General features: G+C 43.0%; 4 protein-coding genes across 7 annotated transcripts in view; all 4 read right to left on the reverse strand.

Annotated features, from left to right (window-relative positions):
* CCL28 (C-C motif chemokine ligand 28) overlaps positions 1-1,133 on the reverse strand; it is a gene marked incomplete at both ends in the record, with an annotated part of 12,823 nt that extends 11,690 nt beyond the window's left edge. Inside the window, one exon of the mRNA XM_081089587.1 lies at positions 1,070-1,133. Coding sequence (XP_080945713.1) covers positions 1,070-1,133 — 64 coding nt within the window. The remainder of the gene's footprint in view (positions 1-1,069) is intronic.
* Positions 1,134-6,610: 5,477 nt separating this feature from the next.
* Positions 6,611-16,626, reverse strand: TMEM267 (transmembrane protein 267; the record flags this gene model as incomplete). The annotated part of the gene is made up of 2 exons (XM_081089588.1): positions 6,611-9,526; positions 16,315-16,626. The coding sequence occupies 2 exons, from the start codon at positions 16,624-16,626 to the stop codon at positions 9,191-9,193; spliced, it is 648 nt and encodes a 215-aa protein (XP_080945714.1). The 3' UTR covers positions 6,611-9,190.
* Positions 16,627-23,769: 7,143 nt separating this feature from the next.
* Positions 23,770-42,601, reverse strand: LOC308518462 (uncharacterized protein C5orf34). Its single transcript, XM_081090215.1, has 12 exons — positions 42,379-42,601; positions 42,149-42,238; positions 39,200-39,843; positions 37,490-37,591; positions 36,286-36,409; positions 29,760-29,851; positions 28,875-28,944; positions 27,863-28,030; positions 27,222-27,316; positions 25,771-25,860; positions 25,091-25,131; positions 23,770-24,183 (listed from the first exon to the last, which is right to left on the reverse strand). The coding sequence occupies exons 1-12, from the start codon at positions 42,571-42,573 to the stop codon at positions 23,993-23,995; spliced, it is 1,902 nt and encodes a 633-aa protein (XP_080946341.1). The 5' UTR covers positions 42,574-42,601; the 3' UTR covers positions 23,770-23,992.
* A 6,887-nt stretch (positions 42,602-49,488) lies between these two features.
* The window catches only part of PAIP1 (poly(A) binding protein interacting protein 1), a 31,334-nt gene continuing 8,733 nt past the window's right edge, over positions 49,489-72,089 (reverse strand). For all 4 annotated transcript variants that reach the window (XM_081089416.1, XM_081089417.1, XM_081089415.1 and 1 more), the window contains exons 4-11: positions 70,288-70,400; positions 65,158-65,269; positions 63,716-63,841; positions 61,245-61,351; positions 60,681-60,798; positions 58,903-58,957; positions 53,944-54,037; positions 49,489-50,658 (exon numbers count right to left, since the gene is read on the reverse strand). In XM_081089416.1, coding sequence (XP_080945542.1) covers positions 50,565-50,658; positions 53,944-54,037; positions 58,903-58,957; positions 60,681-60,798; positions 61,245-61,351; positions 63,716-63,841; positions 65,158-65,269; positions 70,288-70,400 — 819 coding nt within the window. In that variant the 3' untranslated portion in view covers positions 49,489-50,564. The remainder of the gene's footprint in view (positions 50,659-53,943; positions 54,038-58,902; positions 58,958-60,680; positions 60,799-61,244; positions 61,352-63,715; positions 63,842-65,157; positions 65,270-70,287; positions 70,401-72,089) is intronic.

Below are 72,089 nucleotides of genomic sequence, written 5' to 3' on the forward strand. Positions count from 1 at the left end.
AGGAAGCAGCAGTGCACTGTGGCCAGATCTGATTGTTCAACAGGAGATTTAAAATCCAATTTGCATACACGTATGTGTGAGGAAATTGGTCCGTTGGCTTTTACATTTTCAAGAGCAGATCAAATAAAACTCATACTTCACGTCTGGTCTGGATTTAGAGAATCTTTGCAGGGTAAAGTTTCAGAGAAGGAGATGGGGACAAAAGCGAGAGCTCAGTCAAGCTTTAAGCACCTATGTTCGGGTTTCCTAAACACAGTAGAAAAGATGCCTCCAGTCCAAACGCAGTTATCATCTCCATCTATGTGTTAGCAGCTCACTGTTTAAGTTCTCTTGGTTATAATTTGTATAGGTCAGTCTCCCACATACCCCCCCTTTTAAAAAAATATTTTTTATTGATTTCAGAGAATAGGGGAGAGGGAGAGAGAGATTGAAACATCAATTATGAGAATCATTGATTGGCTGCCTCTTGCATGCCCCCTACTGGGGGTTAAGCCCGCAACCCGAGCATGTGCCCTTGACTGGAAGTGAACCTCAGACTCTTCAGTCCACAGGCTGATGCTCTATCCACTGAGCCAAACCAGCTAGGGCCTGCATCCCTTTTTAAGGTCCGAGTGAAGTGTTTGATTTTCAGCATCTACAGAGCTGACTGTGTCCACAAAACTTGCAACTTCCCAAACCCTAAAGAGTCTGTCTTCCTCCAGGAACATGCACCTTGCACGCAGACAGTGTAGCAGGTTAGGGTGGGGGGGGGGCGATGGATGAATAAGAGGGGCTCTGCCCCCAACCTCTCCCTGGAGATTTTCTAAGACTCTCTCCTCAGAAAAGAAAACGCAGCTCAAAGTTGACCTCATCTACCAGGTAAGCAAATCACTAACACACCTGTTCACATGAGGTTCCTTCCTGAACATTCTTGGAGATCAGGAATTGATCAGGAATATGCCAATCTCTTGGAGATCACTGGCAATTCCTAGCTGGAGTCAGAAATGCCTGCTCCAAATTGCTGGCAGCCCCTCTATTCTGGGAAGCACCCCCCTTCCACTGGAGGCTTGGAAGCAGGCACCCCGCTTACCTGCGGAGGGGCGAAGAGCAGCCCAGGCAGCCAAGGCGAGGAGCGCGAGTCCCGTCTGCTGCATTCCTGCCTGTCCCCCGCTCAGGCAGCACTGCAGGCGAGGCTGTAAAGTCAGGAAATGAGGCTAAAGGTGTCCTTGGGTGCAGAGAACCAGCAGAAGGAAAAGGAAGCCAGGAGGCCCCGCCCGGGCAGGTGCTGGGGAACCTATTTCTCAGGTTTCTTTCCTGGCCACCAGGCTCCTTTTTGAGACCAGGCCTGCTTTCCACCGCTGGGCTCAGGCGGGGTCAGTGGCCATCTGACAGCTGGTGAGGTTATTGCGAGTTGCGGGTGTGGGCCAGTCACCTGGAAACAATTAAAAAATAAAATACAATAGCTCTCTGCAAAAACTCCTCCATGGACCTATACATCAGAATCTGGGAGCAGGAGGCCAGGAATTTGAATTTTAGAAAGCTCCCGAGGTGATTCTGAGGGACTCCTCCAAGGAGAGCCATTGCATAAAGAAATCTGTTTTTAAATTGCTTGTTGAAACTAAAAGTTTCTGGGGACAAGGGTGACAAGTCATAAAAAAAACAACATTATCTGGTGGAAAGATACGAAACAATTCAACCCCACTCTGGTCTTGGTTTGCAGCCAAATTGCTTTTCCAGTGAAGCTGTTAGTTTTACAGTGGTTCTCAACCTTCCTAATGCCGCGACCCTTTAATACAGTTCCTCATGTTGTGGTGACCCCCAATTTCATTGTTACAAATTGAACATAATTAAAGCATAGTGATTGATCACAAAAACAAGATGTAATTATATATGTGTTTTCCGATGGTCTTAGGCGACCCCTGTGAAAGGGTCGTTCGACCCCCAAAGGGGTCGCGACCCACAAGTTGTGAACCTCTGGTTTAGGAGAAAATTAGCACAGGTCCAGGGGCCTCTTGCCTGTGGGTGGGGCATAGTAGGAAGGAGCCTAGAGCAGGTGTGGGAGGTAGAGCTATTGATCAGCTCTTATCTTCTAAGATAGTGGTTCTCAACCTTGGCTGCACATTAGAATCACCTGGGAATCTTTTTAAAATCCTGATTTCTGGGCCTCATCCTCCGGAAATTCTGTTTCTTTGTTACTCATGTTGTGGCCCCACCCATAACAAAGAAACAGAATTTCCGGAGGATGAGGCCCAGAAATCAGGATTTTAAAAAGATTCCCAGGTGATTCTAATGTGCAGCCAAGGTTGAGAGCCACTGTTAAGAAAACAGATGTAACCATGCAGCCATTCATTCATTCAGCAAAAATGTATTGAGTCCCCACCTGGCACTGAAGTCAAAGCAAGAGACAGAAAGGATGGCTCTGCCCTTCAGGAACCCAGGCTGGTTCAGGGAAGAGAAAGAGAACCAGCATTTCAATGTTAACCCTGTGGTAGGTTCCACCCTCTGTTCCTCCGGTGAGTCTCACTACTCTCTGGAAGTGGGGAAACCCAAGACAGCCATTCTTTCAGGTCTCCAGCCGGGTCTTTGTCTTGCCTGGGACTGAGGCTTCCTACCACCCAAATCCTCAAATTGAAGGCTTCCATTGCATTAAAATTAGGAATGCAGTTCCCAAGCTGTGTGCCGAGGAACCCCAGGTCACCAAAACGAACTGCTAGGGGGCTGTGGCCTAGTCTAAATGAGTGAGGGAAACACAGGGACAGCTGTTGTTCACCACACAGCTACTCCCGGTGGGTCATCTGGATCTAACTAGATAACAGGAATTAGCTGCTATTTCTTTTGGCGGCGTGGTGCCGTGAAAAATCACTGAGACATTAAGAACACCAACTGTCAGCCAAACGTGTGGGAACCTCTGCAGTACCTCGTCTATCAGTTTTCCTGACACTTCCTTATGGCTTTCTCCCCAAAGGCAACACACACAGTTTGAGCCCTTCTTCCTCTGGGCAAGGCCTTATCACCTGGGCCTCCTGCAGGAATTTCTCAGGGGGCTTGCAGAGGGCACCCTAGGGTGGGCACCGGATCCCCTCTCTCCCCACAGCAGCCCCAGAATATTAGTTACCAAGAAGCCAATGCAAAGAGATGTTAGTGAGCAGACAGGGCTTTCTCCTCTCACCAGGGATGCAAATGGAAATTAATTTTGGGGTGTTGAGCTGACCACAGCCTTCCCAACATCTCCACCTGGTGCTGAGCAGCCATAACTGGGCAGAGGGGCAAAGGACAGGGATGCAAAATCCTCCCAGAGGCCCGGGGAAGACGGAGAATGATTTCCCCAGGGAGGTGCCAGACCCCGGGGGAGGGAGCACTGGGCCCGGAGTGGTGTTCTAACTGTGAGGCTTCTCCCCCGGCCTCTGTGACGGGGTGGGGCTGAAGGAGCTGAATGAGGATGGGAAGGGGAAAGCGTTTAGCCCTGCCCCACATCACACTGTGGGGACCACAGACCGGAGGCTGCGGAAGGCTGCACGGAGGGAGCCCTCACTCTTCCCTGGAGACTGGGCTGGGACAGCACATATCGGAGTTGGGTCTTGAATGGAGAGTTAGAGCGACCCAGAGTCTTGTCCACCCTTAGAACATTCGTCTTTAATAGGAGGCCTGCTACATAGGAACACATTAAACATTTGTTCAGTGGCTGGCTGAGTCAGTGTTAGGTGAGGGCAAGTATTATATTCATTTTCATCCAAAGGAACTATGAATGTTTAATTGACAATGTTTTATGAATTTAAATTTTTATTTTTTTATGGAGAATAGAAAAAGGGTTTGTATAAAGATTCAATAGTTCTACATGGAGAAGATAGAAGAGAAATACAACTATATGTGTTAATAGCACAGGGTTGGGGCAGGGGGAAGAAGGACATTAAGATCCCAAGATTAAACTTAACCTCTGACAAGGTGAGTTGGAGGTCATTGCCAGGAGTTCGAGGAGCCCGCCATTACTGGGGCAAGAAGCAGGGATTCTAGGAAGTGAGAGTGGGAAGGGAATCTTGGGCAACATCTGCCCTATAGAATTCTCATCAGCTCAGAAAGGGTGAGTGACTTGTCCAAAGACACCTGGGCTAGATTCCGGTCCAGTGCACAGGAGTCAAGAGAGCAGTCTTGGGTATGTGGGGTGACGGGTGGCTTGCCAGCCCATATCAAACAAACAAAACCACCACCAACAACATAAAAAGTAAAAACAAGGGTAAACAGAATAATGGCCCCCAAAGATCTCCACACCCCGGTCCCTGGAACCTGTGGGTGTGTGGCCTCACCGGGCAACAGCGGCTTTGTCAATGTGGCTAGGAACCTGGAGATGCGGTGTTTATCCTGGTTGTCCAGGTGAGCCCAAGCAATCACAGGGTCCTTCAGTCAGAGAACCTTCCCCAGCGGTGGTCGGCGGGAGACGGGCTACGGCAGGACCAGGGAGATGCAGTGTGAGAGGAAGCGGACCTGAGCACGGCTGGCTCTGAAGGTGGGATGAGGGGCCACACGCCCAGGAATGCAGGTGGCCTCTGGGAGCTGAGAGACACTTTCCCCTGGAACCAGCCCTGCTGATGACTGAGACCCGTGTTGGATTTCAAATATAAAGATAATACATGTGTCTTGTTTTAAACCACTGAGTTTATGGTGATTTGTCACAGCATTAAAAGCAGGGTGATACAGGACACACACACACACTGTAACCTCGAAGCGGGCCAAACAGCTTCCCCTCTCCCTTCCATCCTTTCTTCTCACTCTTTTGTAGTATGTTTGCATGTTTGAAGCTCCCCTGCGGTTATTTTAATCCCATTTCACCTGGATGGATGTGTCAGGATGGGAGCCTGAGGCTGGCTGAGCGACTTGCTCTGGGCCTCGGGCCTAGGAGTGGCAGAGCCCTTTCCAAGGATTGGCCCCGGGAGCGTGCCACTCTTCCTGAGGCCCGATTGACCAACGGCAGCCCTGTGCCAACCCACTCAGAATCCAGGGAAACGTCAGCCAAGAAACCAGGCCGGACACTGAGGCCATTGTTACAGCCGAGCAAACAGCCTGAGGTCAAGGAAGAGGGAAGTGTGGTGTGTACTCATGGCTCTCCAAGAAGACGGCCGCACCGCCTACAGCGTCCTCACAGCAGGGGCTCAGGATACTTGAAAAAGCTCCAGCCACTCCCTGTGGTTGTGTACAATGGCTGCAGGCAGCTGGGTGACCACTGACATTTACAGACCTTACCCTCTCCCTCTGTTATGCCACACTATCCGCGTTTTATACACTATTTAGCGTCACCCAAACATTTAGGGAAAATTTTCTCCCTGCCTTCGCTCTATGTGATTGGGTGGTATCACTGACCTGGAGCCTGGGGGGCGGCGGGGGGGGGGGGGCGTGTTTCTAATGAAATCACATCAGTATTAGGTGAGTACAGGTGTGTGAATTCAGGGGGTGTTTTCTTTGAAAACACAGAGATGTCTGAGGAAGATCAGAGTATGTGTTCAGGTGATTATGGAGCCGATGGGGTTGGACAGCTACCCAGACCTCCGAAGCAACATTAAAGAGTATCGCTGCGGAGGTAAACCCAACAACTTCTTGCAAGGTCAGTCAAAAGGGTCCAATGCTTCAGAAACCCTTTATTATCGTTATTCCTGGTACGTAAAGAAATGTCAAGGGGACACATGTGGCAATGCCTTGGATTTATGCAAAGTAACTGGAGAATGATTATTCACAGGATTCTTCAGATCAGGGAAGGCTGTGAGCCTCCGGCTGGGGCTTGGAATACTCCTGGAGTCTGGGGAAATAAAGTTACGTAACAGTCCAAGCATGTGGGTCTAATGGAGGTGGTGAATCCAGTGGAAACAGAGAAGCAGGTCAACAGCTTGCAGACCCCCTGGGACAGTCAGTCCCAGAGGCCGCATACAGGCCTCTGCGGAACAGTGAGTGTCAGTCAGCTGCTCACGTCAGACCAGACCTGCCCGCAGCCTGAGGACTGCACTTATTTTTTTAAAATATATTTTTAGTGATTTTAGAGAGAAAGGGAGAGGGAGAATCATTGATCGGCTGCCTCCTGCACACCCCCTACTGGGGATGGAGCCCACAGAATCGAACCGTGACTTCCTGGTTCATAGGTTGGTGCTCACTGAGCCGTACCAGTGGGGTAAGGACTGCACTTATGATAGAAAAATGGAAATACCTACTTTACAAATATGGACCCATACTGTTCCACTGCTAGTTTTTACTTTTCCATGCAGATAATTTTGCATACCATTTCAGGGGGCTACTTCACCCATTAGTATTCCACTGCTTGTACCATCAGTTAGGTGCTAACTCTCTAGTTAAAGACTTTCAAGTGGTTTTTAGGTGTGGGTTTTTGTTGTTGTTGTTGTTTTGGGTTTTTTTCATTTTAAGCAGTCAAAAAAAGTATTTTTCCTTTGTATATGTACCTGTTTAGTTCTTTAAAATAAATTCCTAGAGTTGGAGTTTGGAATTTCTGGGTAAAATGGCTTAAAAACACATTACCAAATTCCCTCGGCAAGAAAGTATGCGTTTGTTGTCATATGCTTACACTCTGCCAACACTGAACGTTATCAATCTTTCTAAAGTTTGCCCAACTGAGAATCAAAACAACTCATTGCTGTTTTCTCTTACATTTTAATTAGATTCAATGCTTTGAGGTTTACATTTAAATAAAGGTTTATTTCTATAACATAGTTACAACAGTTATAATAACTTGCAATAAATAGAAATAAGCATTTCTTGATGTCTCTGAGAGGCAAAAATTACCGTAATAACAAAATAATATCTGTAAATTCATAACAAAACTAAATCAAAATCCACCCCTTACCACATTCTAACATATTCCACTAGAATTAAATACAGTATGTCTTTTATCACATGAAACAGACATTAAAAATATAGTAACCGTTTTGAAGAAAAGTGGCAAACAGCGTTTCTCAGGAGAGCCTAAGACCAAGAACATCCATCATTGCGGAATGACTTATAAGCTATAAGCTTATAATCTGCATCAAGGCAAAATAATAACTAGATTTCTCTGAGGTTCTGTGATGGTACAATTTTGTGTTCAGTGAGTCACATAATGAAAGAGGGACTCAGTAATTAGAAAAAGAAACTCCTTATGGGCTATGGCTTCATGATTTGAGTCCAGAGGAGAAACCCTGGGGGGAAAAACACACAAGCCAACATTCCAGCTCATGTACTGACACAAACTCCTTCACTAAGAAAAGGGACACAGTGGCAGCTGGGAATGGGAATTTGGTTGTGAATATTTCTAGAAGTTGCAACCACAGCTTTCAGGACAAGAAACACTTCTGATGGCAGAGGTAAGAACAGAGATTAACCCACACTTAAATCTGCAGTTACTGCAGAAGCAAAGAGTCGTGGTCCAAGTGAGCTCCCATTCTGACAGGCGGGTAGAACACCCCCAAGGCCAAGGTGACATTCCTAAGTAAGGCCCTACGTTTTAAAGATATTCCTTTGCCTAACACGGAGAAAGAAAAAAAATAGAATGTTATAATTTAGTCAAAAAAAGTCATACAAGATATATGCTTTATGTCCATCGGTTTCTGAAATCATATGCTTTTTAAAAATCTTGACCTTATTCAAGTTTACCCCCACAATATAATATTTGCCATTAAACCAACCAAACTGCCACAATAATTGCTCTCAAAAGATAATAACAGATTACAAGGTCTAACAGATTGTAAAATATAATAGAATGCAGTCAATTGGTTTTAACAACAAACACTACGGCAAGCATATCAAACTCGCGGCCGGCGGGCCATATGCCTTGTCATGCGGCCCGACAGCCGCGAGTTTGACATGCTTGCACTACAGAGCCTGAACTGTGATAACAATTGACAGAGCTGTTGAACTTGATGAGAAAAACCTGCTGGGTCAGTAAGGCATTGCTGCATCATTTCTCAGAGAGGAAGGCACACAGTCACTAGCAAGAAAAATCACAAAATGTGTAAGCAAACACCAAGACAGCAGATGGTGCACATGTGCAAACAAAAGCGGTTCCTCTGGGGCCCTGGCTTTTATATCAAAGTAACATTACACTGTGCAGATGTCAAACTCACAGCAACCCAATTCCCTTCTCTAATACAGGCTGACCTTTAACAGACATTCAATCTAAAAGAAAAAAAGGAAAAATCAAATTTTCTAAAACAGTTTTATTTTCAGAAAAGCTGTTTTGTCTCTCAGCATCGGGCAGATTTTTTAAAAAACTGTCTAACTGGTATCATATTTTAGAGGAGTGCATAAACAAATTGACAGCAACTAAAACAATTGTAATGGCACATCCAGGAGCTCACATTCAAAATGACATTACTGGTAAGTTCTTTTTTGTGCGTGAATTCAAATTCTATGTTATGAGCCAAGTAGCAATGCTTTGTTCATGTTAATTCTTAGCAAATAATTTGTTAAATTTAGTTATATTTTTCAAAACAGTTAAAACCCTAACACATGAGATTTTTGGGCAAAGATACTGACATAATAATACTTCAGGAAGATGTTACTATAGCCAACATATTGCAATAATTTCCTAAAGTGATTTCTGAGACAATAACCTAGATCTAATGTTAGTTACTGCCTTTTATGAATGTTATGATCATTTCAGCACAACTGCACTGGTGCTGATTCTGCCAGTAACCACAGTAAAGCACTTGGCAATTCCACTCCCGTCGGGGTCCACACAGGTGGGCAGAAGGAAGTGTGAGCACTCACTACACTAGTACAGCTCACGGTCTCATTAACTCTGGCCTTTTCGCTGTTTCAGTATCTCAGGAAAATGAGGATCCAAACATCAAGCTAACCTTCCACAAACTATTCACCCTAAAATTTGAACTATTTTTCATCAGGAAATCAACTACCTTAAAAATCTACTTCCAGAAAACTTAACTGGCTGCTAATCTAATCAAGCTATTAGTAAAGCCAGATACACAGAAGAAACAATAAAAATAGAAATGGAATGAATGGAACTCTAATACTGCAGGAAACTGTTACAGAGAGAAAAACAGGATTACAACAAACATATCATTTCAAAAAAGTTGCACATGCCTCCTGAGCAAGAGGATTCGGGAATTATAATAATTAATATAAGTACCTAATATGTTTACTAAAATTCACCTTAATGTTGGGCATCCTTAATTATCATTGTCTAAACCATTTGCTTCTCTGAGGCTGCTGCATGGTTACCTCAGACGTCGATATGAATTCCGTGTTTTGAAGACATCACCTGTCTGGTCCCTGTTAAGTACATGACCAAGGAACAGATGTGAGGTAAGGATGCTGTGCTTACTACATAGAGCCAGAGTGGCAAGGGCGGAGTTTTCCCAAAGGGGCATATCCACAGGCCGTGCCGAAGGCCATCTCGGATATGGTGTGAGGTCCAGGATATGAAGACCATCCAGGGAAGGAAGCACCAGGAGTCTTTGAGCTTGAAGAGGTGCATGGTGCACTTGAGGGTCAGGACCACGGCGGGTATCACAGTAGAACAGTGAAGGAAGGGTCTCCGTGGAAGAGTCAAAGCAGCCTGCGGGGAGGGCGAGGAAGCAATACCTCTATCATTTCCTTCTTGGCAAACAGCGTGTTACACATGCTTCTTAACACTCTAAAATATTTTCCTGCCTGGACAGGGTGGCACAGTGGTTGAGTGTCAACCTATGAACCAGGATGTCACCAGTTCGATTCCCAGTCAGGGTACATGCCCAGGTTGTATGCCCAGTAGGGGGCGTGCAGGAGGCAGCCGATCAATGATGCTTCCCTCTCATAGACATTTCTCTCTATCCCTCTCCCTTCCTCTCTAAAAACCAATAAAACCCATATTAAATCCTAAATGTATAAGGTTTGAGTAACTTTGGAGTTTTAAAGAATTGTCCTCTTAGAGTGTTGAAAAAAAATCTCACAACCAAATAAAATGTTCTTCAATTAATAAAGGCACAAAAGGGGAATATTTTTGTAGTAATCACTTTATATTAGTTTTGAATACTTTCAGAATTTATTTACAACATTTAGAAAGATTATATTATTTTAAATATGTATTCTAAAGTTGAATTAAATAAACTTCAGTGAAATTTCTAAACCATTGCAAAAAAAAAGGTAACAAAAATATCTAATCAAATGAAAAATTCAGACTCAAGCCCTGAATGAGCCCTGAGTAAGGCTTTGTTCCCACACAGTCTAAAGGCTAATTTGCAACTAGAGAAGATTGCCTAAATCTGAATCAACCACACATCCTCAAAACATTACAGAACAGGATACATAAAACCTCACTCAGCAAACACAGAAGTCAGAGAATGCTCTAACTTCAACTACTCTAAAGTAGTAAATACCAAATCATGAGCTCTCTCTCTCATACTCCCACCACAAGCCAGGAAAGACTGAAGAAAGATGAGAAACAGGAGACTGATCTAAAATTGACACTACAGTGCTCGCTTCGGCAGCACATATACTAAAAAATTGGAACGACACATAGAAGATTAGCATGGCCCCTGCGCAAGGATGACACGCAAATTCACGAAGCGTTCCATATTTTTAAAAAATAATAATAAAAAATAAAATTGACACTACAGCTCTAGCTGGTTTGGCTCAGTGGATAGAGCGTCGGCCTGTGGACTGAAGGGTCCCAGACTTGATTCCAGTCAAGGACAGGTACCTTGGTTGCAAGCTCAATCCCTGGCCCTGGTGGGGGCATGTGCAGGAGGCAACCAATCAATGTGTCTCTCTCACGTTGATGATTCTCTGTCCCGCCCCCTCCCTTCCACTCTCTCTAAAAATCAATGGGAAAATATCTTACGGTGAGGATTAACAACAAAAACAAAAAAAATAAAATTACCACTACAAAGAGAAAGCACAACCTATGCACGAAAATACTGAAAAGGGTCCCGTTGGTCCGAGCACTGACCACAGGGAAAGGATTGAAAAGTGTGGATGATTCGAGGCTTTGAAAGGCATTGGTTCTGGGGATGAAGATGGTGACAAGAAAGGGAGAGGTACCCATTAGAGATTGGGGTGGGGGGTGGTGGTGGTAGGAGGGAGAAAATAGCAAAGAAAAATATTTAAGAATAAAATAAATTAGAGGACACAACCCTCCCCACATTAAAAAATAGTCATTCATTAAAGAGACTGTGCCTTGTCACACTGCCAAATCAGACTCCCTGGAAACTGGAACCGTGCAACCCCCTGCTTAAAACAGATTTCTTTAACCCTGACCTACCGACTGAATAGCAGAGTTTACTCTACATTCCTCTTCCTTCTCCCTTCCCCTCCACGTTTTTGGTTATTTTATTTCTAATTTGTCAGATCACATAACTTTTCTGCATGATTATTCGATTGTCTCCACCTTCGTTTGTAAGCTCTCCACGCACAGAACATCACACTCCCCATCAGCAGGGGGACGAGGAGGCCCCTGGCAGCCGCTGCCTGGAAGAGAGCCGGACCCTGAGGCGGAGCTGCCTGGCACGTAGGCTCCATGTGTGCAGAGCAGGACCCCTCCGCACATTCTGTGAAGTCTGTTTACACTAACAGATGCTGAAGAAGAAATGGGAGATTTCTGTTGCTTGGCTGATTATTAAAGTATCAATGCAGATTTTTTACTTATAGAAAAACAATGTCTACAATGTCTAATGAAAGAAGAAAAGGACATAATCATGAAATTATAGAAGTAAAAATAGATCACTTAAAAATAGAAGTAGCCAAAGCCGGTTTGGCTCAGTGGATAGAGCGTCGGCCTGCGGACTGAAAGGTCCCGGGTTCGATTCCGGTCAAGGGCATGTACCTGGGTTGCAGGCACTTCCCCACTGGGGGATGTGCAGGAGGCAGCTGATCGGTGTTTCTCTCTCATCGATGTTTCTAACTCTCTATCTCTCTCCCTTCCTCTCTGTAAAAAATCAATAAAATATATTAAAAAAAAATAGAAGTAAAAACAGATACCAAAAATGAGTATCATAAATATTTATTCTGTTTTGATATTTATCTACTGATGATCATATACAATCTTATGGTGAATGTGAAAGCATTTTAATACTTCACTCAAAAATAAGGTTCAATAAGGGGGCTGGGTGATAAAACAGGTGAAGGGATTAAAAATATATATAAATAACACATAGACACAGACAACAGTATGGTGATAGCGAGGGGGTGAGGGGAGGGGGACAGGGGGTGAGGGGAGGGCAAAGGGAGGATAAATGGGGATGGCAAGAGACTGCTTTGGGCGACAGGTGCACGAGCAGTGTGCAGATGATATTTTGTTGAGTTGTATACTTGAAACCTGTATGGTTTTGTCACGCCAATAAACTCAATAAAAAATAAATGTATTGATGAAAACAAAAAGGATCAATATCAGCACGATGCTATACTTTACAGCAGGGGTCCTCAAACTTTTTAAACAGGGGGCCAGTTCACTGTCCCTCAGATCGTTGGAAGGCCAGACTATAGTTTAAAAAAAAAACTATGAACAAATTCCTATGCACACTGCACATATCTTATTTTGAAGTAAAAAAACAAAACGGGAACAAATACAATACTTGTATTTGCATGTGGCCCGCGGGCCATAGTTTGAGGACCCCTGCTTTACAGGCACTATCTCATTTAATTCTTCTAACAATCCCATGAGTCGGGGTTATTTTACAAAGAGGAAATGGAGACTTAGGAGGCTAAGTAACCTCCCCATGTTGTGGATTTGGTGGCAGAGCTGGGGTTGAGACTAGGTCTGCCCCACCCTCTGGCTTGTATTCTTTTTTTTCTTTTTTTAAATATATTTTATTGATTTTTTACAGAGAGGAAGGGAGAGGGATAGAGAGTTAGAAACATCGATGAAAGAGAAACATCGATCAGCTGCCTCCTGCACACCCCCTACTGGGGATGTGCCTGCAACCAAGGTACATGCCCTTGACTAGAACCGAACCTAGGACCCTTTAGTCTGTAGGCCGACGCTCTATCCACTGAGCCAAACTGGTTAGGGCAAGGCTTGTATTCTTAACACTATGCCTTCTAAATGAACCAAAGAATAAATTCAGCATAAGGCCCAAATATCTTAAAAATTACAATAAAGTAGTTAAATTCTCAATGAATACATTTGTGAACCATACTTTTCATAATGCTTCATAGCTTATCCCAATTGTAATAATAATCTCCAACAATTATCTATAATAATCTCTACAATTATTATAGACTATCTACAATAATCCTATCTAATAAAAGAGAAACATGGTAATTAGTGTACAACCGCTACCCTTCCCATTGGCTAATCAGGGCAATATGCAAATTAACTGCCAGCCAAGATGGCGGCCGGCAGCCAGGCAGCTTAAAGTGAACATGAGGCTTGCTTGATTCAGTGACGGAGGTCTCCAGCATTCCCCGCCTGCCGCTGCCGGCCTCTGAGCTGCAACTCTAAGCAACTATGTTTCAAATATAGAAGCTAAACAAAACCCCAGAAACCTGCTTTAGTCCACAGGGCTTCAGCCAGCAGGATCGCAACATTTTTCAAATACAGAAGGTAAACAAAGGCCAGAACCTGCTTTCAGCAGCAGAGGCCTAAGAGCTGGAGCCAAGCCTCAAAGCTAAAGCTGGCCCAGAATAAAAAAAGAAAAAAAGGAGCAGTTGGGAGCTTCAGTCACCCGCCAGTCTGAAAACAGCCGTCAGCCCCTCACCCAGACTGGCCAGGCACCCCAGTGGGGACCCCCACCCTGATCCAGGACACCCTTCAGGGCAAACCAGCCGGCCCCCACCCATGCACCAGGCCTCTATCCTATATAGTAAAAAGGTAATATGCCTCCCAGCACCGGGGTCAGCGGAGCCAAGAGGCCTCCCGGCACCGGGGTCAGTGTGACAGGGGGCAGCACCCAAACCCCCTGATTGCGCTGCGGCTCTGTGTGTGACAGGGGGAGGGGCCACAACCTCCCTATCCGCCCTGCTCTGTTCGTGACAGGGGAAGGCGCCCCAACCCCCTGATCAGCCCTGCTCTGTGCCTGATAGGGGGAGCTCCCCAACCCCATGATCGCCCTGCGGCTCTGTGTGTGACAGGGTGCAGCGCCCCAACCCCCTGATCGGCCCTGCTCTGTGTGTGACGGGGTAGAGCCATAACCTCCCCATCGGCCCTGCCCTGAGTGTGAGAGTGGTGGCACCCCAACCCCCTGATTGGCCCTGCTCTGTGGGTGATAGAGGGTGGCGCCCCAACCCCACCCCTATGGGCCCTGCTCTGTGTGTGATGGGGTAGAGCCATAATCTCCCCATCGGCCCTGCCCTGAGTGTGAGAGTGGTGGCGTCCCAACCCCCTGATCGGCCCTGCTCTGTGGGTGACAGTGGGCGGTGCCCCAACTCCCCTATCGGCCCTACTCTGTGAGTGACAGGGTGGAGCTCCTCAACCCCCTGATCGGCCCTGCTCTGTGCATGACAGGGGGGAGCTCCCCAACGCCCCTGATGGGCCCTGCTCTGTGCGTGACAGGGGGCAGCGCCCCAACCCCCTGATTGGCCCTGCTCTGTGCATGACAGGGGGTGGCGCCGCAACCTCCCCATCAACCCTGCCTTGAGTGTGACAGGGGGTGGTGCCCCAACCCCCCAATCAGCCCTACCCTGAGCATGACTGAGGGTGGCATCACAACCTCCTGATCCGCCCTGCTCTGTGCATGACAGGGGGCGGCGCCCCAACTCCCCAATTGGCCCTGCTCTGAGCCCGACCAGGGGCTGCACCTAGGGATTGGGCCTGCCCTCTGCCACCCGGGAGCAGGTCTAAGCCAGCAGGTTGTTATCTCCCGAGGGGTCCCAGACTGGGAGAGGGCACAGGCCAGGCTGAGGGACCCCCCTCCCCCCGAGTGCACAAATTTTTGTGCACCGGGCCTCTAGTCTATAATAATCTCTAACAATTACTGTTAACTATTTGCTAAGGTGTGTCATTTAACATGCTCATTTAATCCTCACAACAACCCTCTGATATAATTAACATTATAATCCACATTTTACAGATGGGGAAATTGCGATTTAGAGAAGTAAAGGTGTGCTAACATTACATCCTAGGATTCAAACTCGGGTCTTCTGACCCCAATCTTGTGCTGCTTCTGCTTACAGCAAAAAAGTTAAAAGTAGTCTTTAACCGGGAATTACTGATTCTGTACTGGTTAAGTCTCTAAACAAGTAAGACAACCTCTGATAAATACCTGATACAACTCTTGACACATCACAGGAAGAAGCAATCAGTTATCCTTTGCTCAACAAATACCTGCTGAACACTTAGGAGGTAAGCCAGGAACTGTTCTACAGCCAGGGGGAGCCAAGCAAAGTCCTTTCTCTATGAGTTTATATTTCTTTCCTTGACATGTTTACAGGTCATAAATATGTAAAAGGTAGGCGAATCTGTTGACACTGAGAAAATACGATCTGAACTGCTAGTTTAAGTTTAGTTCATTTGCAAGACTAATAGTCACCGTGTGGCTAAACCCCACACACCTGAATGAAATGCCTCCCTTTCTCCACAAAGGACTGTGCCCTAATCAGCCCACTGAAATGCTCACCTTTGCCTCCAAGAGGGACTCAGGGAATGAATCCATTAAAGTCATTCCCCAGGGATGGAATCACCTTTGTTTTTTAAATAGTTTACCGAGTTTTAGAGAAAGAGGAAGGGAGAAGAGAGAAACGTCTCACGGTGAGAGCGCAGCTGCCTCCTGCACGCCCAACGGAGACCCTGGATTCATCTTCAAGCCGCTCAACTGCTATGGAGCAGCGGTAAACCAGCGGTCGCCAACCTTTCGGACCTCACGGACCACCAGTGGTCCGCAGACCACAGGCTGGCGACCGCTGGGAGCATGCAGGTCTGCATGCTAAACGATAAAACATGAAGAATATGGGGGAAATGTAAGTATGGTCCTGAAGACAGAACACACTAACACAGAAAGAGATGGGGCAGCCCTGAGAATGACCCCATGGTCTGTGCACACCGTCAGGAAGTATGTAGTGGTCAAAAAGTTGGATTAATGGGCTTTCTTATTTTACAATTTTTAATCCTCACCAGAGGATATGTTTTTATTGACTTTTTAGAGAGAAGGGAGGAGGGAGGAGGGAGAGGGAGAGCATTGATAAGTTGCCTCCTGTACATGCCTGGACTGGGGATTGAACATGCAACATAGGTATGTATCCTGACCAGGAATCGAACCTGCTACCTTTTGGATGACACTCTAACCAACTGAACCACTCGACCGGGGCTGGGCTTTCTTATTTTAAAACAAGGTCAATCTTCTCTAGTTCTAACTAAAACGATGCTGTCAAGTTGGATATACTAGTAATGGTGCAAACAAAATCAAAGGAAAATTAAACAGATATGCTCCTTACCTTTAAAGACAGGGATCTAGCTAGTAAAAAGTGGTCTACGTCAATAACTGAGGCTAAAAATCCAGCTAGGAAGATTTCTCTCAAGTCAGTCTTCTTCTTGATTCCGATGACTATTGCCCAGGACCACATGCCAATCACACCATGCACTGCATTATCGGAGAGGGCGCGAAGCCAGTTATTTTGCTGAATTATGGAAAACTGCAGAAGTCTGTCAGCTACGAGGCAGAATATCCCCAGACCGAGGCTGGAAAGCAGAGCCTGAGTGCTGCAAGACTGGAGTAAAGCCTGGGTCTTCTCGGTCTCGGAGGCCATCACCAACCATGTGTCAGTGCACGTGAAAAGCCATCAGGAACCGAGCTGCTGCTTCTGGTGGACATTCCCAGTCACCCTAACATAGAAAGGAGAAAAAAATACAAATGCACATTATGGGCTGCCATACAGTACCTAAACATCATCAGCAATAATTTTATAAATATAAAACCAAGTTGTAAAAACTGGTATTTCTTTTTTTAAATTACTGTAATTGTATTTCTTCTAGCTTTATTGAGATGTAATCAATCTAGTACACTGCGTCAGTTTAAGGCGTGCAACGCAATGATTTAATGTACGTAATGTGAAGTGACTACCACAATAAGGTTAACACATCCACCAGCTCACATAGTCAACTTTTCTTACGTGTGGTGAGAGCACTAAAGGTTACATTATATATAATAAGCTTCGTGGCCCAAAGATGAGAGTTTTGTAGGAGAAGCAGGTGAGGTGGTAATGTGCAGCATGGGAAATTTAAGGAAGCCCACTGACTGTAATGTATTACTCTGAGGTCATCTATCTCTCAGAAATGTTTACTACCCGGTAGTGGGCATCCATTGTCTATGTACCCAGCAACTACCTTCCATACTTTTTCTGATAACAGCCCCTTCCTTTGGGCAAAACTGCTCATCATGCTATTTTACTGCCAAAAATAACAGCAGCCTTTCATGTAAAAGGAACAAATTGAAAACAAGAAAGAGATCATGAAGATGAAAACCCTGACTGCCAACTAAAAGGTTAATAGAAGCAACGCATATTAAATGAGTGCTTCAAAAACTACAAGTGAATATGAACATTTTCAAAGAATTTTCCCAAAGCTTGAGTTGGGTATTGAAAGAAAAATAAATTTAAAAAATAAAGAGAAAACCCTTTAAGAGTATTTAAGTCCCCCTTACCCTGACAAGGTTATCTGCAAAAGAGAATGTGATTAACACCAACAATACCAAAATATTGTGGGGTACAGAGTTCTGGGAAAAAAGGATCATTACTGTAGGATTCCAAACATAACTAAATTATGGGAATTATGTCACAATCATGAATTTTGAGTTTTCCCTTAGAAATTTTAATACCTAGGTACAATGTCTTGGGAAAAAATAATTGAGGAACAGCACTTCTAAATCTCTAAGGGGAGGGGAGAGGGAAAAAGAAAACTTGATTAATATAGCAAAACAGAAACGGGGAAAAAGCAAAAAAGAAAATTTTATCACCCCCACCAAAGAAAAGCAATCAGGCCTTAACTGGTTTGGCTCAGTGGATAGAGCGTCGGCCTGCAGACTGAAGGGTCACAGGTTAGATTCCAGTCAAGGGCATGTACCTTGGTTGCGGGCACATCCCCAGTAGAGGGTGTGCAGGAGGCAGCTGATCGATGTTTCTCTCATCACTGATGTTTCTAGCTCTCTATCCCTCTCCCTTCCTCTCTGTAAAAATCTCAATAAAATATATTTAAAAAAAAAAAAGAAAAGCAATCAGAGCCGAAACCGGTTTGGCTCAGTGGATAGAGCGTCGGCCTGCGGACTGAAAGGTCCCAGGTTCGATTCCGGTCAAGGGCATGTACCTGGGTTGCGGGCACATCCCCAGTGGGAGATGTGCAGGAGGCAGCTGATCGATGTTTCTCTCTCATCGATGTTTCTAACTTTCTATCTCTCTCCCTTCCTCTCTGTGAAAAATCAATAAAATATATTTAAAAAAAAAAAAGAAAAAGAAAAAGAAAAGCAATCAGAACCAAACATATCAAACACAAATACCACAATAAATGTGAATGTATTAAATTTCTCTAGTAAGAGACAGATTGAGCCCTGGCCAGGTAGCTCAGTTGGTTAGAGTATTGTCCCAATATGCCAAGGTTGTTGGTTGGATCCTGGGTCAGGGCACATACAAGAAGCAGCCAATGAGTGTACCAGTCAATGGAACAACAAATTGAGATATATATATATATATATATATTTGCTCTCTCCTTTCCTCTCTCTTTGAAATCAATTTTTAAAAAGGGGGGGTCAGATGGAGACAAAAGGAAATATCTTCTGTTTTAAGCCTCTAAGTTTCGGAGTAATTCATTATGCAGCAGTAGATAACAAGAAGTTGCTATTTTTAAAAAGGTATACTTATGGTCCCAGAAACACACAATTCTAACATCTATTCCTCTCCAACTATTGGTGCAGATATTTAGATTCTCAGTATGAGATCGATCAATTTAATAAGTGTACTTCCTCCTATTGTCTCTGACCAGGACACCTAAGTGACCCATTTTTATTCTCACCCTTTTCTAATTCCTGCTCCTCTCCCTACAAATAAAATGGATTCCAGGAGCCTCCTAAACTGTAAAAGAGCCTTCTGTTTATTTTACATACTCACTTTGGGGGGGGGGGCAGGTTTCTTAAGAGTAGTAATTACAATTTTCTTTTAAACCTCTCATGCATAAAATCCAATGTGCTCAGGTGCTTAATACATATTTCATTATTATGCTAATAAAAGGGATCAGCAGGTAAGCAATCCTCAGCCTACAACTAAAGATATTAATCGGATGTGACTTCTCTGCCGTAATAGCCCGTTTCCACATCACACATTTCTCTCTCCGACTTGCAGGAGCCACTTTCTGCAATGGCCAAACGGCCACGCCTCATCCCCATTATAGTAAAACGCCATCAATTATGGGGCCTGCAAAGTGTACTATATAGCAGTAATCTTCCCTTCCCTCAACTCCACGAACACATAATTCGCAGTTACTTTAATTATACACTATCATGTATTGTCAATAACCTCTTAGACATATTTCTGCCAAAACAAATCAGAGCTCCCAAATTCCCAATGTAAATGCCATCTTCCGCTTCCCCGCCTTCCTCTCCCCAATCACAGTCACAAAAGCCCCGAGTAAGGCGCCGTCTAACATGGGGAAACTGTCTTTATGATGCTTTACGAGTAAGTCCTCTTCACCGAACTGGAGTCGCTGCGACGCTCCTATTTCTTTCATGCGACAACACCCTAAGGAGACGCCAAACCGCACGCAGCTGATTTGCAAAGCGAGGAAACACACAGCGCGCTCACTTGCACGGGAACGTGGACAGCCCGCCTATGAGATGCTTAGAGCCCGGGACCCTGACGAATGAAACACGCAATTCCGTATTTCAACTTGACGTTCGAGTCCCCGCAAATTCCCAAAGTCATCCTTCACCAGGTGGGTGCGAGGCCAGCATCGCTAACAGGGAGGAAGCCGCGGCGTCCGCAGGGAAGGGGCCATGTCGCCCGCGTCGCGTTCACGCCTCCAAGGACCGACCCGGGGCGCCCAGGGGCTCCGCCGCCGGTGCCGACGGCGATGGGCAGCGCCATCCGACCCCGGAACCCCGCTCCCCGCCCGGGGCCAGGGGAACGCCGGGGCGCGGAGCCTAGGCGAGGGGTGGGCTCCCGCGGGACCGAGAAGCGGCGGCGAAGCCGGAGGGCGCTGGGCGCAGGTCCCGGCCCCGGACGGCGGCCACCGCGCGGGCTGCCGGGTCCCGCGCCCGCCGCACCGGCGCGCCCTCCCACCCCGCCCCGTCTGGAACCGGGACCGCCCACACTTCGGGCTCAGGGGGTCCCCGCCTCGGCCTCCCACTGGAGGACGTAGCTTCGCAGCGTCCCTCGCAACCCCCGCCCCACCGGCCCCGCGCCGCACCCACCCTCGGCTCTCGCGGCAGAAGCGGCCGCATCAATGGAGGCCCCGCCCCCTGCCCCCCTCCCTTCGCCGGGACCATAGAGATGCCGGCGCGGCCAGAGCGGCTCCAGCCCGCGCGCCGCCCAGAGCACGACGGGATACGGCGCCCATTCGAGCCGCCTGGAGCCGGGGTTCGGATGCCCTCTGGTGGAGAGGCTGGGTACCTCGCGCTCTTGCCCGAGGAAAGAATGAGTACTGAGCAGTAATCCACAATACTTTCCAACAACATGTATTTTGCTCAGTACGTATTTGTTGACTACATGGCATAAGAATAGGTCAGCAGTCGGCCATCACACTCCGAAATGAATGTAAAGCTCTGATTTATTGATTTAGTTATTCAAAGGCACAGTTTGGATCTAAGTTACAAATGCTGAATAGCTGTCTCCAGAACTATTTGTGTCCTGCTGGGGACCACAGAATACATACACCAGGGTTGAGTGAAAATTTGCTCTCATTTAAATTCAAATTGATTTTGTCATCTCTGAGGGGCAGATGTTATGCATCAAACAAGTGACAGATTGCAACTTTAATTTAAATAGTAAGTAAAGCAAAAAAAATTAAAAATAAATAGTAAGTAAAATTTGGTTTATAATATGCTTATATTTATTGGAGAAAAATATCCAATGATGTCACCCAAGTACTTTCTGGATTAAAGTAATTTTTTAAATGATAAAAAAGTGGAGAACAAAGAGATATTAATAGGTAGGTCCCATGAAAGAATGATGTGGACAGCAGTGATAGGCACTGCTTATTTACATGTGGAATAATAGCTTTAGTGACAGTGACAGGAAGAAGATAGCGGTGGCAGCAGAGGATAAAATTGAAAGAATAAAATAATGGCAAAGGGGTGAGGACAAGGACAGAGGGGGAAGGAGGGCCAGGCGGGTAGTGGTACAGGTAGAAAGCAGCACTCTTCTTCACCACAATTAGAATCTGGCTGGGAAGTTTGTCTTTGTGACCTGGATGACTCCGGTCAGATGCACAAGCAGTTACATTTGCATTTGAGAGTTAAGTCATGAAAGAGAATTATAACACCTACAGTTGCAGCCATGTCCTTTGATTTCTTCTTTTCCTTCTTTATTGAGGTTAAAACACATCCACTAAAGTGCATAAAGTGCTTTCATCCTAAGCGCACAGTTTGCTGAATTTTCACATATGACACAACCTTGGGAACTCCTGCCAGACAAGCATACAGAATACTTTTTTTCAGTATTAGGGTCACAAAGAGGTTCAGCAGGACTAAACTTCATTAATGGAATTTACAGGCAAAACTATTCCCAAATGACACTCTTGAATGAACCCCCACATTTTCTACTCGAGATGATGAGTTTTTCTTTCTTGTTTGCCTTTTGGAAGTTTCTCAAACGTACTGCTATTTTGCCCTTTCACTTTTTTCACAAAGGTGAATAAAACCTTTCCTTGAGTATAGTAAGATATTGGGATGTGACCTCTGATATCTAAACTCACTGGCTCACATGTGATGCATCTTCAATAAGAATACCTCATGGGCATTCATATTTCTTGATGCCACGTGAAGAGTGGGGATAAAGGAACTTAAAAGAGATCCAGCAGCCCTCAGGTTATGGGACAGCCAGTTCACAGATACTGTGCCTAAGGCTGAGGCTGCAGTTAATTCATAGAAGGCACTCGTCTGATTCTGACCCAGAGCCAGTGTTCAGAATAGAGATACATCATCAAAATCACGAATCAACACAAAAAGTCTGAAGAGCTCTTCTCACACAATAGAGATCTTCATTGCTTCAGATTATTGGAGAGTACTTATTGTATTAGTTATTTATTGCTGTGTGTTGAATTACCCCCAAATTTAGTGACTTTACCAGCAATAAACAGTGTTTGTAGGTCAGTTTCTATGAGCCAACTTAGCTGTAGTTTCTAGCTCAGGGTTTCTCATGAGGTTGTAATCAAGATATCAATCAGGCTACAATCACCAGGAGGCTTGACTGGGGCTGGAGCATCCGCTTCTCCCCCAAAAGCCAACAGAGAGTAAGGCAGAAACAGCAATGTCTTTTATGGCCTAGTCTTGGAAGTCATACCTCATCACTCTTCCACATTACTCACTAGAAGCAAATTATTCATGCTGTTGCAAATGGTAAGAACTCCTTTTTCACAGCAGCATAGTATTCCATTGTGTAGATGTACCACAGTTTTCTAATCCACTCATCTATTGATGGGCAATTAGGCTGTTTCCAAATCTTAGCTATGGTGAATTGTGCTGCTATGAACATGGGGGTGCATGCATCCTTTCTGATTGGTGTTTCTAGTTTCTTGGGATATATTCCTAGAAGTGGGATTACTGGGTCAAATGGGAGTTCCATTTTTAGTTTTTTGAGGAAACTCCATACTGTTCTCCACAGTGGCTGCACCAGTCTGCATTCCCACCAGCAGTGCAAGAGAGTTCCTTTCTCTCTGCATCCTCGCCAGCACTTGTCATTTGTTGATTTGTTGATGATAGCCATTCTGACAGGTGTGAGATGGTACCGCATTGTCGTTTTGATTTGCATCTCTCAGATAATTAGTGACTTGAAGAGCATTATGCTAAGTGAAATAAGCCAATCAGAGAAAGAAAAATATCACATGATCTCATTCATTTATGGAATATAATGAACAACATAAACTGATGAACAAAAACATATCCAGAGACAGAGAAGCATTGATCAGACCATCAAACCTCAGAGGGAAGGTAGGGGAGGGTGGGGGTAAGGGGGAGAGTTCAACCAAAGGACTTGTATGCATGCATATAAGCATAACCAATGGACATAAGACACTGGGGGATAGGGGAGGCTAGGGGACTGTCAAGGGCGGGGGGAAAAAAAGGACACATGCCAAAACCGGTTTGGCTCAGTGGTAGAGCATCAGCCTGCGGACTGAAAGGTCCCAGGTTCGATTCCGGTCAAGGGCATGTACCTGGGTTGCGGGCACATCCCCAGTGGGAGATGTGCAGGAGGCAGCTGATGGATGTTTCTCTCTCATCGATGTTTCTAGCTCTCTATCTCTCTCCCTTCCTCTCTGTAAAAAATCAATAAAATATATTTAAAAAAAAAAAAAAGGACACATATGTAATACCCTTTGTAATACTTTTTTTTTTTTAATATATTTTATTGATTTTTTACAGAGAGGAAGGGAGAGAGATAGAGTTAGAAACATCGATGAGAGAGAAACATCGATCAGCTGCCTCCTGCACATCTCCCACTGGGGATGTGCCCGCAACCCAGGTACATGCCCTTGACCGGAATCGAACCTGGGACCTTTCAGTCCGCAGGCCGACGCTCTATCCACTGAGCCAAACCGGTTTCGGCACCCTTTGTAATACTTTAAGCAATAAAAAAAACAAAAAAAAAAACAAAAAAAAACCAACAAAAAACAAAAAAAAATCCTTGATTAATAGTCAATGCTTCACAAGATAAAACTATAAGTTTATAATTTTTTCTCATAAACCTGAAATAAGAAACAGTTCAAAATTTCAAAATAGTTCTTTATTAATAAAGCATTTTATAAATACACATTTTAAATTTACATGTTAGGTAAAATCCAAAGTTAAATGTCACTTCTCAGATTATTGTACAGAAGTCATATATACAATTCTTTTGTTTTCTAGTAATTTTATACCAGTGATTTGAAACATCCTTAAGATTTAATAATAATATATTGTAATAATTTCATTTTTCACTTTTTAGAGCTTGATAGAAGACAATCAATATCCTGAATAATTTCAGAGGTTCTTTTCAATGCCACTGATACTCTCTTTTCATTAACTTCTTCTAGCAAGCTTTCTGAATAGTTTGGTTTACAGTCAAAAGACTGTTCATTTTTCTTGTTAGAAATCTGGTTTAGGACACCACTATTCTCCAGTAACACTAAGTTGCTTAGTCAAGGAGTTTTTGCCCACATTTTTCATTATACAAGTGTTTTTTAATTTCAGAAAGCCTGACTTCATATTAAAATAGGGTTTCTCCATTTTGGGGAAGATCTTTTGGATTCATAATAGAGTTGGTACTTCAGGACTTATCAAGTCTGTTCCTCATAGATGAAGAAACCAGAGTAAAAGGGGAAAGGAGAAGAGTATGTAGGTGTGTGTTTGGATGGAGGTTTGGTGAAAGGGAGGAAATAAAAATCTCAGTAAAACTTTAAGCCGGATTTACCAAGAAAAAAAGAGAAGTCAAATAAATAAAATTATAAATGAAAGAGGAAATAACAACTGATACAACACAATACAAAGGATCGTAAGAGACTACTATAATTACATACCAATATATTGGACAATCTAGAAGAAATGAGTAAATTCCAAAAACATACAATCTACCAAGACTGAATCAAACAAAGCCTGAACAGATGGAATACTAGTAAGAAGGAGATTGAGTCAGGAATCAAAACCTCCCAACAAACAAGAGCCCCGGATCAGACAGTTTTAATGGTGAATTATACCAAATATTTAAGGAAGAATTAATACCAATCCTTCTCAAACTCTTTCAAAAAATACAAGGAGGGAACACTTTCAAAGTATAAGGCCAGCATTACGCTGACAACCATAACCAGACAAAGACACTACAAGAAAACAAAAATACACGTGAATATCACCAATGAACATGCAAAAATATTCAGTGTCATGTACCTTCTACAGACAAGCTACTTCTCAAATGTCTTAAGTATTCACTGAAGCTCCACAATACAGGTGTGGATTAATATAATCTATAGGGTCATGAATTAAACCTAGAATGGAAAGGAAGTAATTATGTAGGACAATACATTATGTTTAAAGGATACAGTTAAACTTCTGTATCTTTTCAAGTTCAGAAGCCACACACCTGTGGGGAAAAGAAAAGTGAGTTCATGCTAGTTATCTGATTCTTTTTTATACACAATATTTCAAATAAGCATACTTGACTGTTTTCACAAAGGTTAGAATTTATTTTTTTTTATTTTTATTTTTTTTAAACATATTTTACTGATTTTTTACAGAGAGGAAGGGAGAGAGATAGAGAGTTAGAAACATCGATGAGCGAGAAACATTGATCAGCTGCCTCCTGCACATCTCCTACTGGGGATGTGCCCGCAACCCAGGTACATGCCCTTGACCGGAATCGAACCTGGGACCTTTCAGTCCACAAGCCGACGCTCTATCCACCGAGCCAAACCGGTTTCGGCACAAAGGTTAGAATTTTAAACAAAAAAACCTAATAAATTAGATATCTAATTACAGGAAAGTTATTTTTAATCATAAGCTATCAAAAACATAGAGTTAAATATATTTAACTAAGAAAATATTTTCTTGGGGAAAAAAGTCTTAGAGTTAACCATTTGACTTTTCCCCCCCCCAGTTTTATTTATTTTTTAATCAAAAGGGGAAATGTTTTATTCCCCCCTTTCTCCCCTACCATTTGACATTTTAATTGAGTATTAGTTGGCTCTTCTACACAGATTAAACTTAAAAGAAATACACACACCAGTTTTCTTCAAGAACCGAACAAGTGGGCATCTCTCTCTGACTAGTCTGTGTCAGTCTTCTGCACCAGGATATTACTGTTGACACATATCTAGATTAAATACATTAAAAGAAATATTTAAAAAATGAACTTGTATTCTACTTATAACAATTTCAAAAATGACTGAAAAATCAAGACAATTTGGGAAAAAGGGTAAAGAGAATATTTTAAAGTAAGGCATTTTACTGGGAAATTCTCTGAATCTTCTTTCTTATTCAAAAAAATTTTTCTTATTGATTTCTGAGAGGAAGGGAGAGGGAGACAGAGAAACATCAATAATGAGAGAAAACCTTCTGCAGGCCCCCTACTGGGGATCAAGCCCAAAACCTGGGCATGTGCCCTTGACTAGAATCGAACCCAGGAGCCTTCGGTCCACAGGCCAATGCCCTATCCACTGAGCCAAACCAGCTAGGGCTTCATTGGAAATAAGCACTTTTTCCATTATTCATCAAGGAGAAAATGATGGACTCACATTCATGATTAATAATGATGAGATTTAAGAGTCAGAACAAAGTTCAAATTCAAATGTCTGAATTCTCCTTTTAGTTTTTCAAAGAAAAATGAATTTCATTAGATTTTATCATGTGAATGTGTTTACATATAAGACTAAGTGAGCATCTGCTTTTTAAAATTTAAACTAGAAAACACCCATTAATGTATACAGACACACACACCTATATGTATACTTACATATTAACTCACCGAATATGCAAAACAAGTATCAAGTTTAATAAAATGATTATTCTGAAGTGACTGGCTAAAACAAATAGCAATGTTTGCTAAATACACTCTGTCTTTTTGAGGCAAATTATTCAAACCAGCAATGAGTGTTGGAGCATTTAGAATAAAATGCAATAAAGCTCAACAGAAAAATAAATTTGAGCTAAAACAAAGCAATTCTTTTGTGAACATTCTCAAAGTAAAATCACTAAAATGTTAAAAAATCACAAATACGATTATAACAAAATGTATTACATAAACCAAAAGAAAGCACAGTCATGAAAAGCTGATTTCAAGAATCTCCATTTTAAGAATAATCATTATTTTTTCTATTTTATAGAAATATACAGAAGTGTAGTTATTTGTGGTTGCCAATCTTACTTCAAATTGGTTAGGGGATTAATTGGTTAACACATCTGAGAATAACTTCTCCAGCAAGCCAGTTAGATCTAACATATTCATTTTGGTGAAAAATCACTTTAATACAAATGGAAATGATTAAAGCTGACTTCATCTTTTTTGTTATTCTAAATGCTAATATAACAGTAAACTCTGAAACCTGTTGAAATGACTTCACTCACATCCACAGGTAAAAACTAAAACAAAATTTGCAGATACTGTTTATGTTTCTGCTCTGTCAATTAAAAGTTTTTTATTAAAATGAAAATAATTTTTAAATTGCTTTTCAGTACCTTTCATATGGTCCGGGGTGTTCAATCTGAATTAACTGATCGTGTCCATCAGGAAAAGTTAACTTACACCAACCTAAGTTGAGACCTTGATTTATCTTAAGAAACATGGAGGAAAGTTAAGTTTTATCATTCTAAAAATAAAAAAACAACAACACAAAACCACCCCCAAAACCCAAACAAAACCCTCTTCTAACTTAACAATTTAAAAAATACTAGTCCCTCTCTCTGTAGTGAGTTACTTAATAAAAATAAATATTTGCCACACCTATTTCACTTTTTCTAGGAAATCTAATGCGATCAGTAAGCCTCTTGAAAGATGTCATACTTCAAAAAACAAATTGACCTGGCTGGATGGCTCACTAGGTTGACCGTCATCCTTGCCCCAAAGGGCTCTCGATTTGATTCCCAGTCAGGACACATATAAAAGGCAACATATAAATTTATAACCAAATTAGTATAGACACATAGATTGATGTCTCTTTCTTTCTCTCTCTCTCTCTCTCTCTCTCCCCCCCCCCTCCTTAGGTGAGGATTAAAAAAAAAGAAATTGAGATAGAACCACAATAAAAGAAGTGCCACAGTACTTCCATAGATAAAACAAAAAACAATACAAAATAGATTTTAGCCTGAAGGATACTCACCTGTCTTTTTTCATTAAAAGAGCCAAAATTCCAATTTAGGGTTAGAGTAACACCATCTATAAAGATGACATGTACTTTGTCATCAGAATAAGCAAGAAATCTTCCCACACTGGGTATGAACGATTCTCTCAAAAGCAAAGGCAGCATATTCTCTTTTATCTCAGGTACCTAAAATCAAGTAAGTAAAAATAGCAGGAAGTAGAGTTATCCATTCATAAGATTTAAATGATTAATGAACTCTGAGGAAACTTTCAGATTCCTATGCAGAAGTCGAATATTGTAGAATCCTTATGTATGTTTAACTTTTCCACAAGTGGATGCCCCAAACAGTCGATTACAAGCAGATTAAACCCCCATTTGCTCTGAACTTTACAAAGAACACAGACAAGACTTAGGAACTACAGCAACATATAAATTTATAACCAAATTAGTATAGATACAGAAAAATCAAAGTCTGAGAATAACTTCCTCCAAGTCAGCATTAAAGAATGTACTTTTACAGTATGGAAAGAGAGTGGAAGACTGCAGTGTTTACAATAACTATGTTTTTATATACAAATTCAACTAATTCCTATGGCCTTCCCATTCCACTTAAAAGAAGTAGCCCTGACCGGTTTGGCTCAGTGGATAGAGCGTTGGCCTGCAGACTGAAGGGTCCCAGGTTCGATTCCGGTCAAGGGCCTGTACCTTGGTTGCAGGCACATCCCCAGTGGAGGGTGTGCAGGAGGCAGCTGATCGATGTTTCTCTCTCATCGATGTTTCTAACTCTATCCCTCTCCCTTCCTCTCTGTAAAAAAATCAATAAAATATATTTTTTTTAAAAAGAAGCTAAACCAAACTATATACAATAAAATATAAATAAAAGCCTCATTTTGCAGCATTTATCTATTAAGTGGATATTTTTCTGAATAAATTAATGTTACAAAGAATTTCTTACATGACTTAGATGAAAGTAATTTGAATTTAGGAATATAGACAAAATTATCTTGCTTTTGAAAGAATTTTAAGATACCATTTTCCAGCAGCATATACGGTAGTTATGGCTTAAAGAAAGCCTCATCTTGGCACAGTGCTGAAGAATCCTGTGAACATGAAACACACAACGTAAACATTTGCAAATTATTATGGCATTTTCCAATTCGAGCAACGATTCTAACTGCTGTACGACATCTCAGCCAAGAAGTTCATTTCCACTGAAACATGTCCAGACCTATTTCCTTCCAGAAAATAGTAAGCCATTACAAGAGTACTACTACTGTTTCCCTTTGGCTAATCTTACCCACTTAAGGTTATTTCTCTAATTTGTGGCAATGAAATGACTCCAAATAGAATTTGCAGGTGCTCCTTTTTATGAGGTGATAGATTGACAGTGCCTGAAAGGGTTAGCAAAGTCTAAGTAGTGGGTTGTAAATAAACTGTCCTAGAAATCATATTACTGATCTGCTCCTTCAAATCTACTTTGGAACTGGCTTAGACATAGTTTATACAAATAAATCATTGACTCCAACAATTCACTTTCATTCTTCTGAGTGCTACAGATTAATTAGCTAGGAGAATTAAAAAACATATGAACCAAAGAACCAAATACCACCTCCCTTCTGTACACATTCAGAAACCTTTATTACTGTGAAGATAATAAAGAAGTATGAAAATTTTAAATGTATCATCAAATCCTCAACTTGACTCAGGGAGCAATAATGATGCGAAATTTACCCAGAGAAGTCACCTATTTCCAGCACTTGCTTGTCACATAGAAATGTTTCTCCATATTTCATTTTACGTTTCAAAGATGGAAGTATTCTTTTAATTACAAAGTCTTAATCTTATCCTAACCATCAGAAAAGGTATCAAGGTTCTCAGACATAACACTTGATTCAGTTGAATGTGAAGGACTTACCTGGTGGCCTGTTTAATTAGAGAACACACAGAGAACAGACTTCCTGGTCTCTCTGGAGGAAGATTATTTACTGAATACATTTTCTCTTCCCTCTGAAAATTAGTTTAAAGTGAAAAATCTCATTAATAATAAACATTGACCATTATTACTCAGCTATTTTGTATTTACATATTTACATAGCGACAAAGGAAGCAGTTATTTTAACTTAAAGGCCGTAATAGGTATAATCTAAAGGTATTTCATGATGCTTTTCCATTTTCCCATTTTTCCCCTCTATTCAAGTTACATTCTCACAGCCTATAACTCACTGTCCAATTTAAATCTTGGTATACTTGAACTAACATGGTTATAAGCTCAGCTGGTGTGGCTCAGTGCTTGCATGTCAACCTAGGAACCAGGAGATCACGGTTCAATTCCCAGTCAGGGCACATGCCCGGGTTGCAGGCTTAATCCCCAGTAGGGGGTCTGAGAGCAATGATTCTCTCTCATCACTGATGTTTCTATCTTTCCTTCTTCCTTCCTCTCTGAAATCAATAAAAATATATTTTAAAAAATTAACATGGTTACAAATGAATTTTCCTACTTATTAGCAGGAAACATCACATAAGCTTTTCCCTTGAGACCAAAAAAACCCAAAACCTAAACATCAAAAAATTATTTTACTTGAATGCATCTATCATTTTGTTATATTTTACTAATGGAATAACTATTACTACAGTTTATGGAAGATAATAGTATTTATTGTCTTGGTTTCTTGAATTTTAAAAACTTATCCTTTCTGCATTTCCTCTTTCTCAGACTCTATAATGCCAGTGTTTGCCAGGACGCTGTCTCCAGGCTTCTCCTCTGACTTCCTGATTTCTTCTTGGGTTATTTCCACAAGGTTCAAAGCTCCTTCATAATAACTATAATAGCCATGGCTAATATTTATTGAATAGATCTGTGCTAGGTGCCTATTTTTAGATGAGGAAAATGAGGCTTGAGGGCTAAAAAGTAGCAGAGATCTGTTTTGAACCACAAGAGAGAACAGCCCATACTTTACCATCAGAATTTAGTGTATAGCAGGTACTCAAAAGTAATCCTTATCCTTTTATCCTGGACGGTGTACTTGAATATCACAGACATCTCAATTTTAACAAGTCAGAAATGGAATTATCCTCATTTCAAAATTTGCATTTTCTTCTCTACTTTGTATCTACCTCTGGTATGTCACTTATCACATGCTGTTCCCTCTAGTCGGTTCCCTCCTCCATGAACTCCTTGTGTCTGACTAACTCCGACTTTCCCTTCAGTCTCAGGAAAGCCATGAGGAGGTCCCACAGACAGGGTGAAATCCCCTAGTTATGTCCATAAGCACAGTGCCCTCTCCCCTGTTTCTTGGTTTTCATTTAGTTTTTATTTCATGTCTGTCTTCCCTTCCAGAATGGAGATAGCTTCATGAAGGTAGGGATTGTATTTGTTTTGCTTACCTTGGTATCCCCAGCATTTATTAGTAGAGTGCTTAGCACATGGCAGGCACTCAAAACATCATGTTTTAATTATTTATGTCTTTCTCTACTGGACACTGAGTTCCCTAAGTGTTCTTCTCTTTCAGCTATCCTACCTATTGCATCAGTTCTAAAATACTTATTTTTACAATTTAATCTCTCTGAAATTTGGAATCATCTTATAATTAAGAGTGTCTTATAATCACTACTAGAGGTCCGGTGCATGGACTCGTGCACCTGTGGTCCCTCAGCCTGACCTGCGGGGATCGGGCCAAAACTGGCTCTCCGACATCCCCGAGGGACCGGATTACAAGAGGGCACAGGCCAGGCTGAGGGACCCCATCGTTGCACAGACCCATGCACCAGGTCTCTAGTCCTATCTAATAATAGACAAACATGGTAATTAACTGTAACTTCGCTACCCTCCCCATTGGCTAATCAGGGCGATATGCAAATTAATTGCCAACTAAGATGGGGTTAACCGCCAACAAAGATGGCGGCGAATTTGCATACATAGGTGCAATGATAGGAGGCAAAAGGGGAAAGACGGAAGAACGGTGGCAGGCAAGAGCTGGGGGGCGGGCAAAGGCAGCCCTGTGCAGCCCTCTGATCTGCTATCACAAAGGGATGGGCGGGGCCACAGGCACGGCTGCACGGGGGGACCGAGTGCAGCCTGCCTGCGGCCCCGGATCTGCAATCGCGAAGGGAGGGGCGGGGCAGCAGGCATGGCAGCACCCTGGGCACCGGGTGCAGGACCAGGTGCAGCCGTGCCTGCAGCCCTCTGATCTGCGATGCGAAGGGAGGGGCGGGGCCACAGGCATGGCGGCACCCAGGGCACCCGGTGCTGAGGTGCTTGTGGTCCCCTGATCTGAGATCGGGAAGTGAGGGGCGGCCCCTGGATCTGCAATCGCGAAGGGAGGGGCGGGGCAGCAGGCATGGTAGCACCCTGGGCACCTGGTGCAGCCCCAGGGTGCAGCCATGCCTGCAGCCCCCTGATCTGTGATCACTAAGGGAGGGCTGGGGGCGCAGGCATGGCAGCACCCCGGGCACTCCAGCACCTGACATGCAAAGGTCGGGGATGAAATGACTTTTCCCAACCACATCTACAAATATCCTGGGGAAGGCATCACTAAAGAGTTCACAACAACTCTCTTACTTGGCAAGGAAGAAAAAAGTTGGCAAGGGAAACAATCCCTTACATTAAAGTTAAGGTCCCTCTGAGTAAAAAAGAGTATTTCCAACGTAAAGGAGGGAGCAGGCTAAAATAATAGGTTCTCATGACTTCCACTGAAGTTTGAGCAGATGACAGAGTCAAAACGAACATACAAATTAAAACAGACAGTGGACATTCAAATGACCTGAATCAACTGTCACTGTTTGTTCCAACAGCAGCAATAATTATGTGATAATATAGTTTAACAGACATACAAAACAAGTCACATGATGAGAGGTTCGGCTTCTAAAGTAAATTGAATATGTTCTTTAAAAATTCTCATGTCCTCCCCTCTGACTATAATTCTTAATTTTCCAATCAGAAAATTACCCCAGGTGATCCAGCAACATGTAGAACTTCAGTAACCTAACTTATTTTAAAAAACAAACATCCCAACCACTTTTAAAATATTTAAATTGATATTTTGGGGTTAAAATTATAGAAGATATTTAGATCCAAATATATTTTCTGAATAGAAAATATTTCAGTTTTTGATTTGAAAAAAATAAACATAAAAAAATATATGTGACACATTTTCCCAAGGAACTCTGAATTATTACCTTTTCCTCTAACTTTCTTCAAATTAAGAGAATCTATGGAGTTCCCTATACTGCACAAGTTTTAATGAAAGAAAATAAGACTTTCTAAGAGCATCAAATACATGTTTTGTTATTTACAAACATATATACTCCTCTCTCTCTCTCACTCAAATATATTCTTACTGATTCAGAGAGGAAGGGAGAGGGAGAGAGATAGAAACATCAATGATGAGTCCTGGCCGGTTTGGCTCAGTGGATGGAGCGTCGGCCTGTGGACTGAAGGGTCCCAGGTTCGATTCCAGTCAAGGGCATGTACCTTGGTTGCGGGCACATCCCCAGTAGGAGGCGTGCAGGAGGCAGCTGATTGATGTTTCTCTCTCATCGATGTTTCTAACTCTCTATCCCTCTCCCTTCCTCTCTGTAAAAAAACAATAAAATGTATTTTTTTAAAGAAAGAAAGAAACATCAATGATGAGAGAGAATCATTGATTGGCTGCCTCCTACACGCCCCATACTGGGGATCAAGCCCACAACCTGGGCATGTGGCCTGACCTGGAATCAAACTGTGACTTCCTGGTTCATAGGTCGATGCTAAACCACTGAGTCACACTGGCCGGGCTCAATTCTAATTTATAAATTCATTCCAAGGACATATACAGCTTGAAAAGCTTTGGAAGTAGTTTCAAAAAAACTAGCTTTTAAGTAACAAGAAAACAGTTATAGAAGAAAGTTTAAATTAAAAGAAAAAATTGTTTTGATTTATTCAAGAGTGGGAACATCCTCCATGAAAATGTGTACCTTGACTGTGGATGGCTGGGAGGCCTTATCACACCTTAGGAATTCAAATGCTTTTTACAATGAAAAGAAAGAGAGTTTCATTTCATTTCTCTACCAGGGTAGATGTCTGTCAATAGAAGGTGGACATCAATAAAAGGAGGGGCTTGCACAATCAATCCAGAAAGTCAGCAATCTATGAATAATCCAGAACCAAGTAATTATCTCCTCTGCCACACAACCTCCTTCCCAGCCAGTGAGCAAGGTAATTACCCTCAAGTCAAGCTAAGTGCCCCCCAGTCACAGGGGCCCAATTCTGACATACAAAGCATACAAATAATTCTCACTCTGGCATAAAAGTGACAACTTTCTTGGAAGAAAAGCAGATACTGTAAATTTCTCAAAGTCTTCCTGAAACATTTTTTATTTTATTTTATTTTTTAAATATATTTTATTGATTTTTTACAGAGAGGAAGGGAGAGAGATAGAGTTAGAAACATCGATGAGAGAGAAACATCGATCAGCTGCCTCCTGCACATCTCCTACTGGGGATGTGCCCGCAACCCAGGTACATGCCCTTGACCGGAATCGAACCTGGGACCTTTCAGTCCGCAGGCCTACGCTCTATCCACTGAGCCAAACCGGTTTCAGCCTGAAACATTTTTTAAAGTAATTTTTACTTCTTTAGAAAAAATGCCATGGGAAACCATCTGTAACAAAACGCCCATTCTATAAAATAATTCATCTATACTAATAAAAGGATAATATGCTAATTAGGCTGGGAGACCTTCCAGATGTTCTTCTGGACAAAGCCATGGCGGCAGGGCTGAGGTAGAGGCGGTTAGAGGCTAAGAGGGGAGGGCAGTTGTGGGTGATCAGGCTGGTGGGGGGCAGGACCATGCGGGGGGAGGGGGGAGGGGCGCAGTTTGGAGTGAGCAGGCCAGCAGGGGGACAGTTGGGGATGAGCAGGCCAGTGGGGAGGAAAGGTAGGGGCAAGCAGGCCAGCAAGGGGGTGGGGGAGTTGGGAGCAAGCAGACCAGCAGGCAGAGTGGTTAGAGGCAATCAGGCAGGCAGGCAGGTGAGTGGTTAGGAGTCAGCAGTCCTGGATTGCGAGAGGGATGTCCGACTGCCGGTTTAGGCCCGATCCCTGTAAACTGGCAGTAGGACATCCTTCAAGGGGTCCCAAATTGGAGAGGGTGCAGGCCAGGCTGAGGAAGATACCCTCCCCCTGCACGAATTTCGTGCACCAGGCCACTAGTCTATATATATAAACGCCTAAACAACCATTACGACCGGTCGACCGAATGACCGGTTGCTATAACGACACACTGACCACCAGGGGATAGACACTTGACCCAGGAGCTGCTCCCTGGTGGTCAGTGTGCTCCCACAGCCAACCTCCTGCAGCTGGCCAACCTCCCGCGGTCCCTCCCCCCAAGCCAGCCTGCCTTGATCAGCCCCAATTGCTGGCCAGGCAGAGGAACCTCCCCTGTGCATGAATCTGTGCACTGGGTCTCTAGTCTATCTATATATATAAAAGCCTAAGCAACCATTACGACCAGTCGACCGAATGACCAGTTCCTATGATGACGCACTGACCACCAGGGGGCAGATGCTCGACGCAGGAGCTGCCCCTTGGTGGTCAGTGCACTCCCACAGCCAACATTCTGTGGTCCCTCCCCCCAGCTGGCCAACTTCCCGTGGTCCCTTCTCCCCTGCCAGCCGGCTCCCCGATAGGCCCCGATATGGAAACACCCCCTCCCAATTTTCTATTTCTGTTCTAACTACTGAACAACAGCACTTTCATTTCTTTCAATATTCCACATTCGCCCCAGGCCCTAGTATCTCTGATAATCTTATTACTTACATGCCCTACTCTATAATAGAGAAAGACAACGCTTTTATTGTATTTCATCCTACAAAGCAAAGCCACGTGATACTATGGTGATGCCTTTGAATGGGTGATCTCAAATGGCAGGCTGAGCAAATTAAGAGTTATTAACAAAATATCCACATTATTACATTTTGATATGATATGTTAAATGTTATGTTTCACTATTTTCAACACCAGAAAACAATCTGTTCAACTTCTTAATTGAATATAAAGATTTAGGGAGTTAGGGGGTATTTAAAATATGCAAACAATACATGCTAGAGAAAAAAAATGTGCTTTTTAATTGACAAATATTAATTCAAAGAAGTATATCGATTCAAAGTAATGCTGCTGGTTTTAGTATTTCCTATTAATACATTCTATGACAGAAGAAATGTAACTTCTGATTTAAACATAATTGCTTAGGTGAATGGAAGACAGAATACAGGATGATAATACAGTAAAAATAAGGTGGTTAATAGTTATTGTGCCAATACTGGCAGTAAGGTTATACTGATTGTTCAGACTAAGTAATAGCAAGCAATGTTATATAGAGATCAAATTTTCCAAATATATTCACAATTATTTAGAAACAGCAATAGACCAAAAATCTTGAGTGGAGATCTCATTGTCCGCCTACCTCTTCTGATCCTTCTTGAATGGAATAGTATGTAAAATAGTTCCCAAAATAAGCTCCTTCTGATTTGAAAACAGATCCATCTCCAGGATAAATCTCTATTGAGTTCACATTTTTATGGGTAAGTCTATGGAAAAAAACAACACAAGAACAGAAAGAAAAAAAAGCAAAGAAGTATAATTTTTAACCTATCAGCAAATGGATAATTTCATACTCTGTTCCTCCAGCCAGCTAAACTATTTTTTTGGGGGCAAAAAAATGAACAGAACACCCAGAATTGGTGGATCTATCTACTTCAGTAACTAAGCTCAGCTTCTAGAAGTGAGGCATCCTCCCTTATTACCCTGGTATCCCCCCAGCCAATCACAGTGTCACCAAAGCAGTGCTCATTGCATAGGAGTTAAATATAACAACTCTACAACCTGAAAATAAGATTATTCTTTAATAATAAAACTAGCAGAATCAATACCTGATGATGAGATTAGCCATGTGTAGAAGGAGCTATCCCTAAGAGGAGGTGACTCATTGTACCTGAGTAGCCATGTACAATCAAGGTATTGGGTATATAAGAAATAAAGATATAAGCCAAGTCAATTTTATTGAAACATGTATGGAAAATACTAGTATGCTGTCAGTAACAAGTGGGTCCTCGTGCAGGAAAAGGAGAGCCCGAGAACAAACAGTTCCCAGTGCTCGTCAGCACTGTGTACAGAGTGAACCTCTCATCTGGCCGGCACCAGTATTCCAGTCCCTAGAGAGGTAGGGCTATTCAATGGAATAGTGCAGCACAGAGCAGCCGCTCGGTGAGTATCTGCTGAGTGAATGCAGGCTGAAATCTCCCTTAGGAATCTAATGTCTCGATTCCATGCTCACCAGGCACCTTCTGATGTGACTAATTCAGACAACTAGATCCCCCATGCTTGGAAGGCGTGGCTTAAATAGCTGCCATGTGTATCTCATTCACTAGCAAAACTAACCCCTCGCTGGCTTCGGAGCTGTCACAAAAACCTTGCGAATATGATTAATGTGAATTAGTAACAAGAACCCCGTGTGTCCAAATAATTAGGGTGTTGAGAACTGAAACCTCAGGGCCAAGCACAGGAGCATGGTGGCGCTGCAAAACTGTATTCTCTTGTACTTTATCTGCAAGGCTAGTCCCGTCCCGTGACATCACTACACAGCTCCAACGCCAACACAGGCGCCTTACCTGTACGTAATACCCTTGTGCCATACCACTTTCACTAGTTCAGAGTAGGAATATTCTTCTTCATCAGACTGCCCCTGTGAAAGTGAGTCACAGAAAGTCCACCTGTGAAGGATAAAATACAAGTTATGGATTCTGGTTGCTCAACAAAATTACCTTGAGAAGTCAACAAAATAGTGTGACTGTAGTAAGATTTATTCCTTGCTTAATTAATTAGATTGAAAAAGTAAAAATATGAAAGTACATTACATTTTAAAATGAGTCTTATTTTCCATGCATTTTCAATAATCTCACTATTGAATCTCAGCAGAATTACCTAAATTAACAATTTTAGTAATCTTTAAAATTCAGGATTTGAACAACAAATATTTACTGATGTTCCTATGGAGGCCAGGCACTGTAAAGACACTGGGGATATAACACCCCAAAAAAGCAAACATGGTCACTGATGTTAGACAGTAAACACTGACATAAAGAAAGGGGAATTACTGAACACTATAGGATTGTGTAAGAACCTCATCCTGTCTAGGGACTTGGGGATAACCAGCCTCAGGAAGGAAGGCTGACTCGGAGACCTGGACATGAACATGAGTTAGCAGGAGTGCTCCTGGCAGAAGACAAAGCGGGCGCGGTGGCAAATGATAGCTTGGGCAAACTCTCCAGGGCCTGCAAGAGTAGAGTGCTGAGCGAGTGGAGGACTACAGACATGGGAAGGGACCAGAAAATGCAAGGCCTGTTAAGCCATGTTTAAGGGTAATAGGTTTCAATCTAAAGCCAGTGGCAAGTTATTGAAAAATTGATTTAGAAGCATCAATCTCTTTTGATGCATACTTATAATACTGGATTTTCCTTTCTTAAACAGATAATCATGACATGCCTGAAAACCATTTCCATATTTTATTTGAGTAACAGATATGTACTTAGAGACTACCTGGGATCAGACCCTAATTCTCCAAGTACAAGTGTGAGGCTTTGCTCAGGTTCTTTAACATCTCTGTGGCTCAAGTTCCTCCACAAAATGGGCTGATAAAAGACAGTAGTTACCTCATGGGTTACTATGGGGATGAAACAGCATGCCTAGCACATACTGAGTGCTTGGCGTTAGCTATTATTGTTATTATTGCACTACTTATGCAAAGTTCCTGTTACAAATCTATCATCATTAGGTTATTCATCTGTTAGTGGAGGTCAAAGGTTTTTACCTAGCCATCCATGCCTACCCCTTTGACAATGGACATATTTACATCAACCAAAGAGAGAGACGGCCTCGGAGGCCAAGTGTGAAAGAAAGAACCCATGATCATAAACTTGTCAGATCTACACTCCAGCAACCATGGGAACAGGCTCCACTGAGTGGCAGTAGATGCTCCCCAGGGGTCTGCACAGGTGCCTGGGCCATCCCTTACCACACTTTAATAATCATCTTTTCAGCAACAGTGACCCTCACTAGACTCTAAGCTCCTAGAAAGCAGGGACTGTGTCTCAGTCATCTCTGTAGTCTCTGTGCTTAACGATGTATCTAGTACAGTCGGCCTCCCATAAACATTCATTCCATGGACACAGAGTTAAGAAACAAGCAACACATTTGCTAGGCAAATTATTTACTATTAGTTTCAAACAAGGTTTGGATGAACCGAATGAACTTTCCTTATGACTGGTATCAGATGACTTAGAAAGACACATTATCTAGAGGAGGACTGGTTCTGACATTACCTGTGCAGGTGTGGGACAGGACAGCTGAGCAGCAGGGCCCTGGGAAGAACAGAAATCTCTTTTCCTCTTTCCTCTGCAGCAGCAGACGTTAACACTGTACTCTGGGGGAGAGTTACATCAGTTCCAGACATATTGCTGATTTTACTATGAAAGCGAAGTGCTAAAGACAGAGGGTATTTCCATTCCTCCGGACAGGAGGCCACAGAGCAGCGCTGCTCTACCCACGCGTGGACACAGCTGTGCTCGGGACCAGGCAAAGGCAGTGCCGCCTCCCCCTCACTTCTGTTCCCACGAGGCTTCTCCTCGGAAGGTCCTTTGGGTTTCACGATCTGACAGTGAAGTTCGTTTTCTTTATTCTTCTGTCTCTGTCCTGGTAAACTTCCATATGCACGGGTTTTGTCCGCTTTTCCTACTTGTTCTTTTGGGGCCTGATTATTTTTTTCTGACAATACTACAGATGAGCCTGGCTTCTGGCTCACTTTACACAAAAAATGTACTGTAAATTCCTGCTGAGATTTGGGCAGACAGAGGTATGCATGGCCATCTACAGATGGTACCTTCACGGCGCCGCTCTGCATGCATATCATGCCACCGTCAGTACCAAGGCTGGGCCATCTCACTTCTGGGATGTCAATGAGGATACGCTGAGTTGAGGGGAGGGAAAAGAGATGGTCAGTATTTTCTGTTAACAGACCAAATTTTCCATACATCTGGTACCTACAATTGTGTAAGAATGCTCTTGAAGTTTTATGTTTTACTACCTAGACAGAATGAAAAAGAGAGAGCCAGGTGTCAGCCTAATATATGGCTTTTCAGAGAATATTTGATATTGTTAAGATTATCTCTTTACAGAGACAAAACACACACATACACACTGAAAAAAAATGAGAAAAGAAAAAATCATCCTGATTATATCTAGTGTTAGACATATTTTTTTAATGTACAATGAATCAGAGATAATTAGATTTTGAGTCCCTCCCAAAATTCTACTCTCAAAAAGACTATCGACGTCTATAGCACTATAATGCACTATATTAACTTGAATGGTATGAAACTAGCATAAAAATAATTGGCAGAACCACCCAGAGAATACAGAAACAGACTCAAGATATCTTAAAATGTTACATGTGACAGCATAAGGTTTCAAAACAAGGGGGAGGGGAGAGTTATTCAATAAATGGTACTGAATGATTGAACAGCACTAGGGACATGTTCTCTCAAAGGGTTATGACCTGGACTAAAGTACCTGTCCTAGACACACCCACCAGACCCTAAAATAAATATCAGGTGACATAACGAGTAACTTGTTAAAATATATATATATATATATATATATATATATATATATATATATTTTTAAATATATTTTATTGATTTTTTACAGAGAGGAAGGGAGAGAGATAGAGAGCCAGAAACATGGATGAGAGAGAAACATCGATCAGCTGCCTCCCGCACATCTCCTCCTGGGGATATGCCTACAACCCAGGCACATGCCCTTGACCGGAATCGAACCCGGGACCCCCCAGTCCGCAGGCCGACGCTCTATCCACCGAGCCAAACCGGTTTCGGCAAAATATATATATTTTTTATTGATTTCAGAAAGAAAGGGAGAGAGAGAAACATCAATGATGAAAGAGAATCATTGATTGACTGCCTCCTGCACGCCCCATACTGGGGATCGAGCCCACAACCCAGGCATGTGCCCTGATAGGGAATCAAACCATGACCTCCTGGTTCATAGGTTGACGCTCACCCACTGAGCCACGTGGGCTGGGCAAGAGTAACTTTTTAAAAAACTGAATTACTCAAAGGTAAATGGATACTGATCAATAGCAAACAGACTTGTAACAGTAACCATGCCTGATGCATCTTTTCATGTAAGGTAGAAACAACAGGTATCACGAAAGTCTTGTAATTAGTTAATCTTGCCAACAGCTATCCATTTCAACTTCCATTTATATAAAACTTGAAATTTACAAAAACCATTGTCGGAAAGCCTCTTAAATTTATAGTGCTATGTCAGTACACTACAGTTAAGGGCATTATTCATTAATAGTCAAGCTGGTCTATAAGGATGATGGTTCAAAAAGTTCCATCTTTTAGAACAAGACTGTCTGATAATCCAACAAGATACCCATTTTTAATGAATAGTCACTCCAATAGATACAGTGGGAAAACAGCCTTGTAGACCAAGTTCCAGCTTACAATTTTCCAAGGCTTCCTTGTCATGTGACAATGTAATAGAAAACCACTCTACAGGCAGGCAAGCATCGTGACAGTAGCAGAAAGTGGTTAACGGACACACAGACTGGGTTCAAATCCTGACTTTGCCACTAAGAAACTTTCTATGGACAAGTTAGGGAAACTCTGAGACTTAGTTCCTGTCAAAAGGAGCGTATCCAGCCAATATGCCTTTTCTGACTCTAATTTTGATCACCAGGGACTCAAGGCATGTGGTGCTAGCAAATATTTTTAATATCACTCCCCGTTCGTGGCACACAGTAAACCCTCAATAAATGATAGTGATTATTATTCTTAAAAGTTCAAAATAGAAAGCAAAAGGAATAAAATTTGCATACCCATAAGTAATTGCATATCTCTATTACACATTAACAGATAAATATTCATAAGCTACTAACAATATCCACATAATCTCTTAATTTTCACACCTCCAAGAATCAAAAAGTCACCAACCTGAAAAGCTCTACATAGAATCTTTGGCTACAAAGAAAAAGACAGGGTAATGAATTATGTAACTTCTGTGTCTCAATCAATATATCCAAAACATGAGCACTCTAGAGTGGTGAATGCTAAGTCACTATGCATTCATTCTATAGCAACATGTCTATTCCCAAGTGTCATGAAGAAAAAGGCCAATTATTAAACTACCTATTTCCAATTGCTTGCCCTCAAATCTTACTCACAAAAATTATTTTTTAAAGAAATTACCTTTTTTCTTTCAGGAGGTATAATGCTTTCAGATAAAAAAGGGCAAGTGGCGAAAGCGTTTCGAAAATCTAGGGCTCTCTGTAGTTGCTCCTACAAAAAGATACAAATGTAATCTTAAAAACATGACTGGAAATCCACTTAGTATGAAGCAATCCTGCATGCTAATTACTTCCATATTCCACCCACCTCAACAACATTGAACGAGCAACGTTTGCGTCATCTTTACTTACTCGGTAAGTGCTAATAACAAAGTGTGTCCTCTGACGAATTCTTTCTGGTTGTTCTAAAGGATGTGCTGAAACAGGAGGTGCCTTTTCAAATAAAAATTCCGAGCCACAGGGAGAAAGCTGCAGTCTGGAGCCATCAGCGTACTGTACTTGCACAGAATCGTCTTCATAAAGCACCATTCGCACTTCAGCCGCCATCAGGATGACGATGGGTAATGTCCTTCCAAGGCAAAGACTGAGGGAAATAGGGAACAGTAGCACCGATAGTTCTCTTAACGTACAAAAGTTCTACCCAAATAAGCTGGTGCGTTTTCTAAGAACATAAGTAAAACATACTGCCATTGCATTTACTTTTGTTGGAGGAAAATTTATCTTACTGGGCACACTTAAATGATTTGAAATGAACATTCCTGACAGAGTGCCTTGAGGAATCCCTAAGGCTTTCCTCCAGGGTGGAAACATAACAGAGAGGTAGAAGACAGTCCACCACGTTATAACTGCCTGTATAATTTTAGTGGCTTTACTTCTCCTGAGGTTCAAAGTCAGAAAATTATATCTTTAGTATCTCATTTCAAATAACAAGCAAATTCCACCTTTGCAATAAGGACACAGCAAATCACTTGTAATACATGGAAAGGGCAGGCCAAAAGTAACGATTAGGTCTAAAAGAAAAGCCTACATACCTGGATTCTTGTCCCGAGCCCGGCATTAAAGAGGTATCTTCAGCCCTAGCCAGTTTGGCTCAGTGGAGAGAGCGTGGGCCTGCGGATTGAAGGGTCCCAGGTTCGATTCTGGTCAAGGGCACATGCCCAGGTTATGGGCTCGATCCCCAGTAGGGCGTGTGCAGGAGGCAGCTGATCAATGATTCTCTCTCATCATTGATATTTCTCTCTCTCTCTCCCTCTTCCTTCCTCTCTGAAATCAATAAAAATATATATTTTTTTAAAAAAGAAGTATCTTCATGTCACTACTGAAAATGCTAATTAACCTCCTAGGTCTTAGTTTCATCCCCATCTCACTCATTTCAATTCCTCTTCTCCACTTCTAAAGTGACTCTGTGTCTTCAGCTATGCTTTCCATATAGGTATGATGGAAATGGAATTAGAGGATGGGTTCCATTCATACCCACCATTTACTAGCTATAAGCTAGGTCCTTTGTTTCCTTATCTGTAAAATGGGAATAGTGACAGGATTGCTGTGAGGATTAAACGAGACAACACATATGACACTACCTAGTATTATGAATGTAACTTTGTAGAATCTCAATAAAAGTTGCTCCCAACCACCTCCCAGTCACTTTTTAAAAAAATATATATTTTATTGTGTTTTGTTTTTTTTTTACAGAGAGGAAGGGAGAGGGATAGAGAGACAGAAACATTGATGAGAGAGAAACATCGATCAGCTGCCTCCTTCACACTCCACACTGGGTATGTGCCTGCAACCAAGGTACATGCCCCTGACCAGAATCGAACCTGGGACCCTGGAGTCCGCAGGCCGACGCTCTAATCCATTGAGCCAAACCGGTTAGGGCTCCCAGTCACTTTTTATCCATGTCATCTTCTTCCTTCATGGCATCTAACCGCTGTCAGAACTGATTTTATTTATTTATTCTTATTTTTTTTTTTGTCTTTTCCCACTAGGATATAAACTTACATCAGAACAGAGACTTTGCTTTATTCACAGTTGTACCCCTGGCATATATACTTGGCAAATAATAAGGGTGGAACAAAGATTTACTTAATGATGAAAGAATAAGTAATATTAGAAATCTTGCTTTTCTTGAATGTGCAGTTTGAGTTAATGGTATCTCAATGTTAGCAATATTTGACATTTCACTCTTTTTCCCTCCACACTCTTGTAACAAGTCCTGTTGATTTCATCTCTCATGAATCTGGCTCCTCCTTTTCTGCTTCAGGCCATCAACTCTCCCCTCATTTCCTGTAACTATTCTAGGACCTTTTTCCAGCCTCTTGCCCCTCCAATCCATTTCCAGTATTGCTGTCATAGGTACCTTTCACAACCCAGCCCATACCAACCCCTTTACATCACTTGTCTACATACTTGTTAAATGGCAATAAATATTCATAGCCATATATAGGGTGTCCTCCCAACATGTACACAAACACTTTGAATGATTATAAAGGCTGTGCTTATTAAAATACATTTCAGTTTCAAAAGTGAGCTATCAGCTGTTAAGGTGTGTATACATTTTTTGGGGGGACACCCTATATATATATATATGATGTCTACTTGCTATTTCAGGAAACAAAAAAACAAATAAACAGATGCATATAAAAAAGGAAGAAAACATTTTCTGGTAACAACTGGGAAAATGTCTCTATTTTGGGCCTATTTATTTATTTTTTATAAACAGCTTAATCAGGTGTGATTTTTTTAAAAATTAAAAGCATACACAAGAGACAGTAGAATGTATAAAGTTTCTGGCACATCATAAATCCGCCCCAGTCCACATTTCCAGCCACAACTGTCTTCAACACTCAGCACATTATGTCTGTTTAACGATCAAAAGCCTTAAGTCTGTTCTTGACATCAGCGGGAACCTGGCTTTTCCAAAATGCCGTATCTAGTTGCAATAACAAATTCACCAAAGCAACCAGCGTTTGAACTCACAGCAGTTCTGAGCTGAAAAGTCGTGGAAACGAGGCCCATCAACCGCCCTTGCGCTTTGATTTGCCAAGTGGCTCGAACCGCAGCGTCTGCGCCTGCCCACGACGGCTTCTCGAGGAATTGTTCTTAATTTTAACAAGTGAAGCTGCTCGATGGAAAACAATCACAACCGCAGGGTCAGGAAGACCCGAGTCTGAGCAGCTGAGCAGGGGGAGCGCCAGCGAAGACCCCGGAGGAAAACACAGGCAAACAACAGCGATTCAAACCTTCCCGCCCCGTGGCGCGAGCCAGGCCGGAAGTCCCGCCCCTGCCGCGCTCGGAGCAGGGAGGAACCGGAAGTGGGGAAGGCGTTTCGGGGGAGAGGGTCCCGACCCAGAATCTGGTCCTCTCCTCTTCCGGTTTTACTTCCGGTGCCCCACACAGACCCGCTCCGACCGGCTGTGGTGAAGCCCGTGGGTCGAGCGTCGTGAGGGTCCGGCGAGCTCCCGGCGCGGGGGTGTTGGGCAGTGACGCCTAGTTAAGTCATTGGACGACAGTGACACCTCAGTGAAGCTGTTGAGGAAGAACCTGGCCAAAGGCGGAGGCCTTTCCTCCTAAGTTGGTGTCCGGGAATTGGCCTCAGCTGTGTCTCTGCCTTTATCTGAACAGCGAGTAGACCGGACTGCCCACTTATGTCACTACACGGGTGGTAGGGTCCCCAGCGGCGGGCTGGTGCGAGGCGCGCGGGGGGAAGGCGGGACGGAGCCAGTCGAGGGTGGCAACTAGAGTAACGGCAGGAGGCGACCCGACAGTAACTTGATCAGGTGGTGGTAAGTGTTCCGGAAACAAAACGCGGAGGTCTGACCGCAGATAACGGGTAGACCCAGCCCGGGCGGAGGAAACACTCCCGCTGACGTACAAAGGATATTGAAACGCGATCACGGAACGGGAACGCCCTGGGTTCCCGGTTCTTGTCTGGATGGTTTCGAAGCAGGAAGCCACGGGCGGAAGGTGGTCGGTGAAAAGCACAGACGCTTTATTGCAGGCAGACCCTGCCTCCACAACCTCATTCTAAGTTCGGAGCCGGAGACCCCGTCCGCCTGCACGGACAGAGGCCCCTGGGAAGGGTGGCCGCTGCTCTCTGTCTTTGGCATTAAATAGGCTGCAGCTCTTCGCCTGAACCGACCCCTTCTTACTGGTCACGGTGCTACAGTTAGTTCCGAGCTCAGGGCCCACGTGGCGCACCCCCCCCTTCTCCCCTCTCCCCTGTTGGCTGGAGTCCCTTTGATGCATCTCTCGGCTCTGCCGGGTGTTGGAGAGAAGGCCTCTCATGGCCCGCCCAGCGACTCAGGTCAGGGCTACTTTGGGCTTAACTTATGGTCACTTATCGGCTCAGGCCCGCGATGCCTTTTGGTTTAGGATATATTCCTATTTGCCTATTCCATTTCTCTACTCTCTGTACAAGATACACCCTGGCGCCTTCAAGTCTCCATTATGTATTCCTTCCCCCACAGACCCCTTCTTATCCTAAAACGTTCTAAACCTGCCCAGTTAAGCTAGCGAGCTAACCCGCTCGGAACTAGCCAGGAGAAGTGTCCACGCTGAGGTCAGAGCCTGTGGTAAGGCCCTGAGGCCAGAACACCAGTTTGGTTTAAGGATGTTGAGAGAGAAGAGAGAGGCCTTCAGGGCAGAGAGGCCTTCAGGGCAGAGAAGCCTGAAATGCAGCTACGAGGTAGGCAGGGGCAAGATCAGTAGGAATTTGTGGATGATGGACTTTGTTAAAAGCAACGGTAAACTATTCTAAGGGCTTTGAGCAAAGTTGGCAGCACCAAGGGATGAGAAATCTAACTCCTTAAATTCATCTCCATTTTTTAAAAGACTGATATGCAAACTGACCTCTGCCTTATGTAAAGTATAACAAGGGCATCCTTAGACAATCCTGTTTTCATTGATCTGTGGCTTCGGTTTGTATTACATGGGGCTAACTTAAGTCCTATCCCTCTCCCACCTTTTCCCTCTCCAGTATCTTAGAAACTCCCATATGTGAATTGCTTACAACGGAGGGGTTTGTGATGCCATTTGTACTTTAGAAATATTCCTGGAACTGCTGAGTGAAGAATGGATTGTAGGATCCAAGAGCATATGTGGGAACCCAATAGGACGCTTTTGAAAAACAAACGAGAGATGAAAATTCAGACTGGGCAGTGAGAATGGAGATCACAGCTCCAAGAAATGTTTAGATAAACTATATAATCTTGGTAATGATTGAATGTGAGTGTTTGAGGGGGAGGGTAGGAGTTAAAAACAGTTTCAGGTATTTATGCTTTTTTCCCCCTGTGAAGCAAGTCATCAGTTAGGGGCGGATCGAGTGGAGAGGGTTGAAAAGAGGAGTGAACAGTAAGATAATGCAGTGCTGACAGCCCATGACTGTGAGTTTACAGGGGTACAAACCTACAGAAATATGACCTCCAGCTGTCTGCCTGCAGTCAGTGTAGGGTTCATCCAGGTTTGGCGTCTTGCCAGGCTGATGCGAATGGCAGTAGTGCACATGACCTTAAATTATTTACATCTGCTAAAGTCAGCCAAAGACCCCTAGGCTCAAGCCTGCAGTTTGACAAAATCATATTGACGGACTTGCCAGCAAGGGCTCACTCTAAAGGAGCCATGAGTAGCACCCACTTCTGGGTGAGGTCTGGGTTCCTGCTGCGGGATGCTGAGCAGCTCTGAGGGGGACCAGTTGTGGGCTGGAGCGGTTTCTGCAGCAGGACTACGAGGAGGCTGGATGTTCTCATGAGCGAGGGCAGTTTAGCAACTGCTGTCTCAGTAATAGGTGGGTGAGGGTAGCTAGTAAGTCTGGAGGTGTCATTGCCAACGTAACAGAGGTCACACAAAGAAAGAAGGGGTCATGACATTTCATAGTTGCTGCATGACCTTGGGAGAGACCGCGTTTCTGCTAACTGCGTCTGCCCTCCCAGCCTGGTTAACAGCAGGGCTTTTCTTTTTTTCTTCAGTTTGAGCCAAATTTCAGTCCTTCCATCCTGGACTTCCCACTTTCATACCAAGCCAAGCATCCTCCTCTCTTGCTAAATGTGACTATTTTTAAGGAACAAATTACAATTTAACCTATACCTATCTGTCCCCCAATAAGATTTAATAAAATATCCAATCATAGAATTGTCCCCGCTTTCTGATAACATCTAGAGTAAACCTCATTTCTTAGATCCTCTCCCAAATTATCCAACCAAAGCCCAAACCCTATAATAGGTTATTTCTAACTCCTCTTAGTGACACAACCCACAATTCGCCATGGTGTATATTCTGCCTTACTAACCCAGCAAGTGCAGGAACAGCTGTGTTCCTGCTAGTCTTTGGCTGAAGGGCACTGCAAGCACAGACAGAGGGTCTGAGTTGTTGACATGACCGCCAGGTTCAGACCAATATTTGTACTTTATTGCCAGAAGACTGTGGCATCCACGGGAGACTTGCACAGATAATCCTGACAAAAGACTTACCCATATTTCTGTAGACACGGCCTACAGGCCAACAAATGTAGCACAGGACCAAAGTTTCCTTTATGTACTGTTGCAGTGTTAAAGCATGGCCTTCCTCGATGGCCTCCTATTTGCTATGGGCTTAGCAACATCTCCAGTCATCAGCCATGTGAGGGAAGCACACCCCGGGGGATGACATCCCTGAGTCCTTAGTGTGCCCAGCGGAAGCCTCAAACATTGTAGAACAGATACAAGCCATCCCTGGTGTGCCCTGCCCAGATTCCTGAGCCACAGGGCCCATGCGCGTACTAAATGCGGACTGTGTGAAAACACCAAGTTTGGGTGGTTTTTTAAGCAGCACCAGTAACTGGAACATATACTGACTCAGTTGGAGGCTGTTATTAGTAGAGCAGGGGTAATGGCGATGAGCTAGTGGACAAAACTGGATGTTATTCACAGAGCAAATGCTATAAGTTTAAAGCATTCAGTTAGCATATACTTGGCCCCTGGTCTAATGTCCTGCCCCTTCCCCACACCACCTTCCACTGCCCCTGAGCTATACAGTGAGCACAATCTTTAGAGAACTGCAGGTCAAGGTAGTAGCCACCTTGTTACAGGAGCCATTTGGAAAGAAAAAGAGTTCTATTACAATTTCCAAAACCCCCAATTGCATATGCTGGGTGGGGCAAAAATAGGTGCACAGTGGTATGTGAAACAGAGTTCATTCTTGTATTATTTATTAATTATTGTATTGTTTTCCACAGGAATAACTGTACACCTACTTTTGGCCCACCCTGTATATTTCCCTTTTGCAACGAAGAATCTAAAAGTTTCAATGTTTTACATTTGCTAGTTTTTCCAACTAGACTTGTTAGTGAACTGAATTCTTACTAAAAAGACATTGAATAGAGTATCTTCTATCCTAGTAGTTTCTCTGATTTCAAATCATAATTTTATGTCATATAAAAAAGTTCACAACAGATTCTTTATAACACCAGGATACCACTCCAAAAACTTAAGAGGAAACAAAACTATTTCAATTTTATTTTCAAAGACTAATTTTAATCCAGACTGAACAAACAAGCAGAAAAGTGGGAAAGCTAACGGCAGTAGCAGACACAGGTGTACCAAATGTGAAACAGTGGGTTATTAACAGAACTATTTACATGCATATTTACAAGCAATCCTTTTGTACATAAGCTTTACTTGTCGTTAGTTGGAAAAGATTTTTGACATTTGGTAAAAATAGGACTGAGGTGATACCACATTATAGTAAAAGTATTAGAAAAGTGATCCTCAAGGTGTATCAATTACAAAGCAGATGAAAACTTGAGTGACAAAGATCTAGCAAAATTCTCTAGTAAAAAAGTCAATGCAATGCATGCTACCAAATAAAAATGAGAAAGCCATATAAAGAAAGTAGAATAATGTCCTGGGCTGTGGGGTAATGAAATCAGATGAAAAATTTGAACAATTTAGAATTGCAATGTATCCTCAGTGAAGACTCTTGGTTGTTTAGTTGGAAGTTCTAACTCTATTTTAAAAGCCCTTGGTATCAAATAACATCTGGATATGTAAATAAATTAATTATATATTCTAAGACTTTAGTGCCAGAGATTTTTATGATTGTGATTCATACTTGAAACCCAACTCATTGAGACACTCAATGTAAAACTAAATGAAAGCTATATACTCATCTCTTAAAAAAGGATGCTACATTTTTGCAGTAATATGTATTTCCACACTAAGACATTTTCCTTCGAGAAAAGCTGAATTTAAAGGATAAGCTTCTAATCAGCTAGCAAAACTTACTTTCAACATTTCATTTATTTCAAAATCGATTTTATTGCAGCCAAAACAGTGGAATTAACTGTACATAATAAACTATCTTATATATATACACATTTTAAGTTATAGGGGATAAAGTTTATTTTGGCAGAGTGTTAAACAAAATTAAAGTTGCATACATTAGTAACATAACTCAACATCCTTAATTTGGTATAAGTGTGACACATTTTCCTGCTTTCCTGTGTTCTGCTAAGTCACCATAACCTAAACTGCTTTATAAAACTGATACGTTGAAATTTGACTTTACTGTTTTTGCTTACGCTCTGATTCCAAACAAAACTTTTCATAAGCTTCTTCTATCTCTGGGTCCATCTCATCATCAATATCATCCAAGTATCTGTGAAAGAAGCAAAGATGACTCATAAGCTTAATGTTTTTCCATGCAGAAAATGTGTAGGCCTGACTGGTATGGCTCAATGGTTGAGCACTGACCTACGAACCGGAGGTCATGGTTTGATTCCCTGTCAGGACACATGCCCAGGTTGCGAGCTCAATCCCCAGAGCAGGGGGCATGCAGGAGGCAGCAATCAATGATTCTCTCTTATCATTGATGTTTCTCTCTCTGTCCCTCTCCCTTCCTCTCTGAAATCAAAAAGGAAAAAAAAAGGAAATGTCTAAGATGCTAAGTTATGAGGAAAGGTATCTGGTGTAACTTTCCTAGACTGAGTTATAGAATGCAAGCACTGTTTAGAATTACATTAAATGTCAGTCCTCAGACAACAAAAGCTTAGTATGGTGTGTTAAGTTTTACAGTGGATTCGGAGTCCCTTGTCTTTGAAGTTAAGATTCTGCTATACTTTAGACATATGTTAAATTCTTTAACCTAATCTAAAAATTAAATCAAAGGCTTTACCTTTTAGGTTAGCAACAATTATACTATAACTAGGGGTCCGGTGCACGAAATTCGTGCGGGGGGCGGGGGGCGTCCCCCCCCTCAGCCCAGCCTGCCCCCTCTCACATACTGGGAGCCCTCAGGGGATGTCCTAGTGATGGCTTAGGCTGGCTCCCTGCTCCCCTTGGGGAGCGGGCCTAAGCCGCAGTCTGGCCTCCCTTTGTGGGAGGTGACCGGGCTGATCAGGGGAAGGCACCAGCCCCATCACCCCGCTGCTGCAGCCACTGCCAGTCACCGCAGCCAGCAAGGTTTTTTCATCAACACGGACTCTAGTCCCTTCACCATGAAAAACTGACAACTTTCTTTAGGCATTTTCAAGATGTGTCTTTCATATAATAATAATTTCTTTATTATTTTTTTTTTATTCTCACTTGAGGATATGTTTCCATTGATTTTTAGAGAATGTGGAAGAGAAAGGGAAAGACAGAGAGAAGCATCAAAGTGAGAGGAACACTTTGATTGGTTGCCTCCTGCATGAGCCCTGACCTGGGCCCTGGCCAGGGAGAAGCCTGCAACCTAGGTACATTCCCTTGGTCAGAATTGAACCCAGACCCTGCGGTTGGCAGGCCAAGGCATTATCCACTGAACCAAACTGGCAAGGGCAGGATATGACATTTCTTAGCCCTCCAGCAGCGGACCTTCGTTTTTTCGCCATGAGTGTGGTGAAAAACCCTAGATCACCTTTTTGGATTCTTATTACCTAAGTTACTAAGAATATTACCAGTGGCATACAGGGAGCTTAGCCAATGAGTGGTCAGAAAAGGTGTTTCCTCTATAGTTTACACCAATCGCCGGCTTGCCACCCCACCCAGGCCTGACGCCTCAGGCCCAGGCTTCAGGCCTGGGCAAGGGAACCCCATCTCTCCCCATCACCGGCTCTGCCCTTGCCCAGGCCTGACGCCTTAGCCAGAGGTGTCAACCCCCATCACCCTCCGATCGCCATATTGGCCCCTTGCCCAGGCCTGATGCCTTGGCCAGAGGCGTCAGGCCTAGGCAGGGGACCCCCATCTCCTCCCCATCACTCACTCCGCCCTTGCCCAGGCATGACACCTTTGCCAGAGGCATCAACCCCCATCATCCTCCGATTGCTGGCTCCGCCCCCCCGCCCAGGCCTGACGCCTCCACCAGAGGTGTCAGGCCTGGGCAGGGGACCCCCATCTCCCCCCGAGCACCGGTTTCTGGGGCTTCTGGGGCCAGCCTGTGGCCCGGATCGGATCCAATCACGGACGGCAGGCAGGCGGCTTCTGGGGTTGCACACGGGGGCCTGGATGGCAGCTTGCGCTGTCCCACCCTGCCTGCAGTATGCAAATTAGCTGCCGTCTTTGTTGGCGGTTAATTTACATATTGCGCTGATTAGCCAATGTGAGGCATAGCGAAGGTATGGTCAATTACCATGTTAGTCTATTATTAGATAGGACTAGAACATAATTTCAATGTACCATCCCCCTCTAATGATACTTAACATCAGAAATGGTATTCTGACAATGTCAACTTAGTCATAACCTATTTGGAATCAGACTTTCATAGCAAGAAGCTACTTTAGAGATCATCTATTTCAGATTTTTTCTAACTATGCAGTAGTTTAAAATGATGGAAACAATGTTTTCCTGTTTAAGTGCCCACGAAGGCCTTAACACACACATCCTTACTGAATTCTCACAGCCATCTTAAGAAGACAGGCACTATCACCTGCATGCCAAGAACAACTTGAACTTCTAGTGGCACACCCAGCAGGGGTGACCTCTCCTAAGTGTGCGTAGGTCCTTACAGATTTAATTTACTCTTCCCACCACTGAGGAAGAAGAGGACCCAAGCAGCCTGTCCAAATTCCTATAAGCTGCTAACAGAGCTGGGGCTAATCCTCACAGGTTTTTCATCCTTCTATAACAAAATGTAGTTAAATCTGATGGAAAGTGATAAGAAATTTGTATTATCAAGAATGACAGGTAAATGAAATATGAGGATAAGACCATAACTTACAAATTCCCATCAGTAGCAATATTTTTTTTTTAAATATATTTTTATTGATTTTTTACAGAGAGGAAGGGAGAGAGATAGAGTTAGAAACATCGATGAGAGAGAAACATCGATCAGCTGCCTCCTGCACATCTCCCACTGGGGATATGCCCGCAACCCAGGTACATGCCCTTGACCGGAATCGAACCTGGGACCTTTCAGTCCGCAGGCCGACGCTCTATCCACTGAGCCAAACCGGTTTTGGCATGTAGCAATATTTTTATATAGTAATTTCCTCTCTTCAATCTTAAGTCATCCTTTGAACAGCTAAGATTTGAGCTGTTTGTTCTGTGCCAGAGCATTTATATATTCTCATTCATGTCTCAAAAATTTCAAGGACCGGTACTACTATTCCTAGATTGTAGATGGAGAAACTGGTAGAACCTGCTTATTTTAAAGTCTTAGGTATAAAAATAGAATCTATTTTATAAAAATGAATTATGCTTGTGTATACATTTTAATACTTTTTCCCCTCAACTATAGATACATTTAAAAAAATCATAGTTTTGTATTTTTTTAAATCATAGTTTGTGTGTTTTCCAACATGATTATGTGAAAATTTTTGGTAAATAAGTACTACTTACATACCACTATAATACCATCTAATCAAAATGCACATTCTTTCATTATTTGCTTTTTTCCAGTCTAAACTCTATCTACAAGCTGTGGCCACAGAAAGTTCACAAATAAAGTTAGTAGCTAAAGAGAACTTACGGATCACCAGCGCCTGATAAATCTGTTCCATTTTCTTCATAATCTGGAAAAAAGTCTTCTCTCTCAAGTAACTCTTGATATTTCTCTTGGTAATCTAAGAAAAATGAAATAATGAAAAAATTTAAATGCTGGAAAAATTCACAGGAAATATGTATTAGCCAGTTTTTCCTAAGAAATTTTAATATTATGACTTTTCATTTAAGTACATCCAAAGTTTAAACATCAGTAAGCTGTGTATATTCATCTAGTACAGTGGTTGGCAAACCGCAGCTCGTGAGCCACATGCGGCTCTTTGGCCCCTTGAGTGTGGCTCTTTCCACAAAATACCATGTCCAGGCGCGCATGTACAGTGCGATTGGAACTTCGTGGCCCATGCGCAGAAGTCGGTTTTTGGAAAGGAGACAGACGAAACAAGTATACAAGGTGAGTGTGGATGGGAGAGTTGGAAGGGGTCGACCTCAGCGAACATACCTCAATCAAACTGAGGACGTTTTTAGCAAAGGCCAGCTTAGGACCACCCTAATTAAGTTAATAACAATGTACCTACCTATATAGTTTAAGTTTAAAAAATTTGGCTCTCAAAAGAAATTTTAATTGTTGTACTGTTGATATCTGGCTCTGTTGACAAGTGAATTTGCCGACCACTGATCAGTAAGTCAGCTTAATTACATATTTAAGAATAGCTTTTACAAAACCTATCCTAATTGGCTTGCTTCTGCCCCCTGCATCCTCATGACTCTAAATTATATACATATTCCTCTAAATGTAAGTTGGAAATCAAAGCCACTGTGCATATACCAGAGGACATTTCACAGGCTATGTGTGTGCTGTCTACGTTCTCTCCTGCTTCTTTCCATCAGGCAAAATACTGGCTATATAGTTCGTGGGGAAGAACACGTGTTCTCCATTCTGTCCTATTTTCCTTCCACAAGGAGAGATTTTAATCAAACGCCCTGGCTTCTGGACTCTGTTATCCTCCCCAAGGGGATAAAGCGATCTATCTATCTGGCTGGCAGGTAACAGCCACTTTTCCATGTTCCTCAGGTGGTGGAGGCCACCCTAACACGGCTCCGAGCATGTTCTTTCCTTCCTTGTCCTGGAGACAGCGGGGAGGTGGCTACCTAATAAATGTTTCAGCTCTACCACCTTTCCCTCAGGGGGCTCTTCCTAGGCAATACGGGTGACAGGATAGCTCTCTATCTGCCAACTGCCTGAAGCACAGTGACTGAGTATCTTGTAAGATTAGCATGTCTGTGTAGAGTCTTTACCTTTGAATAATAAAATGGATCAATGTATAAAAACTAGCTACCTTAAAAGTAGTTTCCTGTGAAAAACAGCTACCTCAGATTTCAAGAGGATAATATAATTATACTTGACTGGGTAAAGATGTTTTTCCCAAGATTGTCAGTTTCTAAACACATGAATTCCAGCTTAAAGGATTGGCAATATTTTGACATTCCATTTTGGCAATTTGGAGACCATTTTATCTTATAAAGCCCCCCTGAAACAAATACTTGAGCTAACAGGTAAGAAACATTCTTTTAAATGTACAGATGAGTTCACAAAAAACATCAAGTCTCCTGATGACAGAAACGAAAGGGAACTCAAAGCCATACATCCTTATAGCAGCTGGAGGCTGGTGGGCCACGTGGGCTTGGATTTAAAACCACGGGTCAGAAAGAAAGGTCTTGGGCCCATTGAAGCAGGAAGATGGAATTCACGCCCCACCTCATCCACTCTGCACAAAACCAGGTCATTCAAAGGGCTAATATACTGCCTGGCCATTGTGGCTCAGTGACTGAGCATCGACCTATGAATCAGGAGGTCATAGTTCAATTTCCGGTCAGGGCACATGCCCAGGTTGTGGGCTCAATCTCCAGTGTGGGGGCATGCAGGAGGCAGCCAATCAATGATTCTCTTTCATCACTGAAAGGCTCTCTCTCTCTCTCCCTCCCTCTCCTTCCTCTATGAAATAAATAAAAATATATATATGTAAAAAAGGGCTGATATCCCAAGCAAAAAATGGAACAGGAAAAAAGCAAACTGCAAAACATCTCAGTGGCAAAGCAGTTTGGTGTATCCGTCTAGGTTTGGAATGGGAGAGAAGTACTCTGGTTCCTCGGAGAATACGTGGGCCTGCACCTCCAATTGTTACTATCCACATAAAAACACCTCGGACAAGAAAAAAAACTCATTTCAAGCCACTGCTACCCCTGGGCTCCCAACAGAAGCAAATACAAAATCCTCTTTGGACATGCTCCTACAATCCAAGTCACAAGTTTCAGGAAGAAAAAGGAAAGCGTACTTAAACACTGGAGCAGTCGTAAAGGCTACAATATCTGTGCCTTCCAGTGATTGAGAACAATGTAAGTAAGTGTGAACAGAACAAATGATAGAAAAATGGACCAGACAAAGAAGAACGAAAAAACCCACAAGGAATCTAAGTAACTTGTTTGAAGAATAAGGAAAAAAGGAAACTCTGTCTTACCAGACAGCAAAGTCAGACTAATTAAGAATGCCTATCAGTGTTGGGAGAGACAAAGATCCGCGTGGAGACAGAGGTGTAAGACAACTTTACAGAGGAGTTACATGGTCCACACAGGCACATTTTACCTAAGAGAGGAAGGATGACTCAACACCTGTTGACATGAGAGACTATGGAAAAAATACTGAATTCCTGCTCTACCCACATATAAAAACTAGCCAAACGATGAAAGACCTAAATATAAAGCAACAGAAGATACGACATGACTTAGTTTACATTCAACTCAAGGCTTCCATTGCTAAGATAAACAAAAGGGAAGGGCAGCCCATACTGAGAAAAGCTGACTATGGGTGACTTTCTAGGGTATGCAAGTAATTACTAATCAACAAGACAAAGGCTCCAACGGAAATGTTCTCAAAGGAACAAATAAAAAGTTCAACAGAAACGTGAAGAGAAATTCAGTATCATTAGTGGAAAATAAAAATTCACAATTTCATACAATCAGACTGACAAAAATTAGGTCTGGTAACAGCATTGCCAAAGATGAGAACTAGGAACTCTCACACCCTGGAAATACTAAGTAGTATGATCACCCTGGAAAGCAGTATAACAACACTTAGTGAAGCTGAAGATGCAAATAGCCTGTAATGTGACAGTTTTGCCTCCTCACTGTAGAGGAACTTCCGCAAGTGCACAAGGACCTAAAGATGTTTGTGCAGCACTGCCTGTGGGAACCGGTGTGGACCACCCGGCCACCCACAGCAGGGATCTATGAACTTGCTCCCACACGCTGCTTTAGTTTTCTCTCTTGCTCACACTGCAGTCCCATTATGATCTGGCATTTAAAATAAGGGAACCAAAGCTATATGTATCAACACATATAAATCCTAAAAGTAATACTGAATAAAAATAAGTTGCAAAAAGCAGGGTATAGTAAGATACAACTTTGGGTTAATACTTCTGTGTGAGACAATCCAGTTTATAGACACATGAGGTAAAAATCACAGTGACACAAACTTGGGACAGTAGTTACCTCTGGGAGAGAAGTGACAGGACTAAACTTGGGTGACGGATCAATGACAAGGGAGAATGGTTTAGCAGTTATCTGTAGGGTTTTATTTCTTTAAAAGGCCCAAAGTATACAGTAATATGGTAACATGACCTTAGTTTAATCTTTTCTTTTTTTTAAATTCTTTACTGTTTGCCGTAACCCAGGGGTCGGCAAACTCATTAGTCAACAGAGCCAAATATCAACAGTACAACGATTGAAATTTCTCGAGAGCCAAATTTTTTAAACTTAAACTATATAGGTAGGTACATTGTTATTAACTTAATTAGGGTACTCCTAAGGCTTAGGAAGAGCCACACTCAAAGGGCCAAAGAGCCGCATGGGGCTCGCAAGCCACAGTTTGCCGACCACGGCCCTAACCGGTTTGGCTCACTGGCTAGAGCGTCGGCCTGCGGACTGAAAGGTCCCAGGTTCGATTCCGGTCAAGGGCATGTACCTTGGTTGCGGGCACATCCCCAGTAGGAGGTGTGCAGGAGGCAGCTGATCGATGTTTCTCTCCCATCGATGTTTCTAACTCTCTATCTCTCTCCCTTCCTCTCTAAAAAATCAATAAAATATATTTTAAAAAAATTCTTTTATTGTTTAAAGTATTACATAACTCTCCTTTCCCCCCCATTGACCTTTCCCTGGTCCCAAACTTAGTTTAATCTTGACTGTGAATCAACAGGTCAGTTCTTTGTGGTTTTCATATTCTTTTTAATGTTTCCTAATTTGAAGCTGGAAGTTAAGTGGCCATTTCTCCTTCCTCCATTCCTGTGCGACAGGCAGGGACAATGAGAGCCCGAGACCCAGCGGACAAATGGGGACATGCCGACCACCAGCTGGTTGTAGTTTGTACGAAATGGGAAATTTCTCTCTTGCTCACACTGCAGTCCCATTTACCACAAGCAATGCTTCTACAAATGCCACTTTCTGGAAGGGGAAGCGTGCAGAGGTTTAGATTTTTAATAAACTTTGACCCACCAAGTATTAATAAAATCCATAATTCTTAGTATCTGCAAGTATTGACCCATATTAATAAAAGCTGCTGACTACATAGTGAATTAGAACCACCTTTTCCTTCTACTCTAATCACCTAAAATTCAGAGTATGAAAACAAAGTATGAGAGGAAATACAAAATAAAAATGGTGGCATTTAATTGAGGGATTCTCCTGACCCTTCATTGTTAGGGTGATTAGACACATTCCACTTGAAATGGTTTCTAGTGGTTACTGTAAAGAACACCGCATATGAGACAAGCCTTCACCTTCCTTTTCAGAATGATATGAACTCTTTGAAAAGCTACAGTTCTGTGAAGGGATGATTTTCTGTAATTTCCTATCTTACCAAAAACTAGGGGCCGAGGGGGGGGGGGGCCCGTGGGGGCCCGTGGGGGCGGGGAGGGAAGACCATGAGACAAGATACCTGGATCAGCTGCAGTGAAAGGAACACCATCAGATGTATAAAATGTTGGTTCATTCTAGGATGAAACAAAGGGACAAAAACGTCATCCTCTCACAACTGATTTTTTAGGAGCACATTATCAATGAAGCATGGCTGATGCCACCCAGCTGCACCTCATAATGCAATGTAAGAACCAGCAAACACGAGCCTCCCGGCTGCTATTGCCATTTCGTTGGGAACGTCTCTGCTCTTCAGATTCATTCTATTATCTCGAGTTCTTGTTCTAGCGCTGTGTCTACGGTCTGTTACTCAGTGAACTGTTCTGCGGTGCAGTGTGACTCAGCATCCACTCAGATTGTTTTGGTTCCCCCTTCCCACCATTTTTCTGAGATGGGGGTTGTAGGAGCAACCCATATATATAAAACCCTAATATGCAAACAGACCGAATGGCTGAACAACCGAACAACCAGTCGCTACGACGTCCACCAGGGGGTGAGCGCGGAACATGGCGGGCATCAGCAGCAGGTGGCAGAGCGTGGAACATGGCAGGTGTCACCCACGGCGGGATGGTGGAGCAGGTGAGCCGGGGCACCAGACCATGGCGGGGCACTGGCTGCTGTCATCAGGGCAAGCCTCTGGTGATTACTGAAAATTCTTTGCTCCCACACGCTGTGATCCTGCCTGGCACTCGCACCTGCTGCCGGCACTGACCCTGCTCGCACCTGTTGCCAGTGTCCAGCGCCAGTCCCAATCACTTGGCGCCGTCAGCAAATGCAAGCAGCGGCTGCCAGCCCTGATTGCCCCTGAGGGCCTCTCCATCTCCCCCTGCTCCTGAGGGGTGATCAGGGCAGCAGCAGCCACTTGCACCCTCTGACAGTGCTGGCCCCAATCGCTCCGCGCCATCAGCATGTGGGAACGGCGGTGGGAGTGGGGCTGCCAGCAGACAGGGGACTGGGGGCCGTGGCAGGAGGGGCCGGGAAGGGGTGCAGAGGATGGGCCGAAACTTGCCCCTGTGCCCACCATGGCCCACAGTTCCAGTGCACAAATTCATGCACTGGGGCCCTAGTCCTATATAATAAATGCCTAATATGCTAAGTGTCCCACCGTTCGACCAGTCGCTATGACACGCACTGACCACCAGGGGGCAGACGCTCCAACTCTGGTAGGTTAGCTTGCTGCTGGGGTCCGGCCGATCAGGACTGGGCAAGGGCCGGACATGCCTCCTGTGGCCCCTTCCCCAGTCCCAATTGTGCACCGGTGGGGTCCTTGGCCTGACCTGCACCCTCTTGCAAACCAGAACACCTTGGGGAATGTTGGAAAGCCAGTTTCGGCCTGACCCCCGCAGGCCAGGCTAAAGGAACCTACCGCACGGATCTGTGCACCTGGCTTCTAGTTCCTCCCTAACTGCTGTGTTTGGTCGTGTTGGGAGCTTCCGGGATCATTAGCCTGGTAATCATTTTTATTTTCTTAGTTTCCTTTATGATAACATACAAAGTAACAGTTTGAGCTGCAGGCCTTGGTTATTAATTCCCTCGGAAACAGTTTCCTGGAATCCCTACACTCACTTAAGTCCAAGTCTCATCATTTCCCTGGCCATTGGGTGGCTCTTTCTCTAGACCACCCTCCATGGGAGGAACCCATGTCTCTTCTATTTACCTGCTCTGCTTGCTGCCAGGAACCCTAAGCCAGTGAAGAGTTATTAGGCATTAAATTCTGGGAATGGCTTTATGTAACTCGTAGAAATTTCCAAAGTTGAATTCAAGCAATAAGCAACATTTAAACAGCAAACACTGGCATACCATAAAATAGTTGGGGTCATTTTCAGGTGTTGCTTCTCTGTATGTTGAGGTTACATGGACTCTACCCCAGTTACTTGACCGGAGCTCTACAAGCTTCAAGAGCATCTGCTTCACGTCTCTGCAGACAGAAGTGGAAAAGGAGTGAGTGAGTATCCACCCTATGTGTTGTCAGGCTCTAAAATACCAGACTCCTACCACCATTTCACCAATTTAACATGTACAGTCAATGCTTTAATTTTCCACACATCTCCTATAATGACACAAATTCACCCTTAAAAAAAATAGCCTTGAAATTTGTTCCATGTAAGTAATATATGGTTCCTAAATGCAGTGGCCATCCTGCAAGCATATCTATGCTTCCTACTAGACTGAGAGTAGTACACCTAGGCATTTACTGAATAACTGAGGAAAAATGTCTAGGTGAGCAGAAGCCACAGGTAAAACACTATGCCTTTAATAAAAGGTTTCTGTGGATGAATCTGTAAGATTTCAATTGTTCCGATGAAGCACAGCTGATTAAAAGAAAAGGACTTGGCTCCCTGGCGTCCACCTCCCTTCTCCTACCTGCTGCAGTGCGCGTCCAGGACGACATTTTCAATCCTCTGGATAACTTCCTCCATGTCCGTCTTTCCTTTTTCCTTCCAGGCATCTTCCAACACCGACCCTGTCAACTAAAAGACACAGGGATTAATAAAAGAAAGAATTCAATCAAGTACCAATATTCTAAAAATATAATAGGAGCACTTCAAGCATTCTTCCCTACCCCAAGCATTCTTTTTTTTAAAAAATAAATTTTTATTGATTTCAGAGAGGAAGAGGGAGAGAAACATCAATGATGAAAAAGATTTATTGATCAGCTGCCTCCTACACGTCCCCTACTGTGGATTGAGCCTGCAACCTGGCACGTGCCCTTGACCGGAATCGAACCTGGGACCCTTCAGTCCGCGGGCTGACACTCTATCCACTGAGCCAAACCAGCTAGGGCTGCCCAAAGCATTCTTTAAACAAAAGTTAAATATTCCTAGTTGTTCTCTACCATCTAATACTCAGGTATCTCAATACCTTCAGTGTTTTTCTTGACTGAAAGAAAGCAATGAACTATAGCAGATCTTTAACCAAAGGTTTTATGTGTTAACTAGAGGCCCGGTGCATGAATTCATGCACAGGTGGGGTCCTGCCAGCCTGCCCCAATCGAGGCCGGCTGGCCCCGCCACTGGTCGAATTCCCAGTTGAACTCCTGGGGGACAATCTGCATATTAGCCTTTTATTATATAGGATGACTATGGCTTACTCCCTGTATGACTAAGGTAGGCTGTACAATTTTAATCAATATGTCACTTTTTGAAACATGCAGGGTGCAATAAGTATTGAAGCAACGAATTAAAACAAACACTTCATCGGGAAAAAAATGAGTTAAGGATGTCACAGGTAGTTCACAGAAGCTAAGTCATGTCTAATAAAAAAATGCTTAACTTCACTAGTGATCAGGAAAATGCAAACTGAAATGAGGTTTTCCTTTTTACATCATCTGACAAAACCAACCCCAGGATTGCTTGCATCTATCACTGATAAGGATACAGATGGGAAGAGGGGTGGGAATACACTGTGGTTAAGTGTTTGGAAGAGAAATTTGGCATGACAGAAGGTCCCCACCTTATGACGGTTAGACTTATAATTTTTTTTTTTAAATCTTCACCTGAGGATATGTTTTCTTTCTTTCCTTTTTACTGATTTTTGAGAGAGAGAGGAAGGGAGAGGGAGAAACATTGATCAGTTGCTGCCGGTAGGCACCCCAACCGGGGATCTAGGTTGAATACTCGACCTGTAGGTATATAGGACAGTGAGTGGTCCAACCAACTTAGTTAGCTGCACTGGCCAGAGATAGAGTTATATATTTTTTAAGTATATGTTTACTGATTTCAGAGAGGAAAGGAGAGGGAGAGACAGAAATGATGAGAGAGAATCACCGATTGGCTGCCTCCTGCATGCCATGCCCATGCTTGGAATTGAGCCCGCAACCCGGGCCTGTGCCCTGACTGGGAATTGAACTGTGATTTTCTGGTTCACAGGTCAACACTCAACCACTGAGCCATGCCAGCGGGACTAGACTTATAACTTTTTTTTAACTTTACAGTGGTTCAGAGGCAATAAGCATTCAGTAGAAACTAAAACTGCTTTGAATTTTTTATCTTCCCCCAGGCTGATGACTTGTGGTACGATCCTCTCTCAGGATGCTGGACAATGGCTATGAGCTGCAGCTCCCAGCAGGTATGTAATCAGGAGAGCAAACAACCGATACTCAACCGTGTTTTCATGTGGTGGATGATTCTGCCCAACTGCAGCCTAATGGAAGTGTTCTGAGCAAGTCTGAGATAGGCTTGGCTAAGCTCTGTGGTTTGGTAGGTTAGGTGTATTAAATGTATATTCAACTTACAATATTTTCAGTTTACAGTGGGTTTAGGGAGACATAACCCCATCCTAAATCAAGGAGCATCTGTACTTATCAAATTAGGGTATACATGCTCTCTGGTCCACCAAACCTATGTGCAAGCATTTAACCTATATAAAGATGATGAATGATTATCAACAATACTGCCGAGACTAAATTAAAAGTAATCCACTGTTCGGCAACAATGGGTAAACAATGTGCATGTAAACACCGGAACACTGGGAAGCTACTGCAGAAAGAAGTCAATTTGTGTGACACGCAAAGATCTAAGATCTTCCGTAGGTGGTAAAGCAGCAGAGTCAGATGGTACTTATGAGATACACCTACAGACGTGGGGAAGGAAGGGGCACTGCGAAGGACTCCAATTTTTCACTCTAAAATCCACTTCTTACAGTAAATAAGCATGTATTGCTTTTCTAATATATTTAAATTCCAGAGCAAAATAAAATGTCAATATTTAACTTAACGTAATAACTATGTTGAATTCATTTGTGTACTATATATCTACTTTCCTTTCTCCAAATTATATGCTAGATGGGTAGAACAGTTAGTTACACTTTAAGGAAAGAAAATAAGTAAAACCTACCTTTAGTAATTTTACTGCGCAGATTAGGTTATCATCCACAGGGTTAGAAAAGAGGGCATTCAGCAACTCCCGAAGACCAGCCTGAAGAATATCTGCTCTTGTTACCTGCCCATTTGTTCCTTTGATCTTTGGAGATAGAAGAAAATGAACAGCAACTATGCCAAAACATGATACAGATAGATAAATGATCTAACAAAGTGTTGGCAAAATAAGCACTTTAAAACGATACAAAAATCATAGGGACACAATCTGATACCTTCACAAAATTAGACTTACCTTACATATAACTAAAATTTCTAATAGCACTAGTCAACTATAGGTCAAACTTTTCATTTATCACATGTAATGTGTGGTCTGGATAACGTAAGCCTCCTTGAATGTTACTGCTTCATGAAGCATCTCTAGTCTACTAAGCTACCTCCCCCCTTTTGGGGAACACACAGCATTTTACTCTGCGGTTCATATACAGTTTACAAATACTCTGGTTTTGCATGAGAATGGTCTACGTGTCTTGGCTCTCTGGCTGGAAGAACTTCAGGCTCGAGAGGCATGCCTGGTCTTCCCCCTCCCCCACACAGCACCATAACTTCCAAGGAGAAATGCAGAGCATCTTAAACGGCTCTCCGTCCAAGGCACGTTTGTGCTGGTGCTCTTATTGTGGCTCATAACAATAGGAAAGACTAAGACATGAAAGTTTTATAAAACTGAGCCTCCGTGATAAAAAGGGACAGTCAAGTGGGCACTGGATTGGATGAAGACTTGTAGATGCCCTGATGTACATCTGATGGTGGATTCTTGTCTTTTCAGTGGTGTTTATGGTGCTAAGTCCCCAATTCAAGCTTAAATAGATAAACCTGAATCTGAGGCTAACTAGTCAGGACTAACTTGTCAAAGAACAAACTGAATATCCTTTACAGAGTACTATCTCGACTTAAATTGCCTACTAACCAGCATATGCTCATATACCACCAATTTACAAACAAGGTTAGCTGTACCCTTTGTACAAATGCATTTTATGTGGAAGATTAACATATAAAACAGGACCAAGACCTAATCTGGGTGAATTGGGTATAACAACCAAACTCTAGTCTCTCCCCTCTTCACTCAAAGATTTATGTCCTGTAGGTCAAGTTGTTTTTCAGTCACCATCTGAATGTCAACATGTTATGTGTACTAATGTCCCTGAGGCAAGAATCCAAAGAAGTATGCATGTCTACATTTTAACCGCTTAAACACCCATGGAGCACATGAAGACTTTACAATGCTCAGAACTACTCAGCACCTTGCCCTGGAACAGGAAGACAGGCACTGAGTCGTCATTTTCTCTCCCATTTCACTCTTTATGTTGTAAAAGTAATGTAAACACAAATTCCTTATTGAGATCAATTTGTTTGCAAGCTTTACTTAACAGAAGTACTTAACAAAAGAAAATGCCTCCTCACCTCCAGCTTAAGGTAAAGTTCTCCCAGAAAGAGCACGAAGGCATGGAAGCGTTTTCGAGTTGCTTCATCCCCCTTTGCAGCTTGATCTCTAAGTTCATATTCGGTCCGACATCTAATAGAGACAAACCTTTTATAATCTCACATTGCTCTGTTTTTTAAACAGTCAAACAAGATGACCATTTGTTGGTCTGGTTGTTCACAAGCGATACAGAGGCAAGTGCAATGCACCACGACGCTGACTGTCTATAATAAAAATGTTCCTGACTAGTGCAGAGACCAGACTACACGTCATCTTCTCTTACTGAGATGCCTGGTTTTAAGAACTGATAGGAATAGTTGAAAATAAACCTATGAGATCAAGTGGTAGTTAAGTTTAAACAAAGGTTTTATGAGGTTCAGATAAAGTGGCACTTTTTTTTACCCAACCTGTCTCTGTAAAATGTTCTTTCTAATACATGAACTTTGAAACAGATCTTTAAAAATACATAAATATGGCCTCCATCTACACTGAAAATAAAATGAATTCTTATTAAGCCCATTATCCTTGTAATTTTCAGTATATAGATCAGAGAAAAGGGGAAGTCCCCAATTGAATAGACACATAGAAAGCAATTGATTTGGTCTCTATTCCTAATAGAGACTGAAGGAGTCAAATAACTTACTTCCCCCTGAACTGGCCCATTTGCCTTACATAAGTAAAAAAAGAAAGCTTCATGGACATAGTTCCCACAAGGGTTCTAAAGCCATCACAGCGAGCCTGCTGCTGCCTGTCAGTGAATTAGAGGGTCAGCTACTGCTAACGCAGATTTTTAAATGGACCTTTAACTGTTACCATGTTGGTGGTCAGTATTTTTCCTTATCTTTATTAGGAAGGTGGTGATAAGGTAGGACAGTTGTGTTTTCATAAAGTTAATCTTGGCAGTTCTTTTAAAGACCAAGGGAGGAACTCATGGAGACTAAATGGCTTTCATTCATAAAGGACCAGTTTAGGTTGCTTTGTAAAGCACTTTTTTTGGAAGAAAAAAGAAGTCACTTCTCGACGAAGGATTTATCTTTATGAATCAACCATAAATACACCCAGGACAGCTCTAGCTGGTTTGGCTCAGTGGATAGAGCGTCAGCCTGCGGACTGAAGGGTCCTGGGTTTGATTCCAGTCAAGAGCACATGCCGGGGTTTCAGGCTTGATCTCCAATGGGGGCGGCATGCAGGAGGCAGTCGAACAATGATTTTCTCTCATCGTTATTGATGTTTCTCTCTCTTTCTCTCTCCCTTTCTCTCTGAATTCAATAAAAATATATTTAAAACTAGAGGCCCAGTGCACAAAAATTTGTGCACTGGGGGTGGGGGGGGGGCCCTCAGCCCGGCCTATGCCCTCTTGCAGTCTGGGACCCCTCGGAGGATGACCACCTGCTGGCTTAGGCCCACTCCCTGGGGGATTGGCCTTAGATGGCAATCAGACATCCCTCTGGCAGCCCGGCAGCCCTAGGGGGATGTCCACTTGCCAGCAGGGAGCAGACCTAAGCTGCAGTCAGACATCCTTAGCGCTGCTGAGGAGGCAGGAGAGGCTCCCGCCACCACCACTGTACTGGCAGCAGGCAGCCTGGCTTGTGGCTGAGCAGAGCTCCCCCTGTGGGAGCGCACTGACCACCAGGGGACAGCTCCTGCATTGAGCATCTGCCCCCTGGTGGTCAGTGTGTGTCAGTGACCAGTCATTCCCAGTCATTCTGCTGTTAGGGTCAATTTGCATATTACCCTTTTATTATATAGGATAGAGGCCTGGTGCACGGGTGGGGACCAGCTGGTTTGCCCTGAAGGGTGTCCCGGATCAGGGTGGGGGTCCCGCTGGGTGCCTGGCTAGCCTGAGTGAGAGGCTAACGGGTTTTTGCAGGCTGGTCACACCCACTTCGGGCTGGGAGTCCCCACTGGGGTGCCTGGCCAGCCTGGGTGAGGGCTGATGGCTGTTTGCAGGCTGGTCAAGCCCCCCCCCCCTCCAAGTGGGGACCTTCACCCCATGGAGGTTTGGTCAGCCTAGGTGAGGGGCTGAGGGCTGTTTGCAGGCTGGCAACAGCCCCTTCAGGGTGGGGGGTCCCCACTGGGGTGCCTGGCCAGTCTGGGTGAGGGGCTGAGGGCCGTTTTCAGGCTGGCCAAGCCCCCCAGCGATGGAAGCTCCCAGCCTCTTTTTTTCTTTTTCTTTTTTATTCTGGGATTTATTTACCTTCTATAATTGAAACTTTGTAGCCTTGAATGGAGCTCAGAGCCAGCCAGGGCGGGTGGGAAGCTTAGCTTCCTCCATCGCCAGGGGCAACCCAAGCCTCCTGCTCGCTCCAGCTCTGTGGCCATGGCCGGCTGGAAGCAAGTATCTGGGGTTTATTTATCTTCTATAATTGAAACTTTGTTGCCTCGAGTGGAACTCAGAGCCAGCCACGGCAGGCGGGAAGCTTGGCTTCCTCCATCACTGGGGCAACCAAGACTCCTGCTTGCTCTAGCTCTGTGGCTGCCGGCCGCCATTTTGGTTGGGTTAATTTGCATATAGTCATTCTGATTGGCTGGTGGGCATGGCTTAAGGCATAGCAAAGGTATGGTCAATTTGCATGTTTGTCTTTTATTAGTGTAGATTAATAAATAAATACACTAAGGACAGCTTACTGGGCACCTGTGTGGCTGATTCCGATGCTTACAAGCTGCATTAAATGAGCAACATCTTCTGTGCGAGTCAGAGACAGAAGGTATTTGTTACCTTCTCATACATATTAATTCCTCACCAGGAAAAAGTTGGGATATCTATAAATAGAACACTGTGGTTAATAATGGAAAGGATCAGTTAATTAATGCCAATTCAGTTATCCAGGCACCTTGCTGACTATTCTCCTTTCTCTGACCTTTCTTTTATGACTTTGCAGGTAAAATCTTTGAAATGACCTCCTTTCGTTTATAAACGCTAAGCTATTATGCATTACGATATGTGAATCTATGTGTAAAAGCAAATTCCTACTCCTGTACATGGCTGATTATCTGGGTGGGAGAAAAGAACCTAAACCTTTTTAAGCTTAAGAGTTTCAACTATAAAAGGACCACATGCTTATTTTAGAAAGGTTAAAGCAGAGAAAAATAACAAAGTCACTGCAACCCAGCGACAACTGCTGTGAAGGTAACTTCTGTCTTCTTCAAGTGTGTATATACTGCGAAGTTAGGTAGTAGACTATGCCCTGCTTTTCACTAGTTATATGATTAGCATTTTCTGTGTTGACATCTAACAGTATCAATACTACAGAAGCATACATGGGGGCAGAGTCAGAAGAGTGGGAAGAGGGCTTCTCAACCACAGCCACACGGAAGAATCCTTGGGAAGCTTTAACAAACCATGCCGGGCTCCACCTCAGTCCATCATGCTGGAATTTCCCAGCATGAGGCAGTGGCTCAGCCCTTTCACTGCGTCGCCAGGGTGAGCAGCAGAGAAGGGCGACCTTCCTTCCATCCTACTCCTGGAAGTACCTGCTCTCACATCTTTCCAGAAGCTTTAATTTGCGTTTCTTTAACTACAGGGAAGGTTAGATATCTTTTCATAACTTTGTCATTTATATTTTTCCAAACTGTACCCATTCAGAGCCATTCCAAATATTTCTAATGAAATACTAGTCTTTTTCTTACTCATTCCTAACAGGCCTCTCTTTTCATCCTATAGAATAAAAGGCTAATATGCAAATCAACCGAACAGCAGAATGACTAGTTGCTATGATGTGCACTGACCACCAGGGAGCAGACGCTCAACGCAGGAGCTTCCTCCTGGTGGTCAGTGCACTCCCACAGGGGGAGCACCATTCAGCCAGAAGCCAGGCTCAACGGCTGGTGAGTACAGCAGCGGTGGTGGGTGCCTCTCCCGCCTCTGCAGTAGCTCTAAGGATGTCTGACTGATGGTTCCTGGACTGCAGCGCAGGGTGAGGGACACCCCACCCCCACCCACCGAGTGCATGAATTTTATTCATGCACTGGGCCTCTAGTATTAAATAAATGAGGTCATTACCCTGTGTTATATATTTTTACTTTAGTTCATATAAACTTATGACCCCCCCCCCAAATATTATAACCTATGTGTAATTAAGTTTAATCTCTTGCTTCAGGGCCTGTGGGCATCATGTCTTGCTTAAAAGGGTTTTACCAACCTATGATTTTTGTTGGCAATTTCCGCCTATTATTTACTGTCTCACTTTCATTTAAATCTCCGTTGTATCTGAAATATATTTTGGTGTGAAGAGGCAGGAGCCCATCTTTGCTTTGTTGCTCTCCCAGCTGTGTTGGCAGCACACTTTCTCTCATGCACGTGGACCTAAGCCACCACCAGTAAGCTTGATGTCCATGTGTTGCTGAAGTTAGTTCTGCATCTTCATTCTGTTCCCATGCAGGCTAACCACACTGTACAACCATTCAAAGTATCTCTAAAGAACTAACGTGCGAACTATAATAAACACAGACAACCCTGTTGTTGAATAAAACTCAAAATATAAGAAAGTTAGTTCCCCCAAATTAGTTTATGAATTCAGTGTCATCCAAAAAATACCTAATAAATACCAACAAGAGTTATATAATTTCACATGCTGATTCTGAAGTTCACTAGAGAAAAAAAGCATGCAATAGCAAAGAAAATTCCACAAAACAATGGGGAACTAACTAGACCAGACATTAAAAATTAGAGCTTTTAAAAAACAGCATGGTAATAAAACAAATGATGAATGGAATATAATGAAAGTCCAGAATCAAAACCCTAATAGAAGGATATGGTGTGATAAAGGTAGCAAGCAGTTCAAATCAACAGGGAAATGGACCGTTTCAAAAAAAGGGGTATGGGAAAAACTGGCTAAACACATGGCAATTAATACATCAGATCCTTGCTTAAACCAAAGTACAAAAGCACTAAGAAATACATGGGATCATTTTTAAGAACTTGGGAAAGGCTTTTCTAAACATAAAATCAAAGGCAGAGACCACTACAGACAAATACTGTTTAAGTAAGAATGGTCTGTTCTCTTCTCCCCTGCAACCTTCTATAATGTACAGTCGTTGGAAAAAAGGAATGGTCATATTCTAGTACCTTCAAAAGTAGGTTTCCTTTAATTTCATATATTCACACTGACCTTTGAAGTAGCAATTGGCGGAAGTTGCCACTCTGTGAGCTAATTGTCAGGTGATGGGACAGGTAATTACACAGGCGAGCTCCCATGTAGGAGAAATTTGGAATGGACGTGGCCTTTCAAAAAGAAAAAAGTTTTGTATGACATAGGTACATCGTCATTAATGCAAACAGCAACATTCCAGAGAGGAAAAACATTTCTACTCCCCAAACAACCATATTGTAAAGAAAAATGTACAAGTGTTTTATAATTGCCAGGCCTAAGGCAATTATGTTAACTCTCCCTCCCAACCTTACACCAAGAACCAGAGCCAGTACAAAGGAACATGTTTAAGGCAAGTCCCCCCATCATTTACCAGAAAGCAAGCGGACAGTATGTCTTTATACGAACCCATTTTTTCACAAAATATGTACATGTACCCGGTTGCATAGTGCCAGTTATGAATAAGAGTATCTGCTGAACTATTGTTCTGCGCTGCTTCTCAGCAACAGGAGGGAACCAACTCTGGCATCCAGTCGTCCAGAGTGAGGCTCCCAAGCCTTGTGCCATGACTTTGGACATCACTAAACCTCCCTGAGCTTCCGTTTCCTGATTCCTAAAGAGGTGACTAATGGTACCTGGTGTGTGAGATTAACACTTAAAGAACACCCCAAAACACTGGGGGTAAAGAGGAAGTTAAAATGGATAAGCCATTAAAAAAAAAAAAGGACAGTGAGAAAACACTACATATCGAAGACTGTATGATATAGCCCAAACTGTACTCAAGAAGTTTAACTTTCACTGTAGTCTTTAAATAGTAAAGAACATAGTTTATATGAAATGTTAGGTAAGAAAAATACACATTAAGAAGTTCAGGGACTTAGCCAAGGTCACAAAGGTAGTTAACCAGAGTTTAGATCTAACAAATGTCCTGATGCCCTTCTGACTCTATGCTGGCTCTACTAACTAGCTGTGGTAACCTCAGACAAGTCATTTAACTTCTCTGTTAAGATCTGTATAAAATGGGCATAATAATATCATGCAACCACTGAGGAATAAATGAATTAACTACACGTCAAGTGTTTGGCATTGCGTAAGTACTTTATAATTAGATCTTTTTATTTCTAATTATTTTCTTGCTTGCCTAAGACCCTAAACATTTCTCATCAAGAAGACTGACTTCTCACATTTCAAATTCAAAAAGTCTACTCTTCCCATTATTGGCATGGCCTGTATCTTAGTTTACTTTTAAAATGGTCACGCACAACTTAATGACAAGAAGTTCCACAGGCTGGTTAAGGCTTCCTGCTTCCCCACTACACTCTCGTTTACTCCCACAACCACTTGGATTCTTGCAGGTAAAATGTTTTACCTCTACCTGCATGAGCTGTAATCCCTCAGTTTAGACATCACTTCTTACTATTTCCTACCATAGAATATGAGCATTTAGACTTCACCCTGCTTAATCCCACTCTATTGCACTATTTTCCAACCCTTCTACCTTCCAATAACACCATGATTTTATTCCTTAGTTTTGTGTTTCCACTTACAGCTCAACCATGTGATTATACTTATTCCTTTCTTATACAACTTTGTTTTCCCTAGACACTAATTTTTTTTTCTAGTACTTTGTTCTTTATGTATCTCTCAGATTTATTCTTAAACTCACTAGTTTGTAAATTCCTTAATATCTTCCAACGTAGCACCTGTGCTCATCTCACCAGGGAAATCTTTCCTGGAGCCTCAGCCCCACTCCAGGGAAGCCTGGCCTTCCAGCTGCTGTGCACATGGCTATTGTCTCAGGATCTCCCTTCACCATCGTGTGG

This window comes from Myotis nattereri (assembly GCF_964212035.1).
Source record: "Myotis nattereri genome assembly, chromosome: 4".
NCBI lineage: Eukaryota > Metazoa > Chordata > Mammalia > Chiroptera > Vespertilionidae > Myotis > Myotis nattereri.

What these genes read in the sequence shown, in the direction of transcription:
- LOC308518462 (XM_081090215.1), bottom strand. Translation starts at nt 42,573, where the DNA reads ATGGCGGCTGAAGTGCGAATGGTGCTTTATGAAGACGATTCTGTGCAA. An exon ending in TTCAAGAAGGATCAGAAGAG is followed by an intron (nt 29,852 to 36,285) that starts GTAGGCGGACAA and finishes ACTAATTTTCAG; the next exon opens with AGGGAAGAGAAAATGTATTC. An exon ending in GTATATGCTGCTGGAAAATG is followed by an intron (nt 28,031 to 28,874) that starts GTATCTTAAAAT and finishes ACTTGATTTTAG; the next exon opens with GTACCTGAGATAAAAGAGAA.